At 36.6% G+C, this 72,089-nt stretch overlaps 1 protein-coding gene, 2 long non-coding RNA genes and 1 pseudogene across 5 annotated transcripts; 1 reads left to right on the top strand and 3 right to left on the bottom strand.

Annotated features, from left to right (window-relative positions):
- Nucleotides 1-4,201: 4,201 nt before the first annotated feature.
- LOC144573928 (uncharacterized) lies at nt 4,202-6,908 on the bottom strand. Its single transcript, XM_078323703.1, has 6 exons — nt 6,828-6,908; nt 6,675-6,711; nt 5,462-6,048; nt 4,967-5,133; nt 4,434-4,500; nt 4,202-4,346 (listed from the first exon to the last, which is right to left on the bottom strand). Exons 1-6 carry the CDS (start codon nt 6,906-6,908, stop codon nt 4,305-4,307), a joined length of 981 nt encoding a protein of 326 aa, XP_078179829.1. The 3' UTR covers nt 4,202-4,304.
- A 10,465-nt stretch (nt 6,909-17,373) lies between these two features.
- Nucleotides 17,374-19,078, bottom strand: LOC144573783 (uncharacterized). Its single transcript, XR_013518085.1, has 5 exons — nt 19,001-19,078; nt 18,695-18,771; nt 18,388-18,465; nt 18,089-18,162; nt 17,374-17,860 (listed from the first exon to the last, which is right to left on the bottom strand). It is a non-coding gene; the product is annotated as an uncharacterized LOC144573783 (long non-coding RNA).
- Nucleotides 19,079-41,046: 21,968 nt separating this feature from the next.
- On the bottom strand, nt 41,047-45,982 carry LOC144573778 (uncharacterized). 3 transcript variants are annotated; one of them, XR_013518081.1, is made up of 8 exons: nt 45,596-45,982; nt 44,902-44,991; nt 44,517-44,621; nt 44,214-44,300; nt 44,034-44,106; nt 43,523-43,951; nt 42,877-42,990; nt 41,047-42,105 (listed from the first exon to the last, which is right to left on the bottom strand). It is a non-coding gene; the product is annotated as an uncharacterized LOC144573778 (long non-coding RNA). The 3 variants fall into 3 exon arrangements; XR_013518080.1 differs by having other exon boundaries at nt 43,523-44,106; XR_013518082.1 differs by lacking the exon at nt 44,034-44,106.
- Nucleotides 45,983-56,309: 10,327 nt separating this feature from the next.
- LOC144573927 (disease resistance RPP13-like protein 4) lies at nt 56,310-59,498 on the top strand (annotated as a pseudogene).
- The last annotated feature ends 12,591 nt before the right edge of the window (nt 59,499-72,089 follow it).

Below are 72,089 nucleotides of genomic sequence, written 5' to 3'. Positions count from 1 at the left end.
TTAAACGTTAAGGGTAAAACTAGGGTGTTTCTAAGTTCACTAAATTTTTTTCGTAAACACAATTCTAAAATCTATATGATTAACTTCAAAAAATGAATCCAAATTGTTGAAATCTATCTACTTTACGAGTAATGTGTCAACATACAAAAAATTTAAATTTTCAAATTAATTTTGTATAGAGTCAAGTGGTAAAAAAAAATTCAAAAAATGAATGCATTAAAATTATTTATAAACCTTCTAATTTTGACTGATTGACTTTATACTAAATTAATTCGAAAGTTTAAAGTTTTCCCATGAAGCTCTGCAAATCCTGACTCGTGAGCATAGCAACAAATGAATAGCTCGGGTTGGTTTGACGTCAAAAATTTGTGATTCGGGTAATAATTCGGTACAATAATAAAGTAAAAAAAACCCCAAGTTAACATTTACATTCATATTCTTGGTGAGCTGAAGTTTTGCACATCCTAACTCCTAAGCATAGCAACAAATGAATAGTTTGGATCGGTTTGGCGTCAAAAGTTTGTGGTTCGGGTAATAATTTGAGAATAATTCGGTACAATAAAGAAGCAAAAAAAACTCCAAAAATAAAATTTGGTTTTTTTTTTTTGCGAATAATTTGTGACTCGCATTATATTCATGAATAAAAGGTATTGTATTTTTTTTGCGTTTTATTCAAATTTCGATTCGAATAATTCGCGTATATCGTTACTATGTTTCTCAGTCCTCAGTCCGTCCTGAGCACAAAATTAATATTAACAGTCGCTTTACGAGTTGCTCCAACTAAATTGACACAGAAGAACAAGCCCTTAACGTGCGCTGGACACGTGACAGTGATTACAGGAGAAGATCGCCATCTACATCTAAAGGCTAAAAATTCGAAATTCTTTTTAATGAGATAAAGATAGGGATATATAAAGTCTTCTATCTTTTATAAATAAAATAATCTTCAACGTAACTCAATATTTAAATATATATATAGTTTCTCACTACTAGAATTCTGAACCTTCCCAATGATTGATCAATTAAGTTCTTGAATAATTTCAAAAGGACTAAGAGAAAGAAAGAGGGGAGAAAAGGTATGAAAAATAATATTTAATGCAACTATATATCAATTGAAAAATTAACTACATTAATTTAGAAACCACGTCTTATTTTGATCAACACCGTATTTTTTTTATGTGTACTATATAATACATTGTACTATAATTTTTTTGCTAATTTTGTTATAATCACAATTAATTGTTTTAGTGGTAAACTAAAATCTTAACAATTTATAGGAACCTTCGCGGAACTATAATTAATTCTAGTAATAAAATAAGTTTGCACTAATAATTAAAAAGTTTGCTAAACATTTACTGATAGCTTTAGCAACAATTTGTTATAAGTTACTTTTAAAAAATTAGATCTGTTTGAAAAGTGAAAACTATAAATGTTGTGCTTGTGATTTATTAGTGAGAGGAGGGTTAGGGTGTGGACCAAAGAAAACAAATTAAAATACAAGTTGAATTGTTAATCAGACTGTTTATTACTCAGTCAATTTTACTAAAAACTCCATGCAATTGACTTGTACAACACGATTTGGGATTAATTTAAGCAAGTCCGGAGAAAACAATCAATTTCTACCATTTCTCTAATATCCGATAATCTTAAGGGGTGTAAGTCTAATGTCATCGCCTATATATGACTCTTTTAATTTAGGTGGGACGATGCGCAAGTGGAAACAGAGAAGGAATTGAATTTTCCTTATGACGTGATTTCCTAAGGGCATGAGCCTCTTTTACTGTTTGCTCCCATTTTCTCAACCTGATTTGGGTGGAAAGTGCTCACCAACATCTACTGGACCAGCTTCGGATAAGACAAACCAAATTTCCTCCGTCGTTATTACTGGTTTGTGAAGTTGTGAGTTGTGAGTTGTGAGGTGCCATCGGTGATCGGACCAGATCACCAGAATCACTTTTTACTTGGAATTAAGGCGAGAGCATCACAGCTCCTAATTTGGATCTAGAATTACAAAAATTGGAAGAATTTGAGAAGGTTAATAAAAAATTTCTCGAGTCTTTGCCTTCTCTTGGGTCAACATTGGTCAAATCAGCGCCTCTCTTTATCAAAGAAGAAAATCAAGAAGATAATTTTGTCAATGAGCCCCTTTTTTAAACTACAGCATCTTGGGAGGGGAGTTATTACAAGACTTATAGAAATTAATAAGTTAAAATATGAGTCAGCTCGTGAGCCGAGTTGAATCGAGCCAAAAACAAAATTCAGCCTTTGCAAGAACAACAACAAATAAAAAAAAAAAAAACCTAATTCAGCTCCCCATGTCCAAATAATACAAAAGAAGAAAAAAACAGGGGGAACTTCTTTGGGGGTCACTAGATATCAATTAGCATCACTGGATCTCATCTTATGACTTGAACATGTGCTTTCTGGGATCAATGTGCTGATGATATATATGTGATATATCCAAACACTTTTGAGAGCAAGTACTGAGATAAGTTGTATCTATATATGTTTGAGCAAGTACAGATTACCAAGAACCAAAAAAAAAAAAAAAAAAAAAGTACAGATTACCATATCTAAAATCCGGTGTTTTATTGCAATGGCACAAGATGTGAAATTTAATTACTTGTCCCCTCCTTGTACTGCTAAAAGCAATATGTGGCGGCCTGATTAAGATCCAACCAACTACAAACCTCTAGGAACACTACTGTTTATGGACAGTGATTAAGATAAATTTGCATCTCTCACCCTTTATATTCCTTTTTGTTGTACACAAGTTCCTGGAACAACCAACCAATATATCATATCAGTAAATAGCATTTGAGAGGGTTACAGAAATTCAATACCGTTTTTACATAATCACACAAAGGTATCAACAGAGCAACAGACAGCTATCCATTGGTATAGCAAGAACTTGAACTCGGTATCAGGAAAATCCTAGGGTTTTATGTTTTCAACCAAAACCAAAAATTAAATCAACCTAGAGGTCCTAAGCTTAGCTCACAAGAAACCAAATGTCAAAAGAAGCGAAATTTCAATCAATCAGCTTGCTCAATCATCATTTACACAAAAATTGACTTGCTTACTTGGTCCTTTACAAGTTACCAAACCAAAAGAGAGAGAAAAATCAACATCAAGAAAGAACGTGAAGCTACCAGAAGCTTTTTTGAGAGAAAAAGAGCAACCCTGTCAACGACTAAATCGCATTCCAAACCGCGATTTGGTTTACACAAAGAAAAAACCTATCTAATTGATGAAGAAGAAAAGGAATAGTTGAATAAAGGAAGGGTGGTGAGAGAATTTGGCCAAGCAATGCGAATGATGACTAATTTATTCGATGGAAATTTCATGAAACTTTGCGAGAGAAGAGGTTTGAAACGACGGAAATTGGATTCAAGAGGAGTAAACTAACGGGTGGCAAACTTTTACCAATGCTAAACTGCTAACGGATATCCGTTTTATTAAATTTATGGATACAAGTAATTATCCGTATCCATCTCCAAAATTAAAATTGTATCCGTATCCATATCCGCAAACTATCTATACATTCAAACATCCGAATCCGCAAAAATCCAGATACAGATCCGAATTTTTCGGATAAAATTTGATCCGTTTACACTCCCAACTAAGTTAGGAGTGGATCTGTGACGAATATAATCTAACATTCACATGCAGTGGGGTCACAGCGAACATAGCTATGGAATAGAAAAAAAAAAAAAAAAAACCGAGACGATTTGGTTCTCAGTTGCAATTTTCACAAGAGAATTTTTTTTCCGTCCCGGACAATTTCGGCTCAGCCTCACCCGTTAATGAGGCACAGTCAAACATGTACAAAAACTTGAATTTACAGGTTCTATAATAAGTAATAACAAAACCAAAGCACATAGTAGACCAATCTAATGAAATCTTCTTTCTGCCTGTAAACATTCCCTAGAAAATCAATGCATCCATCAAAGAAGGAAAAACAAAAACATGGTACTACCCTTATTCAGAGGCACCATCGGTAAAAATTCTCTCGGACATCTGAGTGGCAAGCAGAATTCAAAACGCATCTCCCTTTAATTTTTGTAATAAAGTTATATACTAATACTAACCCTATCTATTTGCAAAGAAAACTTGGAGGCAGTATTACTGGAGGAATGGTAAATAACTTGAGCAATATGGAACAGGCGGAAGAGAACAAAAAGAGCCCATGAACAACATCTACAACAAAAGCTTTAGAAACATCAACAGGCCTAACACCCTATCTACTCCTATGATATTCTTACACACACAAAAACAGAAAAACCAGCAACCATGCATATACCTCAATAACGGGTCATGTTCCTCCACTTGTCCTTCAAGTCAACCTGCGTTAATATATTTGTTATATTAAAAATATTTCATCCTTCATGATAGAAAATTTGACTTTAGTTTGAGAAAAAAAAATATCATACTGCAGTTCGACCAGTAAATTCATCTGGGTAAGTATCCAAAATTTCCTTCCAGTTGCCTTTCCTAATCCTTGATTGCGAAATACAAAAATTATGTTAGAAATTACTAATTATACCACCACAACAAAACAAGAGGGGCTTATTTGACCAGATAGGATAAGGAATGTACCAAGCACCTTACATTAAAAAAATATAATCTGAAATTATTCTTTCACTCACTAATACAGAGAGGAGCAAGAAGAAAGAAGGAAACAATCGGGTATCTACTAACAATAAGAAGAAAACTGGGGTTATCAACTATTATCGATATACAAGGTATACAACTCTTTTATACAGCCTGCGTAATAATCCCGTGTTTCATAGATGAGTGACTCGTCATGAGGTTTTATAGGAACAATGAAATTATCTTGTCTGAAACATAGGAGGATAGGAAGTATTACCATGTAAATAATAACAGCCATACTTAAGGTCAGACGATCAGACAAGCAAGCATTAAAAGAATTATTTTCTCAAAAAAGGATAAAAAATGTTCATACTCCTTTACGGCTTTTCTCAAGGCCTCTTCCTCGTGAGGCTGCCATCTGAGCACCCGTCTTCTTTTAGGTATTTGACCTTTTTGATTTTGTATTTGCTGGGTTCTTTTACTCTGCATAACAGTCTGAGCATTCTCCATTTTGGGTGCATCATCTATTGAGTCATTCCACTTCAAATCACAAAAAGGAAGGAAAAAGACTATTAAACTATAAGCTCAAATCTCCTGGTTATAACATAGTCAAACTGAAAAGCATTTCACGGGAAAGATTTTCAATTTTGAAGTTTGTTTGTTTGTTTGTTTTTTAAATTAGTAGGAAATATGCATTTTTGGATGATATTGTTGTTTGTCCCGTTTACACTGCCGAATTCAGATCTCACGCAAAATAATTCTATGAGAAAAAAAATAAAAGAAATAGAAGGTCGGTCATTAGCTCAACCAGCACCAGGCAAGACCACAACACGTTCAATATAGTACTGCTACAGTAAAGTCCACAAACCTCAAATGTATGGGCACTTGAATTTCGATCCATAAATTTATGTACTGGCACATGACTAAATCGATTATTCATTTTGACATTTGTGTTGTTTGCATGCGATGTAGAAGCATCATTTGCATTTCTTAGAGTCCCTTTGCCATTCTCTTTACTCCTAACTTGTTTTCTTTCATGATTCCCACAGGACTTTGTCGGGCTCTGCTGATTTTCCTCGCAAATATGGTTTCGTTTGTCACCAGCAATACCATTTTTACTGGCACTGGTACAGGTGCCATCAGCTTGTCTAGCACCCTTTTTGGCTGGAGATGTTTCTGCTTGGTTTGCTCCTTTGTCAGACTTTTTACTTGGTGTAAAGTCACCGTCTACTTGTTTAGCACCAGGCTTGGTCGCCAATGTTTCTCTTTCATTTCCTCGAGTTGAATTTTGGGTTACTACTCTGTCCGACCTTCTACTTGAGGTAAAGGTATCGTCGACTTGTTTATTGCCAGTTTCGATTGGAGATGTTTCTCTCTGAATTACTTCAGTTTCTTTCTGAGTTGCTCCTTCGTCAGACTTTTTGCTCGGTGCCACATTTGCAACCTTTTGCTTCTCTGTCAGAAATTGTACAGTCAAACAAATAAGTTCCTAAACAAGTCGATAAGGGATTGATGAATCAAGCTGTGGTTGAGGTAACTGTTGTAATTCTGGCTCCAAAAGGCTTGTATTTATGTTAGGTGTCATGAGAAGAGACGGCAGAAAATAACGAACATCGTTGTGTAGGTGGTGAGAATGGTTGGTCCATTGATCTGACAAGGTTGTGAGAAGAAAGAGGCGACTAGGACTGATTAAAAAAAACCATAGAAATTTGTGAGGTAAGAATATGATTTCTCTAGTATCCACTTCATACCCAATTATGCGTACCAGCATACTAAACTAGAAGAAATCACAGAAAAAATGCCAATAGATGACCTAATTTGTATAAAATAACACATAACAAGTAATTATACATATTGTGATTAACAAAAAAAAAATGCATGACTTGTGAGTTCATTACTCATATTCAGATAACATCAAGTCATTTGATTTTTCAAAATTATCAGACTGGGTAGAATTCAGATCTAAATCAAGAAAGATGGGTTCTTAAGTTGGCGGGGATACAAAATGTACTGATTTAGGATTAGGCATTTGATTTCTACGAGTATCTCTGATTTCTTAAGAAGGGAGATTAAAAAGATACCTATTTTGTTGAGCTGAAGAAGAGAGAAGGGGCGATGCTAAGCAATTCGGAGGAGAGGAGGCGGTCCGCTCAGTTGATTGAAAGAATCGGAAATGAATTTTCTTCCGCGATTGAGAGAGAGAAGGGAGGGAGCGAGCGTGAGAGCGAATTTGCTTCTTGCGAGTAGAACGGGGAGTGAGAGAGCAGATGATGCGACGGTAACTTGACGAAACGCTCTGTCAAGTGGAGATCCATCTGATGACACGAATCTTGATGCATAATTGAACGGTACAAATGCCCATCGAACAAGCTCTGGTCCGATGGGCTTTGGAACGCCCCCGCTTCCGAGTCCGGATCCTCTATTCCTCTAGACTCTCAGAAAAATTTAATATGTGATAGGATACGGATACGGATACGGATACGAATATAATTTTTAATTTTAATTTTAATTAGAGGGAATTTCATGTATACAATTCAAAAACTTCAAAATTAAGTATTTTTTTCTTCTAAATTTTGAAATTACATATTCCTTCTAAACTTTAAAAACTCACAAATTTATACATTTTATTATATTTTTATATTAAAACTCATTCGAAATTTATAAAATATCCATTTTATCCTTTATTAAAAACATAATAAGCTCCATCAGACTCAAATTTGATTTTGAAGAGTTCCTATACCGTCCGATCCGCGCACATCGCTTCAATATATGTACATGTTCGCTTCAAGATCTGCGTTGATCTAGCACGCACGGATATTAAAGCAATCCTGATCCACGCGCAACACATTAAATCTGTGCATGTTGCTTTAATATATGTGCGTGTTCGCTCAAGATCCGTGCTGATCTAGCGAGTACGGATCTTAAAGCAGTTCAGATAAAGGAACCCTTTAGATTCAAATTTGTGTCAAATGGGCATTTTATGCTTTTAATGAAACGATAAAATGGATATTTTATAAATTTAGAATGTGTTTTAACATAAAAAACAATAAAATGTATTAATTTGTGAGTTTTTGAAATTTAGAGAGGGGAATATGATATTTCAAAATTTAGAGGAGAAAATACCTAATTTTGAAATTTTTGAGGAGTATACATGAAATTCCCCCTAACTTGAAATTAATCACGATCCACACTCTAACAAAGCAAATCCCTTTGAATATATATGGATAAATGACTAAACACCACCTACCGCGCGCATAATCCTGCATATATACCTGGACATGGCAATTAAGAAGTTATATAGAGCCTTAATTAGACTGATTGATTGTAACATTTGAAAGGCCGCCAAGAAGATTGAAGAAGCTAGCTTAATGAGCATCCTTAATTAATATATATAGATTACTCGAGGCAGGCAAATGAGGCAGGCAAGCAACTGCGCGCGTGACAGATTGCTCCTTAATTCTTCAACAGTACCATGATCGCTTTTAGATCTAGCTAGACCGCCATGACATACCACTTTAAATTTAATTATCCAATGCCCAATGGCCCAATGGTGAGAAACCTCCACAGTTTAAATAGTAGTAATTACTGTATCAGTATTGCAAAATTAAATTAATAATATTAATACATAAATTAGCTAGTTAGTAATCATATTATTGCTTATAAGTTGAGTTTCCCATATTAATTCAGTTAAATCAAACAAACTAAAGTAGAATCTGGTATTTGTAGATTGGTTATTCGGTTTTCATCTGTAAAAAGTAAAAACCCAACAAAACATTTTGTTTTGACTTTTCATAGTTTACTTTAAACAGAATTAACCAATTAACAACTCAACCGATAGAGTTGAGTCAGATGTCCGGAAACAGAGTAGGTCCGATCCGATGGGCACTGGACCTACTTTGGTTCCAACAGGTTTATTCACCGTCGAATTGGCTTTAGGATTCGCGCCAGAACTTTCGGGTCTCCTTTAATATTCGTGTGCACAAATCCTGAAGCAAATTAGACGGTATATCTGCCCATCGAAACCAAACTAGATCCGATGGACATCGGACCTACACCTTTCTCCAGATGTCCTTCCGCTGTACCCTACAGTCCTTACACCCTACGAGTGCGTATCCTCTGAGATATCTCAATTTTTGTTTTGAGATTCGTGTAAAACTATTTAAACGGTTGATAAATTCCATAAAGTCACGCAAAGTTTGAGATATCTCAGAGGATACGAATTCACCCCCTACGCGGTCGGTCAGAGAGACTCATAGTTTGTTTCAATTTAACTTTTTGCGCCAACCTCTAAAGATTTATTCTGAAGAAAACTCTACAGTTAAAAATGAAACAGATAGTGATATCCCTTAATTGACCCGTTTCATGAATAATCAAAGAAGACGACCACAATAGAACGACATGTAAAAGCCACTTGCTAGCATGTGCTGTCTACGCGGAGTGCGAATCCTCTTAGATATCTCAACTTTTGCGTGTCCAACGTGTCGGGTGCTTATTCGGGGGTGATATGGGAGCAGTATTATGGGCGCTTTAAGATTTGTGCTGAGCGTATTTAAACAGTTGATAAATTCCGTAAAGTCACGCAAAGTTTGAGATATCTCAGAGGATACAAATTCACCCCCTACGCGGTCGGTCAGAGAGACTCATAGTTTGTTTCAATTTAACTTTTTGCGCCAACCTCTAAAGATTTATTCTGAAGAAAACTCTACAGTTAAAAATGAAACATATAGTGATATCCCTTAACTGACCCGTTTCATGAATAATCAAAGAAGACGACCACAATAGAACGACATGTAAAAGCCCCTTGCTAGCATGTGCTGTCTACGCGGAGTGCGAATCCTCTGAGATATCTCAACTTTTGCGTGTCCAACGTGTCGGGTGCCTATTCGGGGGTGATATGGGAGCAGTATTATGGGCGCTTTAAGATTTCTGCAGAGCGTATTTAAACGGTTGAGATTTTCCATAAAGTCACGCAAAGTTTGAGATATCTCAGAGGATACGAATTCACCCCCTACGCGGTCGGTCAGAGAGACTAATAGTTTGTTTCAATTTAACTTTTTGCGCCAACCTCTAAAGATTTATTATGAAGAAAACTCTACAGTTAAAAATGAAACAGATAGTGATATCCCTTAACTGACCCGTTTCATGAATAATCAAAGAAGACGACCACAATAGAACGACATGTAAAAGCCCCTTGCTAGCATGTGCTGTCTACGCGGAGTGCGAATCCTCTGAGATATCTCAACTTTTGCGTGTCCAACGTGTCGGGTGCCTATTCGGGGGTGATATGGAAGCAGTATTATGGGCGCTTTAAGATTTGTGCAGAGCGTATTTAAACGGTTGATAAATTCCGTAAAGTCACGCAAAGTTTGAGATATCTCAGAGGATACGAATTCACCCCCTACGCGGTCGGTCAGAGAGACTCATAGTTTGTTTCAATTTAACTTTTTGCGCCAACATCTAAAGATTTATTATGAAGAAAACTCTATAGTTAAAAATGAAACAGATAGTGATATCCCTTAACTGACACGTTTCATGAATAATCAAAGAAGACGACCACAATAGAACGACATGTAAAAGCCACTTGCTAGCATGTGCTGTCTACGCGGAGTGCGAATCCTCTGAGATATCTCAACTTTTGCGTGTCCAACGTGTCGGGTGCTTATTCGGGGGTGATATGGGAGCAGTATTATGGGCGCTTTAAGATTTGTGCTGAGCGTATTTAAACAGTTGATAAATTCCGTAAAGTCACGCAAAGTTTGAGATATCTCAGAGGATACAAATTCACCCCCTACGCGGTCGGTCAGAGAGACTCATAGTTTGTTTCAATTTAACTTTTTGCGCCAACCTCTAAAGATTTTTTCTGAAGAAAACACTACAGTTAAAAATGAAACATATAGTGATATCCCTTAACTAACCCGTTTCATGAATAATCAAAGAAGACGACCACAATAGAACAACATGTAAAAGCCCCTTGCTAGCATGTGCTGTCTACGCGGAGTGCGAATCCTCTGAGATATCTCAACTTTTGCGTGTCCAACGTGTCGGGTGCCTATTCGGGGGTGATATGGGAGCAGTATTATGGGCGCTTTAAGATTTGTGCAGAGCGTATTTAAACGGTTGATAAATTCCGTAAAGTCACGCAAAGTTTGAGATATCTCAGAGGATACGAATTCACTCCCTACGCGGTCGGTCAGAGAGACTCATAGTTTGTTTCAATTTAACCTTTTGCGCCAACCTCTAAAGATTTATTATGAAGAAAACTCTATAGTTAAAAATGAAACAGATAGTGATATCCCTTAACTGACCCGTTTCATGAATAATCAAAGAAGACGACCACAATAGAACGACATGTAAAAGCCACTTGCTAGCATGTGCTGTCTACGCGGAGTGCGAATCCTCTGAGATATCTCAACTTTTGCGTGTCCAACGTGTCGGGTGCTTATTCAGGGGTGATATGGGAGCAGTATTATGGGCGCTTTAAGATTTGTGCTGAGCGTATTTAAACGGTTGAGATTTTCCGTAAAGTCACGCAAAGTTTGAGATATCTCAGAGGATACGAATTCACTCCCTACGCGGTCGGTCAGAGAGACTCATAGTTTGTTTCAATTTAACTTTTTGCGCCAACCTCTAAAGATTTATTATGAAGAAAACTCTACAGTTAAAAATGAAACAGATAGTGATATCCGTTAACTGACCCGTTTCATGAATAATCAAAGAAGACGACCACAATAGAACGACATGTAAAAGCCACTTGCTAGCATGTGCTGTCTACGCGGAGTGCGAATCCTCTGAGATATCTCAACTTTTGCGTGTCCAACGTGTCGGGTGCCTATTCGGGGGTGATATGGGAGCAGTATTATGGGCGCTTTAAGATTTGTGCAGAGCGTATTTAAACGGTTGAGATTTTCCATAATGTCACGCAAAGTTTGAGATATCTCAGAGGATACGAATTCACCCCCTACGCGGTCGGTCAGAGAGACTCATAGTTTGTTTCAATTTAACTTTTTGCGCCAACCTCTAAAGATTTATTATGAAGAAAACTCTACAGTTAAAAATGAAACAGATAGTGATATCCCTTAACTGACCCGTTTCATGAATAATCAAAGAAGACGACCACAATAGAACGACATGTAAAAGCCACTTGCTAGCATGTGCTGTCTACGCGGAGTGCGAATCCTCTGAGATATCTCAACTTTTGCGTGTCCAACGTGTCAGGTGCCTATTCGGGGGTGATATGGGAGCAGTATTATGGGCGCTTTAAGATTTGTGCATATCGTATTTAAACGGTTGAGATTTTTCATAAAGTCAAGCAAATTTTGAGATATCTCAGAGGATACGAATTCACCCCCTACGCGGTCGGTCAGAGAGACTCATAGTTTGTTTCAATTTAACTTTTTGCGCCAACCTCTAAAGATTTATTATGAAGAAAACTCTACAATTAAAAATGAAACAGATAGTGATATCCCTTAACTGACCCATTTCATGAATAATCAAAGAAGACGACCACAATAGAACGACATGTAAAAGCCCCTTGCTAGCATGTGCTGTCTACGCGGAGTGCGAATCCTCTGAGATATCTCAACTTTTGCGTGTCCAACGTGTCGGGTGCCTATTCGGGGGTGATATGGGAGCAGTATTATGGGCGCTTTAAGATTTCTGCATAGCGTATTTAAACGGTTGATAAATTCCGTAAAGTCACGCAAAGTTTGAGATATCTCAGAGGATACGAATTCGCTCCCTACGCGGTCGGTCAGAGAGACTCATAGTTTGTTTCAATTTAACTTTTTGCGCCAACCTCTAAAGATTTATTATGAAGAAAACTCTAAAGTTAAAAATGAAACAGATAGTGATATCCCTTAACTGACCCGTTTCATGAATAATCAAAGAAGACGACCACAATAGAACGACATGTAAAAGCCACTTGCTAGCATGTGCTGTCTACGCGGAGTGCGGATCCTCTGAAATATCTCAACTTTTGCCTGTCCAACGTGTCGGGTGCCTATTCGGGGGTGATATGGGAGCAGTATTCTGGGCGCTTTAAGATTTGTGCAGAGCGTATTTAAACGGTTGAGAATTTCCATCATGTCACGCAAAGTTTGAGATATCTCAGAGGATACGAATTCACCCCCTACGCGGTCGGTCAGAGAGACTCATAGTTTGTTTCAATTTAACTTTTTGCGCCAACCTCTAAAGATTTATTATGAAGAAAACTCTACAGTTAAAAATGAAACAGATAGTGATATCCCTTAACTGACCCGTTTCATGAATAATCAAAGAAGACGACCACAATAGAACGACATGTAAAAGCCACTTGCTAGCATGTGCTGTCTACGCGGAGTGCGAATCCTCTGAGATATCTCAACTTTTGCGTGTCCAACGTGTCGGGTGCCTATTCGGGGGTGATAAGGGAGCAGTATTATGGGCGCTTTAAGATTTGTGCGGAGCGTATTTAAACGGTTGAGATTTTCCATAAAGTCACGCAAAGTTTGAGATATCTCAGAGGATACGAATTCACCCCCTACGCGGTCGGTCAGAGAGACTCATAGTTTGTTTCAATTTAACTTTTTGCGCCAACCTCTAAAGATTTATTATGAAGAAAACTCTACAGTTAAAAATGAAACAGATAGTGATATCCCTTAACTGACCCGTTTCATGAATAATCAAAGAAGACGACCACAATAGAACGACATGTAAAAGCCACTTGCTAGCATGTGCTGTCTACGCGGAGTGCGAATCCTCTGAGATATCTCAACTTTTGCGTGTCCAACGTGTCGGGTGCCTATTCGGGGGTGATAAGGGAGCAGTATTATGGGCGCTTTAAGATTTGTGCAGAGCGTATTTAAACGGTTGAGATTTTCCATAAAGTCACGCAAAGTTTGAGATATCTCAGAGGATACGAATTCACCCCCTACGCGGTCGGTCAGAGAGACTCATAGTTTGTTTCAATTTAACTTTTTGCGCCAACCTCTAAAGATTTATTATGAAGAAAACTCTACAGTTAAAAATGAAACAGATAGTGATATCCGTTAACTGACCCGTTTCATGAATAATCAAAGAAGACGACCACAATAGAACGACATGTAAAAGCCACTTGCTAGCATGTGCTGTCTACGCGGAGTGCGAATCCTCTGAGATATCTCAACTTTTGCGTGTCCAACGTGTCGGGTGCCTATTCGGGGGTGATAAGGGAGCAGTATTATGGGCGCTTTAAGATTTGTGCAGAGCGTATTTAAATGGTTGAGATTTTCCATAAAGTCACGCAAAGTTTGAGATATCTCAGAGGATACGAATTCACCCCCTACGCGGTCGGTCAGAGAGACTCATAGTTTGTTTCAATTTAACTTTTTGCGCCAACCTCTAAAGATTTATTATGAAGAAAACTCTACAGTTAAAAATGAAACAGATAGTGATATCCCTTAACTGACCCGTTTCATGAATAATCAAAGAAGACGACCACAATAGAACGACATGTAAAAGCCACTTGCTAGCATGTGCTGTCTACGCGGAGTGCGAATCCTCTGAGATATCTCAACTTTTGCGTGTCCAACGTGTCGGGTGCCTATTCGGGGGTGATAAGGGAGCAGTATTATGGGCGCTTTAAGATTTGTGCAGAGCGTATTTAAACGGTTGAGATTTTCCATAAAGTCACGCAAAGTTTGAGATATCTCAGAGGATACGAATTCACCCCCTACGCGGTCGGTCAGAGAGACTCATAGTTTGTTTCAATTTAACTTTTTGCGCCAACCTCTAAAGATTTATTCTGAAGAAAACTCTACAGTTAAAAATGAAACAGATAGTGATATCCCTTAACTGACCCGTTTAATGAATAATCAAAGAAGACGACCACAATAGAACGACATGTAAAAGCCACTTGCTAGCATGTGCTGTCTACGCGGAGTGCGAATCCTCTGAGATATCTCAACTTTTGCGTGTCCAACGTGTCGGGTGCCTATTCGGGGATGATATGGGAGCAGTATTATGGGCGCTTTAAGATTTGTGCATAGCGTATTTAAACGGTTGATAAATTCCATAAAGTCACGCAAAGTTTGAGATATCTCAGAGGATACGAATTCACCCCCTATGCGATCGGTCAGAGAGACTCATAGTTTGTTTCAATTTAACTTTTTGCGCCAACCTCTAAAGATTTATTCTGAAGAAAACTCTACAGTTAAAAATGAAACAGATAGTGATATCCCTTAACTGACCCGTTTCATGAATAATCAAAGAAGACGACCACAATAGAACGACATGTAAAAGCCACTTGCTAGCATGTGCTGTCTACGGGGAGTGCGAATCCTCTAAGATATCTCAACTTTTGCGTGTCCAACGTGTCGGGTGCCTATTCAGGGGTGATATGGGAGCAGTATTATGGGCGCTTTAAGATTTGTGCATAGCGTATTTAAACGGTTGATAAATTCCATAAAGTCACGCAAAGTTTGAGATATCTTAGAGGATACGAATTCACCCCCTACGCGGTAGGTCAGAGAGACTCATAGTTTGTTTCAATTTAACTTTTTGCGCCAACCTCTAAAGATTTATTCTGAAGAAAACTCTACAGTTAAAAATGAAACAGATAGTGATATCCCTTAACTGACCCGTTTCATGAATAATGAAAGAAGACGACCACAATAGAACGACATGTAAAAGCCACTTGCTAGCATGTGCTGTCTACGCGGAGTGCGAATCCTCTGAGATATCTCAACTTTTGCGTGTCCAACGTGTCGGGTGCCTATTCGGGGGTGATATGGGAGCAGTATTACGGGCGCTTTAAGATTTGTGCAGAGCGTATTTAGACGGTTGAGATTTTCCATAATGTCACGCAAAGTTTGAGATATCTCAGAGGATACGAATTCACCCCCTACGCGGTCGGTCAGAGAGACTCATAGTTTGTTTCAATTTAACTTTTTGCGCCAACCTCTAAAGATTTATTCTGAAGAAAACTCTACAGTTAAAAATGAAACAGATAGTGATATCCCTTAACTGACCCGTTTCATGAATAATCAAAGAGGACGACCACAATAGAACGACATGTAAAAGCCACTTGCTAGCATGTGCTGTCTACGCGGAGTGCGAATCCTCTGAGATATCTCAACTTTTGCGTGTCCAACGTGTCGGGTGCCTATTCGGGGGTGATAAGGGAGCAGTATTATGGGCGCTTTAAGATTTGTGCGGAGCGTATTTAAACGGTTGAGATTTTCCATAAAGTCACGCAAAGTTTGAGATATCTCAGAGGATACGAATTCACCCCCTACGCGGTCGGTCAGAGAGACTCATAGTTTGTTTCAATTTAACTTTTTGCGCCAACCTCTAAAGATTTATTATGAAGAAAACTCTACAGTTAAAAATGAAACAGATAGTGATATCCCTTAACTGACCCGTTTCATGAATAATCAAAGAAGACGACCACAATAGAACGACATGTAAAAGCCACTTGCTAGCATGTGCTGTCTACGGGGAGTGCGAATCCTCTGAGATATCTCAACTTTTGCGTGTCCAACGTGTCGGGTGCCTATTCAGGGGTGATATGGGAGCAGTATTATGGGCGCTTTAAGATTTGTGCATAGCGTATTTAAACGGTTGATAAATTCCATAAAGTCACGCAAAGTTTGAGATATCTTAGAGGATACGAATTCACCCCCTACGCGGTCGGTCAGAGAGACTCATAGTTTGTTTCAATTTAACTTTTTGCGCCAACCTCTAAAGATTTATTCTGAAGAAAACTCTACAGTTAAAAATGAAACAAATAGTGATATCCCTTAACTGACCCGTTTCATGAATAATCAAAGAAGACGACCACAATAGAACGACATGTAAAAGCCACTTGCTAGCATGTGCTATCTACGTGGAGTGCGAATCCTCTGAGATATCTCAACTTTTGCGTGTCCAACGTGTCGGGTGCCTATTCAGGGGTGATATGGGAGCAGTATTATGGGCGCTTTAAGATTTGTGCACTAGCTTTTAGAGCGAGATGGAAAGTGAGTTAGGGAGAGACGGAGAGAGATTTAGGTTATTGAGATTTGAGAGCGTTGAAGCGTCGACTAAGTTAAATTATGACTTTTTATCTTGGGTTTGAATTTCATCAGATAAATGAACGGCCGATGTTATTATGAGATTCAAACCATAAAAATTCGCGAACCCATTTCGATCGAACCAGGCTAGGTTTGAGTTTGGTTTGAATTAATTTCGAACCGAACCTGATTTGGTTTGTTTCAATTCGAACCCATTTCGAACAAATTAAACTCGAATCAAACCCGAATCGAATCACGAACTACAAATTTTTTTGCCAGCCCTATACAGGGGCATATATATAGTATGTATATTATACAATTTAGATGTCTTCTTTTCTTAACACGAATAAACCTGAAATTGACGTAAATATATATTTCTGCTCACAGAGATGAGTTAACGGGTCTGAAGCAAAGGAAGGGGGACTCAGAGGAAAAGCTGAGAGAATTTGGATTAATATGAATTGTAGAGTTGTTAAGATGTAATTAAGAGCATTGTAAGTTTGTAACACTATGAATCTATGATGTACCCTCTGAGATTAATTTAAATACTTCAACTAATTATTCAAAAAAAAAAAAATTGTTTTAGTTTTTTGTAATGGCTAGTTCTACTAGAAAATTCGCATCTATATATGAATACAATTGGAAAGTGTGAGTAATTTATAGTAAAGACGTGGTGTTACTAAATTCATTTATTATGACCTTTCCGAGAATTATGTTATAGATAATATACGGGTATATATACATAATTGGAGCAATTACAGTACCCGTACCCAACACAAATGCTAAACCAAAATGTCATTGTTATATAATCAGCACCATGCATATATATACATAATTCTTAAAGAAGTAAAAATATGAGCCAGCTCGTGAACTCGCGAGTCGAGCCGAATTGAGCCAAATTAGAGCCAAATCATTTTGCTTCTCTCAATGAGCCGAGCCTAATTTGAGCCGAACCTTAATTATTAGTAGCCCTACTCTTATTTCATATATAGCCATATATATAATTATCCCTATAACTATCCCTATAATTTCTTTTATTTCTTTACTTAGCTCAAACAAGTAACGGCCAAGTCAGCTTTGACTGACTTCTACCGGTTATTTACACGAAACAGCCACAAGAAGAAGAAACAAGTCGTGCAACAAAAAAAGAAATGATATATTGTGAAGAAAACTTATCTTACAAGCGAAACCGCAAAGAAATAATTGTTGTTGCATGCGTGCCGTTCCAAGAAATCATCCCACTTCAAGAAAAGTTCCATCTACATAAACAAAAGAACAACTCAATTATCGGTACTACCCAAGAGTGAATGTTGTGATATCTGACCATCTAAAAAAACTATAACATAGACCTATCAGCTCAAACAAGTAACAGTTAAGTCAGCTTTGGCCGACTTCTACTAGTTATGTACACGAAATAGCCACAAGGTGAAGAAATAAGCCGTGCAACAAAAAAAGAAGGAATATATTGTGAATGAAACTTATCTTACAAGCTAAACCACAAAGAAGCCATGGTTATCGCATGCGTGCCGTTCCAAGAAAGCATCATACTTCAAGAAAAACTCTATCCACATAAACAAAAGTACAACTCAATTATCGGTACTAACCAAGGGTGAAAGATGTGAGATCTGACCACCTAAAAATAACCTAGCCTATCAGCTCAAACAAGTAACGGTCAAGTCAGCTTTGGCTGACTTCTATCGATTATGTACACGAAATAGCCACAAGGAGAAGAAATAAGCCATGCAACAAAAAAAGAAGGAATATATTGTGAATGAAGTTATCTTACAAACGAAACCGCAAGAAAGCCATGGTTGTTGCATGCGTGCCGGTCCAAGAAAAAATCTCACTTCAAGAAAAGCTCCATCTACATAAACAAAAATACAACTCAATTATCAGTACTAACCAAGAGTGAATGTTGTGAGATCTGACCACCTAAAAAAAACTATAACCTAAACCTATCAGCTCAAACAAGTAACGACCAAGTCAGCTTTGGCTGACTTCTACCGATTATGTACACGAAACAGCCACAAGCAAAAGAAATAAGCCGTGCAACAAAAATAGAGGGGATATATTGTGAAGTAAACTTATCTTACAAGCGAAACGCGAGGAAGCCATGGTTGTTGCATGAGTGCCGGTCCCAGAAAGCATCCCACTTCAAGAAAAACCCCATCTACATAAACAAAAGTACAACTCAATTATCGGTACTAACCAAGAGTGAAGGTTGTGAGATCTGACCACCTCAACAAAAATATAACCTAGACCTATCAGCTCAAACAAGTAACGGCCAAGTCAGCTTTCGCGGACTTCTACTGGTTATGTACACGAAATAGCTACAAGGTGAAGAAATAAGCCACGCAACAAAAAAAGAAGGGATATATTGTGAAGGAAACTTATCTTACAAGCGAACCGCGATGAAGGCATGGTTGTTGCATGCGTGCCGGACCAAGAAAGCATCCCAATTCAAGAAATACTCCATCTACATAAACAAAAGCACAACTCAATTATCGGTACTAACCAAGAGTGATGTTGTCAGATCTGACCACGTAAAAAAAACTATAACCTAGACCTATCAGCTCAAACAGGTAACGGCCAAGTCAGCTTTTGCTGACTTCTACCGATTATGTACACGAAAAAGCTACAAGCAGAAGAAATGAGCCGTGCAACAGGAATAGAGGGGATATAGTTTGAAGGAAACTTATCTTACAAGCGGACCTCGAGGAAGCCCTGGCTGTTGCATGCGTGCCGGTCCAAGAAAGCATCCCAATTCAAGAAATACTCCATCTACAAAAGCAAAAGCACAACTCAATTATCGGTACTAAAGAAGAGTGAATGTTGTCAGATCCGACCAGCTAAAAAAAACTATAACCTATACCTATCAGCTCAAACAAGTAACGGCCAAGTCAGCTTTTGTTGACTTCTACCGGTTATGTACACGAAACAGCTACAAGCAGAAGAAATAAGCGGTGCAACAAGAATAGCGGGGATATAGTGTGAAGGAAACTTATCTTACAAGCGAACCGCGAGGAACCCTTGGCTGTTGCATGCGTGCCGGTCCAAGAAAGGATCCCAATTGAAAAAATACTCCATCTACATAAGCAAAAGCACAACTCAATTATCGGTACTAAAGAAGAGTGAATGTTGTCAGATCCGACCAGCTAAAAAAAACTATAACCTATACCTATCAGCTCAAACAAGTAACGGCCAAGTCAGCTTTTGCTGACTTCTACCGGTTATGTACACGAAACAGCTACAAGCAGAAGAAATAAGCGGTGCAACAAGAATAGAGGCGATATAGTGTGAAGGAAACTTATCTTATAAGCGAACCGCGAGGAACCCATGGCTGTTGCATGCGTGCTGGTCCAAGAAACCATCCCAATTGAAGAAATACTCCATCTACATAAACAAAAGCACAACTCAATTATCGGTACTAACCAAGAGTGAATGTTGTCAGATCTGACCACCTTAAAAAAAACTATAACCTAGACCTATCAGCTCAAACAAGTAACGACCAAGTCAGCTTTTGCTGACTTCTACCGGTTATGTACACGAAACTGCTACAAGCAGAAGAAATAAGCCGTGCAACAAGAATAGAGGGGATATAGTGTGACGGAAACTTATCTTACAAGCGGACCTCGAGGAAGCCTTGGTTGTTGCATGCGTGCCGGTCCAAGAAAGCATCCTTATTCAATAAATACTCCATCTACAAAAACAAAAGCACAACTTAATTATCGGTACTAACCATGAGTAAATGTTGTCAGATCTGACCACCTAAAAAAACTATAACCTAGACCTATCAGCTCAAACAAGTAACGGCCAAGTCAGCTTTTACAGACTTCTACAGGTTATGTACACGAAACAGCTACAAGCAGAAGAAATAAGCCGTGCAACAAGAATAGAGGGGATATAGTGTGACGGAAACTTATCTTACAAGCGGACCTCGAGGAAGCCTTGGTTGTTGCATGCGTGCCGGTCCAAGAAAGCATCCTTATTCAATAAATACTCCATCTACAAAAACAAAAGCACAACTCAATTATCGGTACTAAACAAGAGTGAATGTTGTCAGATCTGACCAGCTAAAAAAAAACTATAATCTAGACCTATCAGTTCAAACAAGTAACGGCCAAGTCAGCTTTTCCTGACTTCTACCGGTTATGTACATGAAACAGCTACAAGCAGAAGAAATAAGCCGTGCAACAAGAATAGAGGGGATATAGTGTGAAGGAAACTTATCTTACAAGCGAACCGTGAGGAAGCCCTGGCTGTTACTTGCGTGCCGGTCCAAGAAAGGATCTCAATTGAAAAAATACTCCATCTACATAAGCAAAAGCACAACTCAATTATCGGTACTAAAGAAGAGTGAATGTTGTCAGATCTGACCACCTATAAAAACTATAACCTAGACATATCAGGTCAAACAAGTAACGGCCAACTCAGCTTTTGCTGACTTCTACCGGTTATGTACACGAAACAGCTACAAGCAGAAGAAATAAGTCGTGCAACAAAAATAGAGGGGATATAGTGTGAGGGAAACTTATCTTACAAGTGAACCGCGAGGAAGCCATGGCTGTTGCATGCGTGCCGATCCGGGAAAACATCCCAATTCAAGAAATACTCCATCTACAAAAACAAAAGCACAACTCAATTATCGGTACTAACCAAGAGTGAAAGTTGTCAGATCTGACCACCTAAAAAAAACTATAACCTAGACCTATCAGCTCAAACAAGTAACGGCCAAGTCAGCTTTTGCTGACTTCTACCGGTTATGTACATGAAACAGCTACAAGCAGAAGAAATGAGCCGTGCAACAAGAATAGAGGGGATATAGTTTGAAGGAAACTTATCTTACAAGCGGACCTAGAGGAAGCCCTGGTTGTTGCATGCGTGCCGGTTCAAGAAAGCATTCCAACTCAACAAATACTCCATCTACAAAAACAAAAGCACAACTCAATTATCGGTACAAACCAAGAGTGAATGTTGTCAGATCTGACCTGCTAAAAAAAAACTATAACCTTGATCTATCAGCTCCAACAAGTAACGGCTTAATCAGCTTTTGCTGACTTCTACCGGTTATGAACACGTAACAGCTACATGCAGAAGAAATAAGCCCTGCAACAAGAATAGAATGGATATAGTGTGAAGAAAAACTTATCTTACAAGCGAATCGCGAGGAAGCCATGGCTGTTGCATGCGTGCCGATCCAAGAAAGCATCCCAATTGAAGAAATACTCCATCTACATAAGCAAAACCACAACTCAATTATCGGTACTAACCAAAAGTGAATGTTGTCAGATCCGACCAGCTAAAAAAAACTATAACCTAGACCTATCAGCTCAAACAAGTAACGGCCAAGTCAGCTTTTGCTGACTTCTACCGGTTATGTACACGAAACAGCTACAAGCAGAAGAAATGACCCGTGCAACAAGAATAGAGGGGATATAGTTTGAAGGAAACTTATCTTACAAGCGGACCTCGAGAAAGCCCTGGTTGTTGCATGCGTGCCGGTCCAAGAAAGCATCCCAATTCAAGAAATACTCCATCTACAAAAACAAAAGCACGACTCAATTATCAGTACTAAGCAAGAGTGAATGTTGTCAGATCTGACCAGCTAAAAAAAACTATGACCTAGACCTATCAGGTCAAACAAGTAACGGCCAAGTCAGCTTTTGCTGACTTCTATCGGTTTTGTACACGAAACAGCTACAGGTAGAAGAAATAAGCCGTGCAACAAGAATAAAGGGGATATAGTGTGAAGGAAACTTATCTTACAAGCGAACCGCGATGAAGGCATGGTTGTTGCATGCGTGCCGGACCAAGAAAACATCCCAATTCAAGAAATACTCCATCTACATAAACAAAAGCACAACTCAATTATCGGTACTAACCAAGAGTGAATGTTGTCAGATCTGACCACCTAAAAAAAACTATAACCTAGACCTATCAGCTCAAACAGGTAACGGAGAAGTCAGCTTTTGCTGACTTCTACCGGTTATGTACACGAAACAGCTACAAGCAGAAGAAATGAACCGTGCAACAAGAATAGAGGGGATATAGTTTGAAGGAAATTTATCTTACAAGCGGACCTCGAGGAAGCCCTGGTTGTTGCATGCGTGCCGGTCCAAGAAAGCATCCCAATTCAAGAAATACTCCATCTACAAAAACAAAAGCACAACTCAATTATCAGTACTAAGCAAGAGTGAATGTTGTCAGATCTGACCAGCTAAAAAAAACTATGACCTAGACCTATCAGTTCAAACAAGTAACGGCCAAGTCAGCTTTTGCTGACTTCTATCGGTTTTGTACAAAAAAACGGCTACAGGTAGAAGAAATAAGCCGTGAAACAAGAATAGAGGGGATATAGTGTGAAGGAAACTTATCTTATAAGCGAACCGCGATGAAGGCATGGTTGTTGCATGCGTGCCGGACCAAGAAAGCATCCCAATTCAAGAAATACTTCATCTACATAATTAAAAGCACAACTCAATTATCGGTACTAACCAAGAGTGAATGTTGTCAGATCTGACCACCTAAAAAAAACTATAACCTAGACCTATCAGCTCAAACAAGTAACGGTTTAATCAGCTTTTGCTGACATGTACCGGTTATGTACACGAAACAGCTACAAGCAGAAGAAATAAGCCCAGCAACAAGAATAGAGGGGATATAGTGTGAAGGAAACTTATCTTACAAACGAACCGTGAGAAAGCTATGGGTGTTGCATGCGTGCCGGTCCAAGAAAGCCCCCCAATTCGATAAATACTCCATCTACTAAAACAAAACCACAACTCAATTATCGCTACTAACCAAGAGTGAATGTTGTCAGATCTGACCACCTAAAAAAAACTATAACCTAGACCCATCAGCTCAAACAAGTAACGGCCAAGTCAGCTTTTGCTGACTTCTACCAGTTATGTACACGAAACAGCTACGAGCAGAAGAAATAAGCCGTGCAAGAAGAATAGAGGGGATATAGTGTGAAGAAAAACTTATCTTACAAGCGAATCGCGAGGAAGCCATGGCTGTTGCATGCGTGCCGATCCAAGAAAGCATCCCAATTGAAGAAATACTCCATCTACATAAGCAAAACCACAACTCAATTATCGGTACTAACCAAGAGTGAATGTTGTCAGATCCGACCAGCTAAAAAAAACTATAACCTAGACCTATCAGCTCAAACAAGTAACGGCCAAGTCAGCTTTTGCTGACTTCTACCGGTTATGTACACGAAACAGCTACAAGCAGAAGAAATGACCCGTGCAACAAGAATAGAGGGGATATAGTTTGAAGGAAACTTATCTTACAAGCGGACCTCGAGAAAGCCCTGGTTGTTGCATGCGTGCCGGTCCAAGAAAGCATCCCAATTCAAGAAATACTCCATCTACAAAAACAAAAGCACGACTCAATTATCAGTACTAAGCAAGAGTGAATGTTGTCAGATCTGACCAGCTAAAAAAAACTATGACCTAGACCTATCAGTTCAAACAAGTAACGGCCAAGTCAGCTTTTGCTGACTTCTATCGGTTTTGTACACGAAACAGCTACAGGTAGAAGAAATAAGCCGTGCAACAAGAATAAAGGGGATATAGTGTGAAGGAAACTTATCTTACAAGCGAATCGCGATGAAGGCATGGTTGTTGCATGCGTGCCGGACCAAGAAAGCATCCCAATTCAAGAAATACTCCATCTACATAAACAAAAGCACAACTCAATTATCGGAACTAACCAAGAGTGAATGTTGTCAGATCTGACCACCTAAAAAAAACTATAACCTAGACCTACCAGCTCAAACAGGTAACGGAGAAGTCAGCTTTTGCTGACTTCTACCGGTTATGTACACGAAACAGCTACAAGCAGAAGAAATGAACCGTGCAACAAGAATAGAGGGGATATAGTTTGAAGGAAACTTATCTTACAAGCGGACCTCGAGGAAGCCCTGGTTGTTGCATGCGTGCCGGTCCAAGAAAGCATCCCAATTCAAGAAATACTCCATCTACAAAAAAAAAAGCACAACTCAATTATCAGTACTAAGCAAGAGTGAATGTTGTCAGATCTGACCAGCTAAAAAAAACTATGACCTAGACCTATCAGTTCAAACAAGTAACGGCCAAGTCAGCTTTTGCTGACTTCTATCGGTTTTGTACAAAAAAACGGCTACAGGTAGAAGAAATAAGCCGTGAAACAAGAATAGAGGGGATATAGTGTGAAGGAAACTTATCTTACAAGCGAACCGCGATGAAGGCATGGTTGTTGCATGCGTGCCGGACCAAGAAAACATCCCAATTCAAGAAATACTTCATCTACATAATTAAAAGCACAACTCAATTATCGGTACTAACCAAGAGTAAATGTTGTCAGATCTGACCACCTAAAAAAAACTATAACCTAGACCCATCAGCTCAAACAAGTAACGGCCAAGTCAGCTTTGCTGACTTCTACCGGTTATGTACACGAAACAGCTAGAGCAGAAGAAATTAGCCGTGCAAGAAGAATAGAGGGGATATAGTGTGAAGAAAAACTTATCTTACAAGCGAATCGCGAGGAAGCCATGGCTGTTGCATGCGTGCCGATCCAAGAAAGCATCCCAATTGAAGAAATACTCCATCTACATAAGCAAAACCACAACTCAATTATCGGTACTAACCAAGAGTGAATGTTGTCAGATCCGACCAGCTAAAAAAAACTATAACCTAGACCTATCAGCTCAAACAAGTAATGGCCAAGTCAGCTTTTGCTGACTTCTACCGGTTATGTACACGAAACAGCTACAAGCAGAAGAAATAAGCGGTGCAACAAGAATAGAAGGGGTATATTGTGAAGGAAACTTATCTTACAAGCGAACCGCGAGGAAGCCATGGCTGTTGCATGCGTGCTGGTCCAAGAAACTATCCCAATTGAAGAAATACTCCATCTACAAAACCAAAAGCATAACTCAATTATCTGTACTAAAAAAGAGTGAATGTTGTCAGATCTGACCACCTAAAAAAAACTATAACCTAGACCTATCAGCTCAGACAGGTAACGGCCAAGTCAGCTTTTGCTGACTTCTACCGATTATGTAAACGAAAAAGCTACAAGCAGAAGAAATAAGCCCAGCAACAAGAATAGAGGGGATATAGTCTGAAGAAAACTTATCTTACAAACGAACCGTGAGGAAGCTATGGGTGTTGCATGCGTGCCGGTCCAAGAAAGCCTCCCAATTCGATAAATACTCCATCTACTAAAACAAAACCACAACTCAATTATCGGTACTAACCAAGAGTGAATGTTGTCAGATCTGACCACCTAAAAAAAACTATAACCTAGACCCATCAGCTCAAACAAGTAACGGCCAAGTCAGCTTTTGCTGACTTCTACCGGTTATGTACACGAAACAGCTACGAGCAGAAGAAATAAGCCGTGCAAGAAGAATAGAGGGGATATAGTGTGAAGAAAAACTTATCTTACAAGCGAATCGCGAGGAAGCCATGGCTGTTGCATGCGTGCCGATCCAAGAAAGCATCCCAATTGAAGAAATACTCCATCTACATAAGCAAAACCACAACTCAATTATCGGTACTAACCAAGAGTGAATGTTGTCAGATCCGACCAGCTAAAAAAAACTATAACCTAGACCTATCAGCTCAAACAAGTAACGGCCAAGTCAGCTTTTTTTGACTTCTACCGGTTATGTACACGAAACAGCTACAAGCAGAAGAAATAAGCGGTGCAACAAGAATAGAAGGGGTATAGTGTGAAGGAAACTTATCTTACAAGCGAACCGCGAGGAAGCCATGGCTGTTGCATGCGTGCTGGTCCAAGAAACTATCCCAATTGAAGAAATACTCCATCTACATTAGCAAAAGCACAACTCAATTATCTGTACTAACGAAGAGTGAATGTTGTCAGATCTGACCACCTAAAAAAAACTATAACCTAGACCTATCAGCTCAAACAGGTAACGGCCAAGTCAGCTTTTGCTGACTTCTACCGATTATGTACACGAAAAAGCTACAAGCAGAAGAAATGAGCTGTGCAACAGGAATAGAGGGGATATAGTTTGAAGGAAACTTATCTTACAAGCGGACCTCGAGGAAGCCCTGGTTGTTGCATGCGTGCCAGTCCAAGAAAGCATCCCAATTCAAGAAATAATCCATCTACAAAACCAAAAGCACAACTCAATTATCGGTACTAAAGAAGAGTGAATGTTGTCAGATCCGACCAGCTAAAAAAAACTATAACCTATACCTATCAGCTCAAACAAGTAACGGCCAAGTCAGCTTTTGCTGACTTCTACCGGTTATGTACACGAAACAGCTACAAGCAGAAGAAATAAGCGGTGCAACAAGAATAGAGGGGATATAGTGTGAAGGAAACTTATCTTACAAGCGAACCGCAAGGAACCCATGGCTGTTGCATGCGTGCTGGTCCAAGAAACCATCCCAATTGAAGAAATACTCCATCTAAGAAGAGTGAATGTTGTCAGATCCGACCAGCTGAAAAAAACTATAACCTAGACCCATCAGCTCAAACAAGTAACGGCCAAGTCAGCTTTTGCTGACTTCTACCGGTTATGTACACGAAACAGCTACAAGCAGAAGAAATAAGCGGTGCAACAAGAATAGAGGGGATATAGTGTGAAGAAAAACTTATCTTACAAGCGAATCGCGAGGAAGCCATGGCTGTTGCATGCGTGCCGATCCAAGAAAGCATCCCAATTGAAGAAATACTCGATCTACATAAGCAAAACCACAACTCAATTATCGGTACTAACCAAGAGTGAATGTTGTCAGATCTGATCAGCTAAAAAAAACTATAACCTAGACCTATCAGTTCAAACAAGTAACGGCCAAGTCAGCTTTTGCTGACTTCTACCGGTTAAGTACACGAAACAGCTACAGGTAGAAGAAATAAGCCGTGCAACAAGAATAGAGGGGATATAGTGTGAAGGAAACTTATCTTACAAGCGAACCGCGATGAAGGCATGGTTGTTGCATGCGTGCCGGACCAAGAAAGCATCCCAATTCAAGAAATACTCCATCTACATAAACAAAAGCACAACTCAATTATCGGTACTAACCAAGAGTGATGTTGTCAGATCTGACCACGTAAAAAAAACTATAACCTAGACCTATCAGCTCAAACAGGTAACGGCCAAGTCAGCTTTTGCTGACTTCTACCGATTATGTACACGAAAAAGCTACAAGCAGAAGAAATGAGCCGTGCAACAGGAATAGAGGGGATATAGTTTGAAGGAAACTTATCTTACAAGCGGACCTCGAGGAAGCCCTGGCTGTTGCATGCGTGCCGGTCCAAGAAAGCATCCCAATTCAAGAAATACTCCATCTACAAAAGCAAAAGCACAACTCAATTATCGGTACTAAAGAAGAGTGAATGTTGTCAGATCCGACCAGCTAAAAAAAACTATAACCTATACCTATCAGCTCAAACAAGTAACGGCCAAGTCAGCTTTTGTTGACTTCTACCGGTTATGTACACGAAACAGCTACAAGCAGAAGAAATAAGCGGTGCAACAAGAATAGCGGGGATATAGTGTGAAGGAAACTTATCTTACAAGCGAACCGCGAGGAACCCTTGGCTGTTGCATGCGTGCCGGTCCAAGAAAGGATCCCAATTGAAAAAATACTCCATCTACATAAGCAAAAGCACAACTCAATTATCGGTACTAAAGAAGAGTGAATGTTGTCAGATCCGACCAGCTAAAAAAAACTATAACCTATACCTATCAGCTCAAACAAGTAACGGCCAAGTCAGCTTTTGCTGACTTCTACCGGTTATGTACACGAAACAGCTACAAGCAGAAGAAATAAGCGGTGCAACAAGAATAGAGGCGATATAGTGTGAAGGAAACTTATCTTACAGGCGAACCGCGAGGAACCCATGGCTGTTGCATGCGTGCTGGTCCAAGAAACCATCCCAATTGAAGAAATACTCCATCTAAGAAGAGTGAATGTTCTCAGATCCGACCAGCTGAAAAAAACTATAACCTAGACCCATCAGCTCAAACAAGTAACGGCCAAGTCAGCTTTTGCTGACTTCTACCGGTTATGTACACGAAACAGCTACAAGCAGAGGAAATAAGCGGTGCAACAAGAATAGAGGGGATATAGTTTGAAGGAAACTTATCTTACAAGCGAACCGCGAGGAACCCATGGCTGTTGCATGCGTGCTGGTCCAAGAAACCATCCCAATTGAAGAAATACTCCATCTAAGAAGAGTGAATGTTCTCAGATCCGACCAGCTGAAAAAAACTATAACCTAGACCCATCAGCTCAAACAAGTAACGGCCAAGTCAGCTTTTGCTGACTTCTACCGGTTATGTACACGAAACAGCTACAAGCAGAGGAAATAAGCGGTGCAACAAGAATAGAGGGGATATAGTTTGAAGAAAACTTATCTTACAAGCGAACCGCGAGGAACCCATGGCTGTTGCATGCGTGCTGGTCCAAGAAACCATCCCAATTGAAGAAATACTCCATCTAAGAAGAGTGAATGTTGTCAGATCCGACCAGCTGAAAAAAACTATAACCTAGACCCATCAGCTCAAACAAGTAACGGCCAAGTCAGCTTTTGCTGACTTCTACCGGTTATGTACACGAAACAGCTACAAGCAGAGGAAATAAGCGGTGCAACAAGAATAGAGGGGATATAGTGTGAAGAAAAACTTATCTTACAAGCGAATCGCGAGGAAGCCATGGCTGTTGCATGCGTGCCGATCCAAGAAAGCATCCCAATTGAAGAAATACTCCATCTACATAAGCAAAAGCACAACTCAATTATCGGTACTAACCAAGAGTGAATGTTGTCAGATCTGATCAGCTAAAAAAAACTATAACCTAGACCTATCAGTTCAAACAAGTAACGGCCAAGTCAGCTTTTGTTGACTTCTACCGGTTAAGTACACGAAACAGCTACAGGTAGAAGAAATAAGCCGTGCAACAAGAATAGAGGGGATATAGTGTGAAGGAAACTTATCTTACAAGCGAACCGCGATGAAGGCATGGTTGTTGCATGCGTGCCGGACCAAGAAAGCATCCCAATTCAAGAAATACTCCATCTACATAAACAAAAGCACAACTCAATTATCGGTACTAACCAAGAGTGATGTTGTCAGATCTGACCACGTAAAAAAAACTATAACCTAGACCTATCAGCTCAAACAGGTAACGGCCAAGTCAGCTTTTGCTGACTTCTACCGATTATGTACACGAAAAAGCTACAAGCAGAAGAAATGAGCCGTGCAACAGGAATAGAGGGGATATAGTTTGAAGGAAACTTATCTTACAAGCGGAACTCGAGGAAGCCCTGGCTGTTGCATGCGTGCCGGTCCAAGAAAGCATCCCAATTCAAGAAATACTCCATCTACAAAAGCAAAAGCACAACTCAATTATCGGTACTAAAGAAGAGTGAATGTTGTCAGATCCGACCAGCTAAAAAAAACTATAACCTATACCTATCAGCTCAAACAAGTAACGGCCAAGTCAACTTTTGTTGACTTCTACCGGTTATGTACACGAAACAGCTACAAGCAGAAGAAATAAGCGGTGCAACAAGAATAGCGGGGATATAGTGTGAAGGAAACTTATCTTACAAGCGAACCGCGAGGAACCCTTGGCTGTTGCATGCGTGCCGGTCCAAGAAAGGATCCCAATTGAAAAAATACTCCATCTACATAAGCAAAAGCACAACTCAATTATCGGTACTAAAGAAGAGTGAATGTTGTCAGATCCGACCAGCTAAAAAAAACTATAACCTATACCTATCAGCTCGAACAAGTAACGGCCAAGTCAGCTTTTGCTGACTTCTACCGGTTATGTACACGAAACAGCTACAAGCAGAAGAAATAAGCGGTGCAACAAGAATAGAGGGGATATAGTGTGAAGGAAACTTATCTTACAAGCGAACCGCGAGGAACCCATGGCTGTTGCATGCGTGCTGGTCCAAGAAACCATCCCAATTGAAGAAATACTCCATCTAAGAAGAGTGAATGTTGTCAGATCCGACCAGCTGAAAAAAACTATAACCTAGACCCATCAGCTCAAACAAGTAACGGCCAAGTCAGCTTTTGCTGACTTCTACCGGTTATGTACACGAAACAGCTACAAGAAGAGGAAATAAGCGGTGCAACAAGAATAGAGGGGATATAGTTTGAAGAAAAACTTATCTTACAAGCGAATCGCGAGGAAGCCATGGCTGTTGCATGCGTGCCGATCCGAGAAAGCATCCCAATTGAAGAAATACTCCATCTACATAAGCAAAACCACAACTCAATTATCGGTACTAACCAAGAGTAAATGTTGTCAGATCCGACCAGTTAAAAAAAACTATAACCTAGACCTATCAGCTCAAAAAAGTAACGGCCAAGTCAAATTTTGCTCACTTCTACCGGTTATGTACACGAAACAGCTACAAGCAGAAGAAATAAGCGGTGCAACAAGAATAGAAGGGGTATAGTGTGAAGGAAACTTATCTTACAAGCGAACCGCGAGGAAGCCATGGCTGTTGCATGCGTGCTGGTCCAAGAAACTATAACCTAGACCTATCAGCTCAAACAAGTAACGGCTTAATCAGCTTTTGCTGACTTCTACCGGTTATGAACACGTAACAGCTACAAGCAGAAGAAATAAGCCCTGCAACAAGAATAGAATGGATATGTTGTGAAAGAAACATATCTTACAAACGAACCGTGAGGAAGCCATGGTTGTTGCATGCGTGCCGGTCCAAGAGAGCCTCCCAATTCGATAAATACTCCATCTACAAAAACAAAACCACAACTCAATTATCGGTACTTACCAAGAGTGAATGTTGTCAGATCTGACCACCTAAAAAAAACTATAACCTAGACCTATCACCTCAAACAAGTAATGGCTTAATCAGTTTTTGCGGACATCTACCGGTTATGTACACGAAACAGCTACAAGCAGAAGAAATAAGCCCTGCAACAAGAATAGAGGGGATATAGTGTGAATGAAACTTATCTTACAAACGAACCGTGAGGAAGCCATGGTTGTTGCATGCATGCCGGTCCAAGAAAGCCTCCCAATTCGATAAATACTCCATCTACTAAAACAAAACCACAACTCAATTATCGGTACTAACCAAGAGTGAATGTTGTCAGATCTGACCACCTAAAAAAACTATAACCTAGACCCATCAGCTCAAACAAGTAACGGCCAAGTCAGCTTTTGCTGACTTCTACCGGTTATGTACACGAAACAGCTACAAACAGAAGAAATAAGCCGTGCAAGAAGAATAGAGGGGATATAGTGTGAAGGAAACTTATCTTACAAGCGAATCGCGAGGAAGCCATGGCTGTTGAATGCGTGCGGATCCAGGAAAGCATCCCAATTGAAGAAATACTCCATCTACGTAAGCAAAACCACAACTCAATTATCGGTACTAACCAAGAGTGAATGTTGTTAGATCCGACCAGCTAAAAAAAACTATAACCTAGACCTATAAGCTCAAACAAGTAACGGCCAAGTCAGCTTTTGCTGACTTCTACCGGTTATGTACACGAAACAGCTACAAGCAGAAGAAATAAGCCGTGCAAGAAGAATAGAGGGGATATAGTGTGAAGGAAACTTATCTTACAAGCGAACCGCGATGAAGGCATGGTTGTTGCATGCGTGCCGGTCCAAGAAAGCATCCCAATTTAAGAAATACTCCATCTACATAAACAAAAGCACCACTCAATTATCGGTACTAACCAAGAGAGAATGTTGTCAGATCCGACCAGCTAAAAAAAACTATAAGCTAGACCTATCACCTCAAACAAGTAACGGCCAAGTCAGCTAAAAGCTGACTTCTACCGGTTATGTACACGAAACAGCTACAAGCAGGAGAAATAAGTCGTGCAAAAAGAATAGAGGGGATATAGTGTGACAGAAAGTTATCTTACAAGCGAACCGCGAGAAAGCCATGGCTGTTGCATGCATGCCGGTCCAAGAAAGCATCACAATTGAAGAAATACTTCATCTACATAAGAAAAAGCACAACTCAATTAATGTTACTAATCAAGAGTGAATGTTGTCAGATCTGACCAGCTAAAAAAAACTATAACCTAAACCTATCAGCTCAAACAACTAACGGCCAAGTCAGCTTTTGCTGACTTCTACCGGTTATGTACACGAAACAGCTACAAGAAGAAGAAATAAGCCGTGCAACAAGAATGGAGGGGATATAGTGTGAAGGAAACTTATCTTACAACCGGACCTCGAGGATGCCATGATTGTTGCATACGTGCCGTCTAAGAAAGCATCCCTATTCAATAAATACTCCATCTACAAAAACAAAAGCACAACTCAATTATCGGTACTAACCAAGAGTGAATGTTGTCAGATCTGACCAGCTAAAAAAAAACTATAACCTAGACCTATCAGCTCAAACAAGTAACGGCTTAATCAGCTTTTGCTGACTTCTACCGGTTATGGACACGTAACAGCTACAAGCAGAAGAAATAAGCCCTGCAACAAGAATAGAATGGATATGTTGTGAAGGAAACTTATCTTACAAACGAACCGTGAGGAAGCCATGGTTGTTGCATGCGTGTCGGTCCAAGAAAGCATCCCAATTCGATAAATACTCCATCTACAAAAACAAAACCACCACTCAATTATCGGTACTAACCAAGAGTGAATGTTGTCAGATCTGACCAGCTAAAAAAACTATAACCTAGACCTATCAGCTCAAACAAGTAACGGCCAAGTCAGCTTTTGCTGACTTCTACCGGTTATGTACACGAAACAGCTACAAGCAGAAGAAATAAGCTGTGCAACAAGGATAGAGGGGATATAGTGTGACGGAAACTTATCTTACAAACGAACCGTGAGAAAGCCATAGTTGTTGCAAGCGTGCCGGACCAAGAAAGGATCCCAATTCGATAAATACTCCATCTACAAAAATAAAACCACCACTCAATTATCGGTACTAACTAAGAGTGACTGTTGTCAGATCTGAACAGCTAAAAAAAACTATAACCTAGACCTATCAGCTCAAAAAACTAACGGCCAAGTCAGCTTTTGCTGACTTCTACCGGTTATGTACACGAAACAGCTACTAGTAGAAAAAATAAGTCGTGCAACAAGAATAGGGGGGATATAGTGTGAAGGAAACTTATCTTAAAAGCGGAACTCAAGGAAGCCATGGTTGTTGCGTGCGTGCCGTCTAAGAAAGCATCCCTATTCAATAAATACTCTATCTACTAAAACAAAAGCACAACTCAATTATCGGTACTAACCAAGAGTGAATGTTGTCAGATCTGACCAGCTAAAAAAAACTATAAACTAGACCTATCAGCTCAAACAAGTAACGGCCAAGTCAGCTTTTGCTGACTTCTACCGGTTATGTACACGAAACAGCTACAAGCAGAAGAAATAAGCCGTGCAACAAGAATAGAGGGGATATAGTGTGACGGAAACTTATCTTACAAGCGAACTGCGAGGAAGTCATGGCTGTTGCATGCGTGCCGGTCCAAGAAAGCATCTCAATTGAAGAAATACTCTATCTACATAAGGAAAAGCACAACTCAATTATCGGTACTAACCAAGAGTGAATGTTGTCAGATCTGATCAGCTAAAAAAAAACTATAACCTAGACCTATCAGCTCAAACAAGTAACGGCCAAGTCAGCTTTTGCTGACTTCTACCGGTTATGTACACGAAACAGCTACAAGCAGAAGAAATAAGCCGTGCAACAAGAATAGAGGGGATATAGTGTGAAGAAAACTTATCTTACAAGCGGACCTCAAGGAAGCCATGGTTGTTGCGTGCGTGCCGTCTAAGAAAGCATCCCTATTCAATAAATACTCCATCTATAAAAACAAAAGCACAACTCAATTATCGGTACTAACCAAGAGTGAATGTTGTCAGATCTGACCAGCTAAAAAAACTATAACCTAGACCTATCAGCTCAAACAAGTAACGGCCAAGTCAGCTTTTGCTGACTTCTACCGGTTATGTACACGAAACAGCTACAAGCAGAAGAAATAAGCTGTGCAACAAGGATAGAGGGGATATAGTGTGACGGAAACTTATCTTACAAACGAACCGTGAGAAGGCCATAGTTGTTGCATGCGTGCCGGTCCAAGAAAGCATTCCAATTCGATAAATACTCCATCTACAAAAATAAAACCACCACTCAATTATCGGTACTAACTAAGAGTGAATGTTGTCAGATCTGAACAGCTAAAAAAAACTATAACCTAGACCTATCAGCTCAAACAAGTAACGACTAAGTCAGCTTTTGCTGATTTCTACCGATTATGTACACGAAACAGCTACAAGCAGAAGAAATAAGCCGTGCAACAATAATAGAGGGGATATAGTGTAATGGAAACTTATCTTAGAAGCGGATCTCGAGGAAGCCATGGTTGTTGCAAGCGTGCCGGTCCAAGAAAGCATCCCAATTCAAGAAATACTTCATCTACAAAAACAAAACCACAACTCAATTATCGGTACTAACCAAGAGTGTATGTTGTCAGATCTGACCACCTAAAAAAAATATAACCTAGACCTATCAGCTCAAACAAGTAACGGTCAAGTCAGCTTTTGCTAACTTCTACCGGTTATGTACATGAAATACCTACAAGCAGAAGAAATAAGCCGTGCAACAAGAATAGAGGGGATATAGTGTGAAGGAAACTTATCTTACAAGCGGAACTCGAGGAAGCCATGGTTGTTGCATGCGTGCCGGTCCAAGAAAGCATTCCAATTCAAGAAATACTTTATCTACAAAAACAAAACACAACTCAATTATCGGTACTAACCAAGAGTGAATGTTGTCAGATCTGACCACCTAATAAAAAACTATAACCTAGACCTATCAGCTCAAACAAGTAACGGCCAAGTCAACTTTTGCTAACTTCTACCGGTTATGTACACAAAACAGCTACAAGCAGAAGAAATAAGAATAGAATGGCCAAGTAACGGCCAAACAAGTCAGCAAGGACCACAAAAACAATGCAGAAAATTCAAATGATTGTGCAAGGACAACAAAAATTGTACAGAAGTATTAGATTGTTGTATAGGGGCATGATAAAAATCGTGTGCAGCTCAATGATCAACATGCATGTTCTCCTTCCTCTAATACAATATGCTCAATGATCAACATGCATGTTCTCCTTCCTCTAATACAATATAGATACAGTATCTAGCTGAGTGTTAATACAAAGTTATATTAGCAAATTTCTTTTAAATCATTTAGGACAGTTGGTGATGACAAAATGTAGTGAGATAGTGTGCAGTTTTCCGTTTTCATTTGTTATTGTCATTACTATAACAAGGGATCAATACAATAGTATTATGCCTATGTTGGCTTTACCAGCTTTTATAGTTTTTCAAATCAGATTGGCCAGAATGAACAGATCAATTGAGATCGGTTATTATATCATTTTGTCCCCATATTTATAAACTCTAGACATAGTTTTAAAATGAAATAAATCATATTGAACAGTTATCTCCAACTTTTTCTTTCAGAAAAATGTACAGCAACTTGCTTGGTCTTTGTTGGGTTCAAACTGCGAATTCAGGAACTATACTAACTGACATTTTAAAGAAACATTAGTTAAAAAAATAATGATGTGTGGTGCATGTCCATATTCATGCTCTAAAGATGTGAGTACTTTTTAGTTGATTGTCGACTTCTTTTCCGTCAATTAAGAAAATTCAGAATACAATATGTAGGTAGCACTACATTCTACAATACTGCTTAAACATTAAGCATAAGCTCTTTCCTAAGAAGAAAAAAAAAATTCAGTTGGGTGTATCAACAAATTATGAAGCTTGTACCATGCAGAGAAGTCGTCTGCAATGCACAGATCATCATCTCCTAGACCAGCTGGTATTATGCGCTTGGCACCTATTTTATGAAAATTAATATTAAAACTTTTCAACCTAATTACTAAATGACATAATATAAATCATATGTATGTGGTAAGTACAAATTCAGTACATCTACTACCTTACAAAATAGTATCCACATTAACAGTAAAATGTATCAAGGCATAAATAAATAAAAAATTTAAAGCACACTACAATTTCGAATGAATTTCCATACAGTAAGTCACATACTAACCTTACTGAAATGCTCATATTGCCTATTTCCAATGCCAAACACAGCATATTGAAGACTGTTCAACCAAGCTCCTTTGTCTTCACCCTATGATTAAACCATAATGAAGCGCCCAAGTCCCAATTAGTATATAACAGCATTTTTTTTTATCTAAATGGTGTGAGCTTGATGTTTTATAGATGGCCTGTGCAACAGACATGAAGGGGATGATGAATTGGCTTTTCTTGATAACAATTCTCCCAATGGACATGAGCCTAAGATTATTATTTACAGCTCCCTTATAGCTCCCTTATAGACAGGCTTGCAAGAAAGAAAAGTGAAATTGAGAACCCCTTGGATTTTCTAAATGCCAAACATCTTAGTTCTTTCTTCCTCTTTGTGTTGTTTGAGGTCTTGCACTAAATTGGCTGAGTAAATCAATGCTTTCCTTTATCAAGATTTATATAGTGAAATCTATTGCAAGACCCTAAACCCTATATTGGTATAGCTGGGATTTATTGGAAAGCTGAAATTGAGAAGGTAGTGGTTTTTGTGGGTGATTAGATTTGAAAATGACATGAAGCTAATATTGTGATCTGCAACATTCTTATAGATCGAACCGTGCAGTAAAGGTGGGACTAAGAAGGCATTGGATACACAGGCAACATCTGATACATTTAGATCAATTGGTACAATACTAACCTGTATTAATACCAATTGTGTTTTTGTTAATGGATTAATACTACCTTAATACCCGATTGATTACGCCGAGGAAAGTTCCTGTACAGCTGTACCAGAGTTATGTTCTTTAAGGAGTTGTAGTATGAAAGTGTTGTTTTACCATGCACAACAGGTATCAATTCAAAACAAAGATTATTATAAGTTAGCAGCACTGAAATTAGTTCCATTCAAAATTGAATGTGAATTGAGGCCGCTATGAAATTCAATGGGTCGAACTCGATGTACTTGAGGTTTGCTGCAAAGTTGAGAGCAATAAATAAACATCCAAGGTTAAATATATCACAATAGATTTTAACAGTACATAAGGGAAAGAATTTCAGCTAAACTCTAAATTGGGTGAGAATAGAGAGTATTGAGGAAAAAAAAACAATTTCAGTTCGTGAAATGACACAGTGCAGCAAGGAGTGAAACAATTTTGGTTATCATCAATTAAACCCAAAATGAGTTGAGGAAATAGAGAAACATGTAGAAATAGGAATACCTTTGTCAAAGAGAGAGCAAAGCTGTTGAGACACGCCAAGATTAAACCCTCGTGTTGGAGCCTCTTTACCTTCAGTTATTTCATCCTAATAACCCATCTGAAATCATGTTAAAATCTAGATTGTATTAATCCTGTAATGAATAAATAAACAAATGAAAAGTCAAGTAAATAATTAGTTAGATAATAGAAATATAGTGTCAAGCTGTTAAGAGCTCAGGTTTTGTAGATTATTAAAAAAAAAAAATTTAAGAAGTCACACTCAATAAATTATGATTTTTAAGTATCATGAAACTTGAACCTAAATTGAACTTAAATCAAGCTAAATTGATTTAGATACTGGGTTCCAAGTCTATAAATTGATTTAGAAACACACATGATTATTAAGACTAATTGATCTCTAATTGATTATTTGATCTTCAACAAAACAGACCTTCCCCCAAATAATTTGGCAAGCCAACCACCAGGTAATTGGCTGAGAGCATAGCCCCAGTAGAAAGAGGATTGCACCAATCCTGCTGTGGTTGAATTCCACCCAAATTGGTGTGACATTGGAATTATTGCAATGCTCAAATTCGCCTAAAATTGTCAACAATGCTTTAGATGCCTGAAACCGAGTGGTACCAAGAATGCATAATTTTTCTGTGACTCTATTTGTTTACCTTGTCCATGTTGCATATGACGAAGGCAGGAGAGGTGGCACCAATAAGCTTGTATTGCTTTGAGCTCCTTCAACCATCACTTACCTGGCTCCTCCTCTTGGACCTCTTCCTCAACCTTGTGAATTTTATCAATAACTGGGACGCCTCACCTGATTTGAATTTTTCTTCCTCAAGCTTGTATCTATTTCCTCTCTCTGGACCAAGACCTCACCTGATTTGAATTTTTCACCGGTGGAGCAGGAAACCCTAAAGCGATGATCGAGGTACAGAATTGTCGTAGCTCGCTACTGTAGTGGAAGAACATAGTTTAGAAATGTTTCACTTCTTCTCCCCTACGAGGTCAGGGTGAGGTTTGAACTGGTGGGAAGGGGAGGGAGAGGGGTGAGGTAAGTGAGGCTGAGGCGGCGAACTCGATTTTGGGATTTTGGAAAAAAACGCAAGAGAGGAGTATTTGAAAGAGAATTTTATTTTTTTGATGAAAGAGAGAAGGCCAGTTCGATTTGGGATTTTGAGAAAAAAGCGCTGGATATCATCTGCCGAGGCGGTGGAAAAAAAGGCCGTTAGGGATAATTAATACCAAATCTATGCATAATCAAATCAAATCTCCTGTCAAAAATTATCTCTCAGATTTGTCATTTATTTGTAACGACAAGGTAAAAAACAAAATTAAAATTTTCTTTTCTTAAAAGTTAAGTATATAAAACTATGTCATTTTACCTAAATTCTTTTTTTTTATCTTGTACATTATTTAATTTTCTAGATTAGATGTAAAATAGAAATAAATACAATGTTCATTATTTGTATTTCCATAAAACTTAAAAAAAAAAAATAAAGCTATCCCAAAAACAAAATATTTTATTATATCATATAAATACATTAATATTGTATACATTGATTATCGGTCTCCAATGACATTGACATTGGTCTTACTTGCATTAGTTCTACTCTAATTTTCTGGTGTCTTCACAAATTTATATTATATTTTTTTTCGTTTTCTGATTACAAGTTGAAAAGTTGAATTAATTTGTATTAATTGGTGGATGACAGTTACATTTTGTTGTATTATTTTATTAAATAATACAACAAAATTAAAATAGACTTGTATGAAACCTTAGCTAGATTTTGTTGTATTATTTTATTACATAATATTATATTGATAATTCCAAATTTTGGCAATTCAATATGATACCGAGAAATTTATGAGATATCCTATCATTTTAAATTAGGTGCAAATAATTTTACCATAGTCGGTGTACACTTTTTTATTATAGTGTTAGTTTAGATTGTTATTTTTTTTTAATCATAAGGCACTTGTCATTGACCACGATTATTTGCATTTAATTAGTATATTTTATGGTCAATTCACGTTTAATTTATATAAGTAATAATGCCATTTTCTTTAGTGATTTTGTAAAAATAAAGATAAATGTTAATTGCCAATTTTTTTTTAAATTAAATTGTCAATAAAATTTAAGCATAGATAAAATAAAACAATATATAAAATGTTAATATATTTTTATAATATAATAAAATAATTATCTCTTTCATAATCTATACAAAAATTAAAGACGTGACGAAATAATTAAAAACCAGGTTGAACGGTTTATAAGTACATATTCAAAGTGGACCAATGGACGCTATACATAGTACCATAGCCTCAATATATTTTTACCTGTACAAAGCAATTCATGGAGTTTCTTTTTGTAATAAGTTTTTAAATTCTCATCGATATGTATGTTTTATACTTACGGCATGTAAACCAAATTGTCATGTTAGGCTATAATGCTAATTTAATAACATTTCTTCTTCCACTGCCCTTTCTGTGTTTTTTAGTACTTGCACCAGTTTTATAATAAGTAGTTATACGTATATAGAATAATTTGTGTGTATATATAGGGGAGTACATGATCAATTGTTTTATGGTATTCAACTGTACTAGTTCACAGGGAACCAAGTGTCTTGATTTTTGAAGGGCGCGCAGATTGGTTGTTAATAGAAATTTTACTTATGACGATAAGCTTTTGGTTGGGTCGCTAGTTGTAAAAATATCTCAGTATCTTCTGAAGAAATTTCTATGAGCTTATTCTTCATTTCATGAATTTATATATATGTTCGTATATCTGGTTAAATTTTCAAGTCCGTCATGGTTGGCAATTAAGTATTATTGTAGCCTGTTCCTTGGATACAAACCAAAACAACCAACTTTGAGAAAGATGAGAAAATATTGTATTGTACCCTAAAACTAAAAGGGTGTGGGCTGAGAGTGACCGCGATAAAGGACATATCAATCACGAATGACAGAAAACGACATACAATGATGGAGTATGCATGATAGCTTATCAATTATCATGTGATGTGCCCAATATTGAACCCAATAACCAACAATAACCCCAACATTTTAAAAAATTAGCGCAAGGAAATGACAAATTAACAATTTATCACATGCATGCTAATCCCCAAACCCCTTTAAAACACTTAAAATTCATAAAGGTAAACCCTAAACCCGCCCAGACCCGCCCGGACCCAGACCCGCATCAGGAATTTACAAGTCAGGTACTTCACATGACAAGCTGCTATTTCATGTTAAGAAGAAAAAAAATTGAGAAATTAAACACAAACTAGCTCCAAAGAACTCTGCATTTGCAGCCATCTGACAAAACCCAATGATGTTAGTTTGTTCATTAAAATTAAGATATAAGAAAAGATAATTAAAATTTTGACCTGGAAACCTGAGAAATCGAGGTTTTAGATCAGCTAGCATGGAAGCCAGATCTATCCTAAAACCATGTCTCTAAAATATGACAACAAAATAGTTTAGGAAAAGTAATGTGTACCTTACAGTAATCAAATACAACGCACAACATTGTGAAACAATGAATTTCTTATAGACCCTTTAAAGAATAAAAATTTCACATATATCCCTCCCATTCATTGTTTTTCAATTTTCACAGAACTGAGGAAGAAAAAAATATTCTGGCACCGAGGAACTATTAATGATTTCTAGGATATAATGTAAACAACAATAAGAGTATGCATGGTAAATTCTTGCTTTAAAGACTACATTACACTGACATTACTGCAGTTCTGTTATGTGTTATCATAGAACAGCTTACCATGAAGGTATCTGATGGCATGATTCATAAAGGGTGTATCTGTGTCTACACCAATCATCCTGATTCACCACCCCTACAATCAATTATGAAGACTCGGATAATAATGGAAAGAGCCAAAAGAGGATGGAACAAATACCAGCACTAACATACACGCCTATGGTACCAAGTGGTTCCAGTAGAATAGGTTAATATTACTGAGAAATACTTGCCTAAATCGTTTCAATATACTACAGTGGCTTTAAGGTAGTGAATATAGACACCAATACTCAATTTTCTCTTACTATTAAACTTTTTTTCACTCTTCTCACATAAACCCCACCTGTCATTTATTTGATTCTGACCAATCTATTGTGAGAGCTGGAAGAATTTTTCTTTTTGCAAAAGCAGACGTAGCACATTCCCCACCGGCAGCCATATCAATTCGAAGCTTCAATTCTACCTGCTTACTAATAGCCATTGTGCGTCCCCTCGTAGCAATAAATTCCAAGAAAAATGATTAGATTAAGTAGGTAAAATTATAATCAAATGCAATGTGTAATGCTTATTATCTAAAAAGAACAAGTCACAAAAACAACCAAAGTAACTGAAAGCTTATCCCAAACAACAAAGACTGAGGCTATGGTAATACTTACTATGCATAGCGCGGATTGGTCTGTACTATGAATCAATATTTTCATTTTCGAAGTTCAAATAGTCGATCTAAACCGTTCATCATGATCTCCTAAATGAGAAGAGAGATGTTGAATGAAATGAATTCTCTATTATGATTCAACATATTACAATTGACTGTTTATATAGGCTACAGCTCACTGGTTCTATTGTAATTACATTCATCTCATTGATCTAACTACTTAGAGTTACACGACCAAATCTAGTCCAACTAATCTAACTGCCTTCATGCCTCTATTATCTCCATATGAATTTGTACTTGCAGACTAAATTTTACATTTTCTAGAATTTTTTTAAAAAGGTAGAAAATTACTACTTGTGAATGGTCTAGAATATTTAGCTGAAGTGATTTCTACCTATCTAAAAAAATAGTAAAAAAAACTGTTAAAAATTAAAAAACAATTCATATGGAGATATGTTGAAAGGTTTAGATCAACTATTTGAACTTTAAAAATAAAAATACTGATCCATAGTATAGACCAATCCTCCGCGCTATGCATGGTACCATAGACTCACTAAACAACAAAAATAATAAATAGATAAATAACAATAAAGGAAAAAGAATGCACCTCAGCTCTAATAATAGCACTCTTCATGTCCAGCTCAGCCTTTTCAAAAATGAACTTAGCAAGCTCCGCCTCCTGAGCAGCAACCTGCTTGGCTTCAATGGCACGAGTAAACTCCTTGCCATATGAAATAAATGATAAAGTTAATTTTCATGTCAATTGCATGAGCTATTCTATTGTATGCACTATTTTATCTGTTAGCATATATTTTCAATTTTGGAATGAAAACAGAAAGATTTCAAATAGAAATCATTAGGATCTTTACAATTACTTTCATGAAGAAAAATGATAGTAAATTAAGCTGTTCAATAATGCTTAAGACATCAGATACTTGTTAATAGAGAAATAAGACAACAAGACTTTGTGTATTGGGTCAAGATCCAGTACAGATGCTTTATTATATAATTTTATAGTGCGGTTTACTCCAATTTCACTTGGTTAATCATTCACTTAATCTTGCTATCTTTTGACTATTTTCAATCCGTGAAAAACATTTCAGCGTCTATTTATTGTCCTGAACAGCTCACATTAATTTCTAAAAAAAATGGACATACCTACTCCTAACAAGCACGGAAATCAGACAAACTAACTAGTGTCAAGCAAAGTTCTTATTATTTTTCAACTTGCATTTACTAATAAAGAAACATACCCAGTGAGCACATTTGGAAGCCTGACTTTCATCCGGTTCCTTATCTGCTTCCCCAACATATCCACCAATGCCACTCTCCCTAGCTTGCTTGGTGGGGCCCCGCTCAAAATTGATTTCAGACTCTCGCTCTCGGCCCGCCAGGCAGTTTCTAGAGAATTTTCAGCCCCAGCTGAGCCGCCTGATTGTGCTGAGGCGAGCCAAACAGACTGCCCAATGAGCACAACCCAAGGAATGTCAGCTGTGTTGTGCGGGCCCTGGCCTGCAAGCAAGGCCTGCACTGCAGCCAGAGACTTCAGCTTTCCTGTCACCTGGTCGATCTTTTGACTATTTTCAAGCCCTGGCAGTACGTATCAAGCATGTGAGTGCATCCAGTTTTCTGAAGATACCTCGCTAGACCTTTATACATGTCCCAGTTTGGTTGATTTATCCCTGACAAAGCGCTGTATGAGTAACTGTCTTTACACATCATTTCATATGATCTACCAATATTTCTAGCTGGAGCTGATCTTACAAGCAAATCATAGTACTCTTAAGGATTTGCTTCAGTTACCCCCGTGCTTAAATATAACTATTTGAGATGCCATCTGTTTTTATATATACAAAAGCAACAAGTAAAAGACAATTAAATAAACCAAAAAATAAGAAAAAGAACAAAAAGAAACATAGATTAAGTACTCAATTAAAGACCAACCTTGTTAGTTTGTACAATACCATAGATGTTATCTGGTTCATTGATTTGCTTGTACACTGCAACTAATACATCTATGTGAGGAGGCAACTAGAAAAATATGTAAACAGAGTTAGGAAAACATACAAGAGTAAACATACTAGCTAGCCCCTTGAAGAAAAAGATACCGGTAAAGCCTGGTACAATTACCAACTGCTATGTAACAACTTATTATCTAGCTTTTTGATACACAATTAACACAGCCTACTTTTTTGGGTTTTCCACATCTAAAAAAAATATAAAATAAAATAGGGCCAAAATAATAACCAGCTCTTCATGAGAAAAATCGGGTGAGCCGAGGGATAGAGTAGTGAAATGCTCTTCACACCATAGCTCAGCATATGGTACTGCTGTGAAGTATGATCCACACCTCTAGAGAAAATGTGAGAACCAGCAAACAATTTTTAAGTAAAGAACAAAAAAGAAAATTAAGAAACAATGAAACTGATTTTTTTGCTTTTAAAAACGAGAATGTGGTTCACTCGCCATTGCTTCTTTGGCGACCTCTAGGTAGCAATTGAAAGCCAATACACCTTTGACAATAATATATTGGTTCAGCGCAAAAGCAATACTAAATGTTTATGTATATCAAAGAAAAGTATAAAATAAGCAATTTTCTTGAAAGAAAGAAGAAAAAGAAGAAGAACTTCACCTTTCACCAAGAGGATGTAAATTGTTCAAGTTTAGGTGACTTGTCTTTTGATCTCACTGATGCTCTGTGCGGCCTCAAGGAAGAGGAGGCCTACAAAAGCTATCTGATTAGACATCACGTAATTTCATTATTGATATCAGATTTTGCCTGTTAAGGGAGAAATAGAAAACCATGCACAAGTATTCCACCTGAAGCACAAAATCAAAGATGCTACCAAAAATTCATTAAATAATTTATATAATTAGATACTCCAGATGATAAAATGCCCTTTCAGCCAAGGCAAAATAGAAAACTATACTACCGATTTGGTCCCTACCATTCTCTCCTTTATTTTGTTTAATGTCTTGGTGTAATAATTGAGGCTAAAGCATGGTAAAATAGCCCGAAAAGAAACACAAATCAGGTACCTAGCATACATCCAAGGTTTCGCTTAGGTGTAGATGGGACTGATCTAGCCTTTACAGCAATATAAAAAGACCTAACTTTGTTCAATGCTTCCAAAAAGAGCATAAACCAGCAACCTAAGAATAAACCAGTAACTATGCACGCAGGCACCAAAAGAGCATAAACCAACAACCTAATTAAGAATGTAAATATCCAATTTTTCCCAGAACAGGTCACAAAACCCTAGAAAAAATGACATCAGTGATAAATTCAGAGATAATAGGAGAACATTACAGAGCTATTGCCATACCTGACACCTCTTTTGGCGAATAGAAGGGAGGAGTTTCTCGGAACGAAGAGAGAAGAGAGCTCTTTGCTTGCTTGGGAGAGGGACAGCAGCACGACTCTTTTGCTTGCCATGGCAGATAGGGTTTAGGTCTAGGGTTTACGTCGGCGCGTCGCCAGAGAAGGTGGTCGCTCACTCTCTCTCTCATCTCCGATCTCTTCCCCGATCTCTCTTGCGCGCTCTCTCTCTCTCTCTCTTCTCCGATCGCGGTTTAGGGTTTAAGCTGGAATGAAGCTGAGAGAGAGAGCGGAGCCGTTGCGATGGAACGGAAAGGAGCTGAGAGAGAGAGAGAGAGAGAGCGGAGCAGACAATCGGCATTCCATCTCAGCTCAGCGAGGGCTGCTGCGGTGGTTCGGCAAATGACTTAGTGCGCTGGATGAAGTAAAAGATACTCTGTTAATATCTTTACCATTCAATTCCCGTTTGCTCCGACATCAAATGCTATGGACTTTTCTCATTTTGACCGTTGTTCCATCAAACGGTTCATATTTCATTCCGATCAATTAATTTCTCCGTTATATTTAACGCAACGTTTTGTCAGGGTTTAGGGTAAATAAAGTTGGTACAACAACGTTTTCACAAAACAGTGAGCTAATTTAATTCTACAATTAATATTAATATATATGGCCAAAGTTTTAATATAAATAGTAAAAAAATTCAGAAAAATGTAAAATTTGATCTCCAAGCAGATATTAATATGGAGAATAAGATAAATGGTTCGGATCGACCGTTTAGATTTTGAAAACTTGAATATTGAGCCGTAGCATAGAGGCCTCTATGCTATCCATAGCACCCCAGCCTTACTCTATATATATATATATATGTAACTAAATTTTGTACATGACCATGTGAAGTTAATTACAATTCGCATTCCTCAGTCAATTAAATTAATTTTTAGTTGTTACGTACGTGCAAAATTCGGACCATTCATATCTTTTATGCACGAATCTCAAATATATATATATATATATATATATATATATATATATATATATATATATAGAGGAGGGTTTAAATGCACCCAAATGCACCCTATCCTTTTTCTCCATTTTCAAAGTTCAAATAGTCATTCCGAACCGTTAGATGCGATCTATATATTAAGATGTACTTGGAGACCAAATTTTACATTTTTTGGAATTTTTTTACTATTTATTAAGCCACTTTGAAAATCGCTGATCCAATGGTCCAGAAAATATAAAATCAGCGATTTTCAAAGTGGCTTAATAAATAGTAAAAAAATTCAAAAAAAATGTAAAATTTGGTCTCCAAGCATATCTTAATATATAGATCGCATCTAACGGTTCGGATTGACTATTCAGACTTTGAAAACGAAGAAAAAAGATTTAAAATATAGGATGTATTTAGGTGCACAAAAATTTGGGTGCATTTGAACCAGGGTTCTAAATAGCTAGCTATAGCGGCGCTATAGCTACGCTATAGCTTTTCCGGACCATAAACGCTAAGCTATGAGATATAATTGCGCTAATTCAGCTACGGCCGCTATTACCGCTATATGAGACCCGCTATAGCTACCGCTATGCTAGGTTTTTTTTTTTTGCAATTTATATGGACTTCTGTACTTCTATTCTTATTTCTAATGCTACATAGTCTTCTATGATAAGTATATTAAACCAAACTATATGCTTCTATTTTTATTTGTGATTTATTTTATCATTCTATATCGAGAAATATTCAAATACTAATTCTTCATTTTGATTACTCTTTTTATAGTATTCATTTATAAAATTATTATCGTTTATTTCAATTGAAAGCTGATTTTGATTATTATTATAATTATAAAATGTTTAAATATGTATATTGACTTCATTTACCTTATAAAATTATTTGCTCTTTGTCTATTATAATATGTAATACCATGAAGTATAAACTATTAAATAATGTTACTTTTTAGATTTTTTTTTCCTTCTTATTTGTGTAATTAATAAAAAGTATAGACTTAGATTAGTTGTCATTTAGTTGGTACATCAATTCTCTAATATTTATTATGTTGATAATTAGTAGAAATGTAGAATATAAAGTTTGAAAAGGGAAAATCGCTATATGTGATAGCTTTCGCTATAGCTACGCTATTCGCAATAGCTTTTTTTTTTTGTCTCCCCGCTATGCCGCTATAATCGCTATTTAGAACCTTGATTTGAACCCTTCTCATATATATATATATGGATTTGGCTAATATGATATAATAACTAGTGTCTTGTGCATTCGCCATTCGCATTAAATTAATATGATATACTTGTTTTAGATAAACTATTTATCTTCAGTTATCTCAGAGGATGCACATAAATTAATTTGAAGATAAGTATTTTTTGTTTGGTCATGCGAAATAAATGTTTCAATTTAGTTAGGTGAAAATTAAGGAAAGATACCGTACGTGTGACGGGAATCTTTTTTTTTTAATTAATTTCTTGCAACTTTGAGTTATGGACTTGCAGGAAATTGTCCAGCATAATCACAAATTTATAATCTATATAAAAAGAAATTAGATTCCCGAATGATTAGTGGTTACTTATTGCTAATGATTTACAATTTGGCTATATTCCTATGTGTTAATTAATTAAGAAATTAATTTTTTTATTTATTTATATTGTGATACTTTTTATTAACTAATACATATTTTAAAAAAGAAAAACCTAACATACACAGTGACCAGTGAATTTAATTTACTGATTCAATTAAAAATGCCGGAAAAATGTAAAGAATAATAATTTCCAAGTTAACTTTTTGAACAAACAAACTAATATTATATAGTAGTATTAGTATACACTATACACCATGTTTTCACCCAATATTACCACACAAATGAATTTATCTGTAATCTTAATATTCTCCATAGGAATTAGCTAGGGATCGTATATATTATTTAATAATTGGACTCAATATATCTACTTTATTGAACTTTTTTTTTCTTTTAATATAATTGAAAGTTCGGTTTAATTAATATTCTATGAAGAAAAATACAAAAATTCAAGTTAGGATACAATTAAAAATTGAATACTAGTTGTAGTGTTTGGTAAACGGGCCGGGCCGGGTGGTCCGGGCAAAACCCGGGCACAGGCACGGGCGTCACGGGCACACGGGCAAAACGGGCCGGGCATCACGGATTTTTTTTTCAAAAATCCTGCCCTGCCCGTTTAATACCTGTGCCCGTCACGGGTTCGGGGGCAGGACGGTCCGGGTACGGGGGGCCGGGCGGTCCGGTCCGGTCCGGTCCGGGTCCGGATCCGGTTTTTTTTTTCTGTTTTTTTTTAAAACAGAAATAAAAAACAGAAATAAGAAAAACATAAATAAAAAACAGAAATAAGAAAAACAGAAATAAAAAACAGAAATAAGAAAAACAGAAATAAAAAACAGAAATAAAAAAAACAGAATTTAAAAAACAGAAATAAAAAACAGAAATAAGAAAAACAAAATTAAAAAAACAGAAATTAAAAAACAGAAATTAAAAAACAGAATTTAGAAAACAAAAATGGAGGGAAGTTGGGTTTAAATTTTGAATTTTAGACCAAAAGTAAAAAAAAAAAAAAAAAAAATCTGCCATGGGTTCACGGGCACGGGCACGGGCACGGGCGCACGGGTTCACGGGCACGGGCGTCACGGGTACGGGTTACGGGTCCGGGTTCTCACGGGTATTTTTCCAAAAAACCGGGTCCGGCCCGTTTAATACCCGTGCCCGTGTACCCGTGCATACCCGTGGCACGGGCACGGTCCGGTCCGGGCACGGGCACGGGCGGACCGGTCCGGGTTGAGCCCCGGGGGCATTTACCAAACACTAACTAGTTGATCTCCGGTGAAATTTATATATCAGACAAAAAGCAATGATTTTCAGAGACCAATTTTCTATGGAATTAATTGTTGTAAATTTGTAAATTAAATTAATTGTTGTAAATTTGTTGGACTCAATTAATTTTGTGGATACTCAATTAAAGTTCGCTGAGATGTTGTAAATATCATAAATGCTCCTGTAAAACTTCAGATAATGTGAATACCCCTATAAATAGTAATCTGCTTGATTGGTATTTACATATGAGGAAAATAATTGTTTGTCTTCAAAATAAATTAATGTCTTATTTAGAATTGTATTAGCTTGGTCACACTAGAGTAGGAATGAAATTTTCCTTTTAGAATTTGTAAAGGGATGTGAATATTTACCTGACAAGTTTTGAAGAACGATTCAGATCGTCTGTTTGAATGCGTTACAAATTGAGATGACATCAGCGAATGTCATAGAAACATATCCAGTCCCTTGATTTTGCATCGAACGGTAACCAGAGGGTGTGCTACTGTTCATTGATGACGTCACAAACATCCAAAATTAAGGTATTTATAATAACAATAAAACAAAATCTCAAAAAAAGATGGTCTAATATGTACTCAAACTATCCATCAATTGTTAATAAAATGGGACCGTATATGGATGTATCTACTGTCTCTAATTCGTGTAGTACCTTGTTTTTCTTTTCTTTTTTCTTTTTTTCTTTTTCAACACTGTATAAATAAATTAGAGATTAACATCCATGTAAACATTAATTATTATAACCCATGTATTTTAAATATTAAAATTAGAATTAGGATCATACAAATAAATATACAATCAGCAATTTGTATTATTGGCTCCTATTAGAAAATTCTCTGTCTGTGCTGCCTAAGATTTAGGCTCTGATTGGTAACAAAATTAACAATAATATTGTTTAATTCAATGAAGAAGAGATGAAAAGAGTTGATTCAGAATTGAATTTTGATGTTCTGATGAGGTTATTATGATATAATGCATGGAAATTCCTATTATATTCAAAGCACACTAAAAATTCCTATTATATTGAAATACATTTAAAGCCCTACATAATTGAAAAGTAAATAAATCTTTATTAATTATCAGTTAAAAGATATATGAATCCTATTGTGTTGAAAACATAAGCAATTTAACATTATAATTTGTAGCAATTTAGAAAAGAGAAAAGGTTTCTGTCCACTGGGTTTTGTCCACCATTTGTCCACAACACTATCCATTCCCAGTTTAACTGTCTTCAACTGTCTCCCCGCTATCCAATTTATAACGGCCTATTTAAACATCGACAGACGACGGAACCTTTCTTTTTTTGAATTTCATTTCCGATATTTTCAAATCCGATCTGATTTTCTCCGCATTTGGTGTTTGCCTTCCTCTTTCACGCGACGCCAGTTATTGATGGATATGGACTGGCGCATCATCTCGATTCCTTTGCTCCGGTTCCTGATGAGCAAATTAAGGTCGGTGAACAGTTTCAAACCAATCCGGCCTTCACTTCTTGGAGGATGCAAGATCGATTTCTTCTCGGATGGCTTCGTTCGACCATTTCTGGCTTCGTTCTGACTCAGTACGTCACGAGGCTCTCCTTTTACTCACGAGGCTCTCCTTACTCACGAGGTTTAGTTCTGACTCAGTACGTCAATTGAATCATGTATACGAAATCGTAATTTATATGATTTTTTTGTATTTTTCTCCTCTCTCTCACCTCTCTACCGACGGCCGCAACGGCAACGAGAGTGGATAAGAAAGAGATGATCGGATCGGAAGAATAATCTGGATCGGTCGCGACGGCAAAATTCAAATCTAGTAAGTTATTTCTGTTGAATTTGTTGTTTTTGTTGTATGCAGTAACAGATCTAGCATTTCAAATGAAATCTGGAGAAAAGAGATGATAGAGGCGATATGGAGTATTGATATGTTAATTTTACAGTATTCATCTTGTCATTTTACAGTATTCATCTTGTGAAAATCTAGAAGAAAGAGATGATTTGTTAATTTTACAGTTTTTATCTTGTAATTTTACAGTATTCATCTTATAATTTTACAGTATTCATCTTGTGAAAATCTGGAGGAAAGAGATGATAGAGAGGCTTCTTACTCATCCGAACAATGAACACAAGAGGTTTCTAATGTAAAAGTTATTTGTCCATAGTTTTTTTTGTTGCTATTATGCTATTCTGAATGTTGCGGTGAATATTTTTATCTTGTGTTGAATAGATGTTGTTTGTGGTGAACATATGTTGTTTTGTGGTAAACAGATTTTTTGTGTGATGATGGATGTATGTATAGATTTAGCAATTTTAGAGTATACATGGTATTATTTTATGATTTATATTTTTTAATTTTACAGTATACATGATTATTTGTAGGTTGTAGTTTAAACTGAAATGTAGCATTTGTTACATTTTATCTTACAGTATAGATGGTATTATTTTATGGTTTAGTTTTAGAAATTTTACAGTATACAAGATTCAATTGAAAATTTACAGTATGATGTGAAAATTTTACGGTATACAAGATTCAATTTTACAGTATACAATATTCTATTGAAAATTTTACTGTATACAAGATTCAATTTTCCAGTATACAAGATTCAATTTTACAGTATACAAGATTTAATTTTACAGTATACAAGATTCAACCCAGTGCAGACGCTAATAATTAACTCTAACTGCTAATAACTTCCTATAACTGTAATTTCCAAAAGTACAGTTTGAAAGTATATTTATTTTGTCATGTTGTGCAAGTTGCAATCTTTTTCTAACTATCATGGGACCACTTCAAATAGTTGCTGAATGTTTTGTGATTAACTGATATATTTTATGTGATATATTGTATAATTATACAACATGTAGAAGTAATTTTACAGTATTCGCGCAAGTCAAAGCTGTGGACAAATGGTGGACAAAAGACTGTGGACAATTAGACGCTTCCTTTAGAAAATATGAGATATATATAACACCAATCTCTTTGCCATCTATCAATCCAAAATAAAATAGAATTTTCATTACCTACTATTTTATTTAGTCTAATATTAAATTATATTTTGCACTTGTTTCTTTATTTCTAAAATAAGATTATGAAATGAGATATTTTTATGTATTAAATTTTCGGCAATTTATGTCTTGACAAATTTCCAAAAAAAAAAAAGGTCTTGTAATTATCATTTCGATATTTTAAATTACTATTTGATAAGCCTTATTAAATTAGACAATCATGATAATAAATACAAGATATTTTGCAAACAAATACATTATAATTGTAACTAATATTTTAAATACAGATTATACCCCCTTTTGATTAACAACTCTATTTTCAAGATGATCGGCCTCCAAACCGACGGAGCATGAGATTTTCTGGTGAATTTAAAATAGCATTTCATTCTTTAAATTTGGAACAAATCTCTAAACATTTATACTTCTTATATTTTCATTAGATACCGATTTTTTTTTATCCGGTTAGAATTAAATACATATTGTTCTTTTCTAATCGTATCCTTAGATATAAGTAAGGAGATATGAAAAACATAGCCATTTTTAAAAAGGAATGAATAAATCAAGTGTATCCATATATTTAGAGAAAAAAAATAACATACGGCTCACGATTTAACAAAATATGAAAGGTTGTATTTTAAAAGAAGTTTTCTTCTCTCAAAAAACTCAAATGGCTCCATATTAAACACACGCATATATTGTACAATTCTAATGAAATATTGGTCATTCAAAATATATTTTTTGTGAGAAACTTTGTAATATATTGATGCTATTCTAATTTTTGAAAATAAACTTTGTGAAAACCTTCTTTTTGTGAGAAACTCTGTGAGCTTCTGCCTCTATGTTACTACGGGTTTTTACTGTCATAAAAAAAGTTAAATGAATTATGACCATTTAATAAATTATGTAACTCATAACTCGTGACTCGCTCACTAAAATTTTATTAACAAATCACTCATTATCAACTCGCTTATTAACTTAATGAGCCGAGCACGAGCATACCCCAACTCGCTCATGCTCGCTCATTAATCACCTCACTCGAGATACACAAAATTAAAGGACCGACCTTTCCGTGTTGAATTATAAATATGAGAGCACGTAACAAGATAATAAATCATTAATTTCTTACTTACATATAAATCAACAAATAATTTTATTTTTTTTGCTAAAAATGGTCACAATTAATATTTTAGAAAAATGATAAAGAAAATAATGCCCCCTAATACTAGCTCACATAAAAGCGCATAATTAGAGGAGAAAAAATTGGCCATAAGAAGTACAAAATTGTTCATGAAATAAAACTTTTTGCAGATAATTACAAAATCAAGGTAACATTATATATAAAGCTGTAATGTTGATATCGAGGCGTGATGTCCTTGTCTTTCACTAAATCATAATTTTAAGTGAGTTGGATGAACACAAATTTTTTAAAGAGTAAATTTTAAAGCCGTCCTCTTTTTTTTTTTTTTTTTCTCTTTTCTTATATGTTTCTTAAAATTTTAAATTGGCCGAGTCAGGCTATGTTATGCATAGTACATTCTTATGTCCAAGTGCCCAAGTGCTAGATCATTGGACGAAATGGTATGTCATGAACAAGCAAAATTAATTAAAATTTAACACATTTATATACATGATTCAACGTATACATATCATGTCAATAAAAAACAGTGTTCTAAATAGTTAGTTATAGCTACGTTATAACTGCGCTGTAGCTTTTTCAAACTCTAAAAGCTATGACGCTATGGGCGATATATAACTAGCTACTTAGTGCAATCACTTTTTTTTTAAACTGTCCCGCTATACCGCTATAATCTCTATTTAAACCATTGATAAAAAACGATGAGATTTGATTCATGTGTTTTATCATTCAATAAAAAATTAACAGATTATAATTAATGATATTTTGAGGTGATTTAAGAAACATATATGGAACAATTGGTAAAAACATTAATTTCTTTCGTGTTACTATTTTGATAATATACTATGAATTATTTCTGACAAATTGTATAAATAATGCATTAATATTATTGTATATTATTCACTAATTGTACGAACTTTTTGTTTGTTTCATAAAAATGTGGTATAATAATTTGTAATGGGAACTAGTGAGTATACACATTGGCCTTAATTTCTAGTAGGCTAGGCTATATATATGTGTATAGAATTATAGAGAAACAATCATAGAAAAAGAGAAAAATGAAGTGCATATATAGTTGCATACAACATGTCAATGATGGATCACAGTCACAGAAAATGACAACTTGCCCAGGTTTCAAATCCATCATCTCTGAGTAGTTAAATTTGAAATGGTGAGAGATTGAGGCTCTGGTGTAGTTTACAGATGCTGACTTATTCATGAGTTATGAGAAGACAATTTATAATAAAGGAAATTTTGTGGAACTCAGATTGAAATAATAGATGACATATATATGAACTGACATGGAAATTAAGAGAGATTTTAGCACCAATATATAGAACCATAGACGGTGTCTTATCGTTTCCCTAGAAGCCAACGAGGCAAACTTTCAAACCAAAATTATCAATGTAGTCCCATTGTCATTCTTTTATATAAATTTTTGGAGTGCAAGTCCCAATGTAGCTTTCGCAGGAATTTAAATTTTGGTCTTCAAAGTAAAGATACATTTACCATGTCCTTACTGTATTTAAATTCTAGTATATGGTTCTGTTTAGATAAGGGAATGAAGGGGAGCGGCAGTTGTATAGTGCCTACAGATTGATAACATTGAAATAAAATAAAATAAAAAACTCAACTAAATTTTAGTGACAATTATGTTCTTAAATTTTAGACACTATTAAAACGATAATAACAATAATTAACAAGAGTTCATAGTTGAAACCTATGGGGACATTGATCGTGATTCATGATCATATAAAAAAAATTTAAGCATTTTCCACACTACTTTATATTGAAAGTAAGCTACTAGCTTAAGTTAGTCGAGATTGTAATTTTATTCCTTATGAATAGGTATTAACAACTTAAATAATGATCGTAGTTAAATTTGAAATGTTGTGAGAACTAATTTGATGTATTTTTTTTTTTCTGATAATGAATTTTCCATAAGTTCTGAGAAGAGTATTACGAAGAATATATTTTATTAGTACATATTACGAAGATGGCATATGTGTATATATATAGAGCCATAGAAATTTGAGAGATTGTTCAATAATTAAATTACCTTTAATATTTTGATATTTGCAATTAATTTTAAAAAAATAAAAACATATGTGGGACGAAAATAATTAACACTATTCTATTTTACTCCTATTCTTAAATTAAGTTACAGCACTTCTAATGATAACAAAATTTGTATGGATTGCTTGAAACAATTCATATAAAATAGATACATATATCAGACTGAACTAACATCACTAACAAGCTTTCTAAAATTAACAACTCACTACTTTTTGAATATTAATTATATTATATGACTTCAAATAAATAATTAACTACATGTACTGTAAACATTATAAATTGAGTAACTAACATATGCAACACAAAATATAAAATTTGATTTCCAGACACATTTAATATAGATATAATGTTGTGCAATTTGAGTTAATTATTTGGGCTTAAAAAAAATGTGAGAAATAATTGAAACACAAAAACCGTAAAGCATTTTAATCCCCATTGGACAACGCTATATATGACGATCTGAGCCAATTAAGCCCCCCTTTTCCCCCACACTACAAAGTACAAACAAATCAAAGTGAACCCTCCCTAGACCCTAGTGACTACATCCTTTTTTTCTTAAAATTAAATTAAAAACATTACTCGGAGAAGAGAACCAATTGACAAGAACTAGTCGATCAAGCATCAGCATAAAGTCCTATTCAGCTACTGAGAGTGTGAATTAAGTTATGAGTCGACACAAGACAGTGCTGCCATGTCAGAGGTCAAGAATACAATAGACTGCCTCGACGGCCGCTTAAAGCAGTGTCTCTTATGCCTTGCCATCTTTCCAGAGGGTGCTGTCATCAAAAAACAGCTGTTGATTCATTGGTGGATTGGTGAGGGGATCGTGCTGGATACTGAGATCGGTAAAGGACGCTTTGAAGAGTTCGTGTACCATGGTCTGATAGTACCAGTCAAACATGAGCACTGTGATGAGGTCCATGCATTCAGAGTATATCCATGGATCCGTCAGCAGCTGATCGAAGCAGCGAAAGAAAACAATTTCTTGGAGCTTGATCCCATGGGAAATCCTGTTGTCGGTACAACTAATTGTGTGATTCTGATGAAGGGGCAAAAACATGTGCGAGCACGAGTGCGGTCTTTTGGTAGGTCCAGCAATCAGGGTTTGCTATCCGTATACAATGTCGACCAACAATATGTGCATCTCGACAGGTCATGGTTCTCTGGCCAGAAAAAAATGGGCACTTTCCAGGTTGGGAGGTGTACTGTACTGCCTCCAGCGAACACCATACCGAGCTTGTGAAAGTGTCACACCCCCGGACAACCCGCCGCGCATTTATGCGCTAGGCGTTAAGCACATCACATACATCATCAATAAAAACATTCAACAAGCCACTTTATTTAAAAATAAATGGAGTTCACAAACAAACAGAAAATGGACAATATGTCAAACATGGCTAGTCAAACAGTCACTGCCATGTCCACACAATATATTGTTCATACAAATATAAAATAAACAGAGAGTGGCTATCTTAACAACTTCCGCTAATTTCCTCACCCGCGGCCTTCCTCCATGCTTTCTTCTTCGTTTCCTGGAACCCACATAACAGGTGGTACGGTGAGAGATCGAACTAACTCTCAGTGCGGGATTTAGTTCCAGCCCGGTGCTTTTACAAATCAATGCATTTAATTCCCCAAATAACATAAAAAGGAGGTTTTTGAATTTTTCCCCATGTCCCTATCAATTCGGATATGCAAATCACTTTAAAATAACCAGTTTTTATTCCCGCCCCTTTTTAACTCATTTCAAAAGGTTTTAAAATTCCACACTCTGGGAATCCATGCCCGTATATGAAAACCCGGCGAATCGCCACGCAAGGACGACCCGATTATCACACTCTAGATGGGCCATTTCGGGGACCCATCCGGCGAACCGCCGCGAATTTGGCGACCCGTTCTGTTCTGTTCTGTTCTGTCCTGTTCACACACTGGGCTGCCACACATGGACAGCCCGCTTTTCAAAAACACATGCAGAGCCGCCTCACACGGACGGCCCCAATTTAAAACGATTCATTCAAGTTCCCCATTCTCAAATTCACAATTCAATTCCTATCAATTCAATTTCATGCATCAAGAGTTCCTATCATGCAATTCTACACAAATTCAAATGATTGTTCGACATTCACAACATGCAGTTTATCCACCAGATTAAGAAAAATGACTACTTACCTCAATCCATGCATTTTTTTGTATTATTTGTAAAAAGACCAGGAACCCGCACCTGTATTTTCAGTGCCTTCGTTTGAGCGGTTGTCAGGATCTCGCGTATTCTCAGCGTCTCCTAAATTCACGCGGTTTGCTCCTAAGTTTTAAACGCTTAATTAACTTCTTATTTCTTTTTAAATCCAAAGAATTTATACATAATTAAAACCCTCAATTCAGTTTCCCCCACAATTCAATTTGGTATTAACCTTGACCCTCGTACTAATTTGATTGACTTTAAAGAGGGAAGGGGTTCGGTTCGGATATTGGGTTATTGGGCCGGGGGTTAGAGGGGGGCGGCCCCCCTTACAGGGGTCTTAGGGGGCTTGCCCCCTGAAGAAAATTTTGGTTCATAGGATCACACTCTAGGGTTAATGGGTTCGGGTCTAGGGTTAATGGGTTCGGGTCTAGGGTTTGGGTTCGGGTCTAGGGCTGTGGTTCGGCCAGCAAGGGTCCGGCTAGGGTAGTGGCCGGCGGCAGCGGCAAGGGGAAGAAGAGAGAGAGGGAGGGGTTCGGCCAGGGGGCTGTCGGCCTAGGGGGCTGGCGGCCTTGGGGTTGCTCGGGTCAGCGGGTCAGTAGCCAAGGGAGAGAAAGGGGGGCGGCGGCACAAGGGAGAACAAGAGAGAGGGAGGGCCGGCGGCATCCAAAAAGAGATGGGGGGGGGGCGGCCAAGAAGAGAGAAAGAGAAAGAGAAAGACTTACAGGAATAATTGAAAAGGAAACAATTGGGAATGAGAAGAGAGGAGAGACTTTGGTTGGTTATATTATTGGATGTGGGCTAAACTTAGGATTGCATATTTCTAATTTGGGCTTACTAATTGGGCTAAGAAATGCATAAATAAAATTTATATGCAGAATTTAGATATAACTTTCATGTAAATTAATAAAACGTTTTGCTATTTATTTTTTGAACTATATATATTATTCTTATTTTTATTTTGATTCAAATTGGATTCTAAATTTAAAATATACCCGAATTCAGAAGCGTTACAGAAAGAATGGTTGTTGAAGGGTATCGGGGCTTGTAGGAACTTGAGGTATCTCAGCCTCAGAGGAATCTCTAGAATTGAGTCCCTTCCTGTTTCAATTGGAGATCTTTACTGTCTCATAATTCTCAATGTTAGAGCGTGCCACAACCTCGAAAAGTTGACTGTTGCTGTCACATCATTGAAGAAGTTGCAGTACCTAGATGTATCAGAGTGCTATTTGCTTGATCAAATGCCTCGAGGCCTCGGTCAGCTCGTCAACCTATAAGTGCTAAAAGGATTTGTGATTGGGAGCACGAAAAGCAAAGACCCGTGTGGTCTGACAGAGCTGACGAGGCTAGAGAAGCTAAGAAAGCTCAGCATCAGCATAGGCTGTCAGTCGGTGGCAACCGATGAAGAGCTCCAACAATTGGCCAGGTTAGAAAACCTGCGGTTTCTTTCAGTAACATGGGGAGTGGTAGCATCACACAAGAAACAGTCACTTGTTTCAAATTCTGGTAAAGTCAAGACAGCTGAGAGCATTGCAGACATGCGCCTCTGTCTTCCCCCGAAAATTGAAAAACTTGATCTTCGCTGTGTACCGTTTAGTGTATTAATTAATTTCCTGATTGGCTTTCGGCGACAAATTAAGTTGGCGGCTGGGCTGTCGAGGTATTGCGACTGAGATTCCTGAGAAATCTCAAATGTGACTGGGATGCTGTTCCTAAGTATTTGGAAGAATTATAGTGGTTAATCAATGTCAATCAAAGTCGTCGTAAACTGAGTTTATTAGAGAAACAAATACAAGCTATATATTGATCAGGTCAATTCGGAAATTATAATAAATAAAAATAGAAATGAAGTTGCGCTGGCCTCAGTAGCCCATCTTATTATTATTCAATACGTACGCAGTTGAATCATCCAATTGCAACACCAGTTCAGAACTTCAGATATCAGGTCATTAATTAATTTTATTATGAAAAAACTATAGAAGACCTTTTGAACATTTAAATGCTTGACAGCTTGAGAACCACCTAACTTTTAACTTGTACCGAGTCGAAATACGTGGGCTACTGGGCTTAGATGCCAACAGGCCGAGCCCGATCTCATGCTCCGCAAAAAACCCAGAAAAAGGTCTGATATTATTATTTATCTTTCTCAAAAAACAATAAAAAAAAAAAACATAATTGATATTTGTACACTATTAACGGAAATAAAATATTTTATTCAACAATTTGAATCTATCCCCAAAGATGGTCCAATTATATTTTATTTGTGTCTGTCTAAAACTATTCATTAGTCCATAATTAAATTTAAATCAGAATGCTTACATATATGAAATTAGGACATTTTGTTTGCTATCTATTTAAAATTTAGAAACAATGTTATTTGTTGTAACATTTGAAGCAATTACTGATACTAAAGATTACATTGCTCGATCATTCCAGAAGCTATATATATGTTATAAATTAAGTTTGTATTAATTTAAAGTACTGGACAAGATGACAAACAATGAAAAAAACAATTTTACAAAATGAAATTAATTTATACTAGAAATTAAGTACGTACGTCCTACAATTAACAATCCTAGTCCATAAAAATGAAACCACCGCTAGCTCTCTAGCTCCATCCTACAACAAGTTGATCTGGTCCTTGCATTGCTAACGGAATTCATATCAATTGAGAATTAAATTCGGCACTTCATACCTACTGTTTCTCGGCGCTTATATACAATACAAGTATATAGGAACTACCACCTCTCCATTCTTGTGAGAATGAAGTGCGGGTTTCTTGTGAGAATGAAGTTTGACTCAAACCGATGTTTTAGACGAAAATGCTCCTCTTTATTGATTTTCAATTAGTTTTCATTCAATTACTCCTTGAGAATTTATCAAAAAAAAAAAAAAAGTTGCAGCTGCTGCCAAGTTATCAAAAATAAAAAATTAAGTCTCTTAATTTGTATTCTTTTATTGAAATTTCAAGAGAAATACATCAGCTTTGGGAGTATAAAGGAGAGACCAATATGATTTTGATGCGCTCTACAATGTTAAAGTTATTGATGCAATTACTAGAATGTGCGAGATTATTGTTATTTTATAGTTTCAAGTACAAAATTATATATTGTTATTTCAATCACTTGTTGAAAGTATGTATGGAATTACAAATCATGTAGTCAATTATTTTTATTTCTATAAATATCAATATTTTTATATATTATTCACATTGTGACAATTAGTTCTCTTGAATTGTATTCTAATCATACATTTTAGACTTCATTAAATTATTTTTTGAGTTTCGAAATATATATATATATATATATATATATATATTATATATGCTAGGTATCAAGTTGCAAGATAACCTTGAAGTGCTGTGGAGTGCATTTAGATGTTGAACCAAAAGTGGCAATGGTCTAGATAGCTATGGTCATGTTTGGTTGTGGACTAAAGTTAATGAGGTATAAAATGGTTATTCTAACTTAAGTCGATCTAAATTATTCATATTTGGTTGATATCTAAAGTTATACCTTGACTTGAATTATTCCTTGTTTAGTAAGAATTTGATGACTCAAGGCATGATTTGATATTACAAATTATTTTGTCCTACAAAATTTGTAATAACAATAATAAAATTATTCTTCATATTTTTTTTCTTTTAATTTTGATTGAAAGAAATTGTACAAGAAAATGAGTTATGTATAAATTAATTCTATATCTTAGCAAAGCACATTGTATTTAATGAATCTTATTTAATTAAAGTTATATGTGTACTAATTTATTTGTCAAAAAAATATTAGGTTGATGAATAAAATTTTTATTATTTTGTAGTAGAATTTAAAAAATATTTTTTAAATTGCATATTTTGTTGATTTAAAAAGTTATGTCATTTAAAAAAAATGTTGATTCTATAATTGATAAAGTTATAAGTTTTCTTATACGTAAATGAAAAAAATTAATTGTTTATTTTATATTTCTTAAAAAGTGATTAAAAATAATAAAAATAATGAAAAGTTAGATTTTATACTCAATTAAAATTAAACCACCTAGAGAGGTGGTTTAATTTAGGTCAATTTAGTTTGGCCTAAAGGTATACTTATTCCGTTTTAATCCGGTTCAATTACATCACATTTGGAGGAATAACTGAGGCCTAAAGCTAGCCCTTATTTCACTGTTTAGTCCACAACCAAACATGACCTAGGTGACTAATCGTTTCCCTTGAAGAACTATATGTTTAGCTTGTACTAATGAATCACAAAACCCAAAGAGACATTAATTTATTTGTTTTGACCGAATCAAATAAATAAATTGTCACTAGGAGAAACGTCAATGTGTTGATTGCATTGTCGAGTATTAAGCATCAGTAGTGTGTAAATATATAATGATTATAATTACTTGCACTTGATATATCATGTGCTCTTTCTTTCATTTGAATTTGAATATTAAGTTGAATTATAATCAGTCAATGTATATTATGGGACCTGTACATCAAGCTATCAAAAAAAACAATGTATAGAGGTAAAGGACACTTAAATTAATTGTTTCTTGTCCTCCACAGGAGAGTTGCTATCAACAAAACAATGTATATATGGAGCTCTCATCCACAGGAGAGTTGTCTTCTATCTTGTGTGCAATTAATGTACAACCCTCACAGAATTCTGATTTTTTTCAACGAGGATATAAAAAATCTACTTCAACGTGTTATATATATAATAAAACTATTTAACCATGCACCTCATATATATGATCATATTGATAAAATTTAATACCAATATTTATTTCAACAAATACTAAGAAATTTTCCAACACATCCTCACTATCTTGAAAATAATCTGGTAATCTTATTTTAAATTAATTTAGTTTAATTAATTGTAAGCTTATTTAATTTTGAATGACCTGGCTATTCAAAGAGGAATAATGTAATTAGGTTCAAATTATCACACTCGAAAGAAAGCGCTAGTGAGGATTTTGAGATAAAAAATGTAAAGTGATTTAATATATTACTTTATTTCCAATTTTTTCTCAAATTACTTTATTTCCAATTTTTTTCTCAAATTAACTTGCAGTCATATACGACCTTAACTTTATTTTTTAATATAAGTACTGAATGATAAATGAAAATAGAGAAAAAAAAAGTAAAAAAAAAACAAAAATTGATAACGAAGTTCCGACAATATATATCGATCGAGTGATTAACCTACTCGGAAAGATGTTATGTTTTTTTTTTTAAATTTGTAACCACTAATTAAAAGTGGGCATTTATATTTTCCAACTAACAAAAACTAAAATGTAAAATTTAATTATCTGATCTTCAATGAAATAAAAAATTTGACCATTTTTCCAGTTCATAAAAAACCTGTTCACACTGTCCGAGTTGGTAAAATTAAAGTCCAATCAAATTAGCACCATCTCTCTTAGTTCGACTCAATTGCATAGATTTCAAATGACAAATACAAAAACCGTTAAAACCGATCTAGTCCGTCATTCATGTATTTACATGTAAAATTTATAAATTTTGAAATCATTTAGTATAAAGTCAATAATGAAGTATATCGGTTTGAATTCGTATTCAAGACGATAACACAAGACATCTTATGCTATTCATCATACTTTAGCCAAACATACAATAATAACAATAACATTAATGATGTGATGGAAGACAGATAAAGAAATCTAGTGAATAGAGTACTCTTGTTCATTTCCCATTCCCATTGATAATATATTTTCTTCCACAATTTTAAATGTAATTAGTAAAATCCCATGAATTTTTTACAATTTTCAAATAATATATACCTGTTTGTTAAACATTTTGGTCACCTAATTAAATTTACACAAAGAGCACGTACCTCTGGACTCTGGTTGACACAACACAATTTGATGAATGATGATTTTGATTCATGAACCAACTGATGGATTCGATGAGATCAACTTCGTGATCTTCTCGTTAGCCTATTTATATACTATTAGCACTAGGTGTTGCATTGCGATCCACTGTGGCTGGCCATAACATTGTCAGATTATGACCTTAATTTGCTTGTTGCTCGGTTGGAAGTCGGAATTTGGAACACTGTAAATGATAAATTTACATCTTCATATATGATTGAACTGAAAATTAAGTTACGGTGATTATGTTTTTTGCATTTTATAATTTGTAAATCTTACTCTTTGTATGAACGATACAATACACTGAGGAGGCATTTTAGGTATATGAGATTATTAAAGATTAGCTTCTGGCATTAATAAAACAAAAAAATAACATAATAATAAACTGAGGAGACATTTATCTCTAACATCTAAATTTAATGAAGTCCAAAATATCAAATTATACATAAGAGTTGAATATATAAATATAAGAAAATGAAAGATGAATATATGATACATGAATTTAATGGTGGAACTTCAATCAGCTAAATTTTCTTTTATATTAAAAATAGAATGAGATGAAATTAATTGAAATTTCTAATTAAACGAAACCCACGGGTATTCCCGACGAACCGCCGCTTCCTCCTCCGGTGTGTAATCGTTCTTTATATTAAAAATCTTGCGAATCTCGTCAAGAGACTTATTGGCCATTTGACCAGCCATCTTTTTGCATGTCAGATCCAGTAGTCCTTTTATGTTCAGCTAATGTGCTGCCTTAATAAGACCGAAAATCATTGCATGATCGACATTTGTAAATTCTTTGTCCTAGTTCTCGATTTCGCTTTTCAGCATTTTGGTGCTCCAGTGAAATCCAGTATTAGATGTGACGCCCTCTTGCTCGAAGACATGTTTCTCGCAATACTCGATCACCTTTGCTAGGATCTTGGCAGTGATATTAGGCAACGTAATGGAGACCTTAGTGCGGTTGTCTTCAATCATACTGTTGATCGTGTTAGACATCTTTGCCACCTTCTCTGTCACCATAAACTTCTCTCCGTCGGAGCTCATTAGCGTGATCATTTGCTTATTAACGTTGTTCGACATTTTTGTTTCCTTTGAAATTGTATAATTTAGGGTTAAATTATGAGACTATATATAAGTAATAAGAACATACATTTTAAAATCTATAATTGAAATTTATAATTATGCACTTCTGTTTTAGATAATTCCTATTTTTATATTTTTTTTATTATTGTAAATATACTCATAAAAAAAATCTCTTATACTTATTTAAATTGAACTAAAATGTGCATCTTTTTTCAGACAATTTCAGTTTTGACGTTTTATTTCATTTCTTTAAATAGATTTATTTATTTATTTATTAATCTTGTATGAATGATAAAGCAGGCCATCCTAAATTCTAAATAGATACTCACTACAATAATTTATGCCTTTCCCGGCGCTTAAAAAGGCCACCAGATATACTAGAAAACGCCAATAAAGACATTTCCCGGCGCTTGGGCAAGTGCCAGGAATACTGCCGTCGGCAAAACCTTTTCCCGACGCTTACAGACTCTTATGCCGGCGTTTACGAAACGCCGTCCGAAATATGGCCTTTCCCGGCGTTTTAAAAACGCCACCGCAAGTTTGTGACCTTTCCCGGCGCTTCAGTACCCTTTCCCGGCATTTAAAAACGCCAGTAAAAGTGTCAAAATATATTAAAAAAAATTCCTGGCGTTTTCCAAAACACCGGTAAAAATCACAAAAAATTTCAAAAAAAAAATGCTGCTACAAAAGCAGCATACTGAAAAGTAAAGCATTGCATATCTATGCTTTTTGTTATGGTCAATAAACTTCACATTAGTTAGCTACAGAAAGATTTATATATCATAATTATAATTTTTACATTAAAACAGGCAAGCATCATTTCCACTGGATTTACAGCAACATAAGAGACAACAAAGATTAAATTGAGGAGACCAAATTTAATTCTTATCAACTATAAATTAACAGCCTAGTGATGCTTTGAGTGATGCCACATAAGTTAAAAGCCCCCCACACTGAAAAATCAAAAGTTATATTAAGTGCCTTAAGTGATTTAATACAACCAAAAAATTTAAAAATAATAAATATCTAAGGAAAATTAGGTTCTTTACCAAGGTATTTTCACAGGTACTTCGCTGTTATGGCACAGCACATGTGGTTTTTTTTTTCTTTTTCTGAAAATTATTTGGACAAGAGCTTAATATTTTTGCATCGCACCAGCTAAGTCATCAAATAACCACAATTAAGATCACACAACTGAATTAAACAACATAACGGGAAAAGCAAAAGCAGCACTTCTAGAAAAACTATGACCAGTGTTTGGATCAACAGCCCATAAAACTTATCAGGTCCTTAATTTAAAGAAGAACATATAAAAGCAATAACCTGAATTTTGGTTCCCTTGAACATGATAACGCCAGAAATGCATGTCAGAGTTGTGAACTCATATGAAGCAGCCTGTCAAATAACATATAGTTATGTAAACAAAAGGACATGTATTAATTACTTCCTTCAACTATAGGCACCCAGACTATAATTTTTTGAGACCGGCTAGAGGCTTTGCCTGACATCTACCGGTTATGTACACGAAACAGCCACAAGGAGAAGAAATAAGCCATGCAACAAAAAAAAGAAAGGATATGTTGTGAACGAAACTTATCTTACAAGCGAAACTACAAGGAAGCCATGGTAATTGCACGCGTGTCGTTCCAAGAAAGCAGCTCACTTCAAGAAAAGCTTCATCTACAAAATCAAAAGTACAACTCAATTATCGGTACTAACCAAGAGTTAAGGTTGTGAGATCTGACCACTTAACAATAACTATAACATAGACCTATCAGCTCAAACAAGTAACGGCCAAGTCAGCTTTGGTTGACTTCTATCGGTTATGTACGCGAAACAGCCACAAGGAGAAGAAATAAGCCGTGCAACAAAAAAAGAAAGGATATGTTGTGAAGGATGCTGTACTTAGGGGCACCTTTAATTGCTCAAAAACTGAAATTAAATTGCAATTGAGAGTAAAGAGATGAGTTTAGAGAAATTTGACACGCGGGGTGATAACGGAGTTCGGCAAAACAAAGGCCTACGTCTCCGGGGCTTCACAACCTAGTGAGGTGCGCCTTTCTATTACCCAATACGAAAGGATTACAACTTGTGAACCGTTGAGCCCTTACACACCAAGCGGGAAGTCAAACGGCCAACTCAAAGAGATGAGAACGAGGTCTCGATTGTCTAGAAACACAAGAGAAACACTCAATAGATCACTCTAACCTAATCTATATCAAGATTAGTGAAGTAGGTTTGAGGTTGCTTGAGGGATTTTGAAGTTTTAAGCTCTCACAACAATGGAGTAGGCTAAGCTCTCAGAAAATCGCTTTTGAATTAATTAGAGTCGGCTGAGATGAGTGAGAGAGGAACCTCACTAATCTATTTATAGTGTCAGCTCAAAAATGAGCTTTATGGACTAAAACGTTACAACGTTTTAGTTCAAAGTGCGATTTAGGGTTTTAGTTTTCTTACAGCTCAGCAAAAGCATTCAAAAACGTTACAACGTTTTATAAACGTTACATAACGTTTTGTTCTGTAAAATCTTGATCAAAAACAGGAATTGTTTGAAGCTCAGATTTAATTAAAACGTTACAACGTTTTATGAAAACGTTACAACGTTTTATGAAAACGTTACAACGTTTTATACTTGGCTTTTACATTGGCATAAACAATCATAAATCGTTATAACGTTTTCACAAAACGTTATAACGTTTTCACAAAACGTTATAACGTTTTAGGTCGTTTAGTAGTCCTGTATGTGAACATATTTTCCATTCCTGAAACGTTACAACGTTTTATGAAAACGTTATAACGTTTATGTTATTTCTGAGTTTGATCAACATCTTTTTTTCAGCGTTTTTGACAGGTTTAAAATGTTATAACGTTTTAAAAACGTTACCAACGTTTTTCTTCTGTAAACACAGCCTCAAACTTACTTTACTAAGCTTTTGATTTTACAATTTATATTCTTGATAAAGGTCTTCATGATTTCTTCTGTCCAAGGATATTACATTGCAATTCCAACTCTTCTTGAACCTTCATAATCTTAAAATAGAAGAAATCGTAAAATTCAATAATTGTATGTTTTTGCAAATTAGTCAAATAGACGAAAATGATTATTGTACGAACAACAAAGGAAACTTATCTAAAAAAGAGAAACTGCAAGGAAGCCATGGTAATTGCATGCGTGCCGTTCCAAGAAAGCAGCCTACTTTAAGAAAAGCTTCATCTACATAAACAAAAGTATAACTCAATTATCGGAACTAACCAAGAGTGAAGGTTGTGAGATCTGACCACCTAAATAAAACTATAACAAAAACCTATTAGCTCAAACAAGTAACGGCCAAGTCTGCTTTGGCTGACTTCTACCGGTTATGTACACGATACAAAAACAAGGGGAGGAAATAAGCCGTGCAACAAAAAAATAAAGGATATAATGTGAAGAAAACTTATCTTACAAGCGAAACCGCAAGGAAGCCATGTTTGTTAGATGAGTGTCGTTCTAAGAAAAGAAGGGATATTGTGCAGGACACTTATCTTACAAGCGAAATTGCAAGAAAGTTATGGTTGTTGCATGCGTGTCGTTCTAAAAAGCAGCCCAATTCAAGAAAAGCTTCATCTACATAAACAAAAGTACAACTCAATTATCGGTACTAACCAAGAGTGAAGGTTGTGAGATCTGACCACTTAACAATAACTATAACATAGACCTATTAGCTCAAACAAGTAACGGTCAAGTCAGCTTTGGCTGACTTCAACCGGTTATGTACGCGAAATAGCCACAAGGAGAAGAAATAAGCCGTGCAACAAAAAAAGAAAGGATATGTTATGAAAGAAACTTATCTTACAAGCGAAACTGCAACGAAGCCATGGTAATTGCATACGTGTCGTTCCAAGAAAGCAGCCTACTTTCAGAAAAGCTCCATCTACATACACAAAAGTACAACTCAATTATCGGTACTAACCAAGAGTGAAGGTTGTGAGATCTGACCACCGAAAAAAAACTATAACATAGACCTATCAGCTCAAAGAAGTAATGGTGAAGTCAGCTTTGGCTGACTTCTACCAGTTATGTACACGAAATAGCCACAAGGAGAAGAAATAAGCCGTGCAACAAAAAAGAAAGGATATGCTGTGCAGGCAACTTATCTTACAAGCGAAACCGCAAGGAAGCAATAGTTAATGGAAGCGTGCCGTTCGATGAAAGCAGCCTAATTTAAAAAAGCTTCATCTACATAAACAAAAGTACAACTCAACTATCGGTACTAACCAAGAGTGAAAGTTGTGAGATCTGACCAACGAAAAAAGACTATAACATAGACCTATCAGCTCAAACAAGTAACGGTCAAGTCAACTTTGGCTGACTTCTACCGGTTATGTACACGATACAGAAACAAGGCAAAGAAAAAACCCAGGCAACAAAAATAGAAAAGATATAATGTGAAGGAAACTTATCTTACAAGCGAAACCGCAAGGAAGCAATGTTTGTTAGATGAGTGTCGTTCTAAGAAAAGAAGGGATATTGTGCAGGACACTTATCTTACAAGCGAAATTGCAAGAAAGTTATGGTTGTTGCATGCGTGCCGTTCCAAGAAAGCAGCCCAATTCAAGAAAAACTTCATCTACATAAACAAAAGTACAACTCAATTATCGGTACTAACCAAGAGTGAAGGTTGTGAGATCTGACCACTTAACAATAACTATAACATAAACCTATTAGCTCAAACAAGTAACGGTCAACTCAGCTTTGGCTGACTTCAACCGGTTATGTACGCGAAATAGCCACCAGGAGAAGAAATAAGCCGTGCAACAAAAAAAGAAAGGATATGTTATGAAGGAAACTTATCTTACAAGCGAAACTGCAACGAAGCCATGGTAATTGCATACGTGTCGTTCCAAGAAAGCAGCCTACTTTCAGAAAAGCTCCATCTACATACACAAAAGTACAACTCAATTATCGGTACTAACCAAGAGTGAAGGTTGTGAGATCTGACCACCGAAAAAAAACTATAACATAGACCTATCAGCTCAAAGAAGTAATGGTGAAGTCAGCTTTGGCTGACTTCTACCAGTTATGTACACGAGATAGCCACAAGGACAAGAAATAAGCCGTGCAACAAAAAAGAAAGGATATGCTGTGCAGGCAACTTATCTTACAAGCGAAACCGCAAGGAAGCAATAGTTAATGGAAGCGTGCCGTTCGATGAAAGCAGCCTAATTTAAGAAAAGCTCCATCTACATAAACAAAAGTACAACTCAACTATCGGTACTAACCAAGAGTGAAAGTTGTGAGATCTGACCAACGAAAAAAAACTATAACATAGACCTATCAGCTCAAACAAGTAACGGTCAAGTCAACTTTGGCTGACTTCTACCGGTTATGTACACGATAGAGAAACAAGGCAAAGAAAAAACCCAGGCAACAAAAATAGAAAAGATATAATGTGAAGGAAACTTATCTTACAAGCGAAACCGCAAGGAAGCCATGTTTGTTAGATGAGTGTCGTTCTAAGAAAAGAAGGGATATTGTGCAGGACACTTATCTTACAAGCGAAATTGCAAGAAAGTTATGGTTGTTGCATGCGTGCCGTTCCAAGAAAGCAGTCCAATTCAAGAAAAACTTCATCTACATAAACAAAAGTACAACTCAATTATCGGTACTAACCAAGAGTGAAGGTTCTAAGATCTGACCCCCTGAAAAAACTATAACACAGACCTATCAGCTCAAACAAGTAACGGTCAAGTCGGCTTTGGTTGACTTCTATCGGTTATGTACATGAAACAGCCACAAGGAGAAGAAATAACCCGTGCAACAAAAAAAAAGATATATTGTGAAGGAAACTTATCTAACAAGCGAAACCGGAAGAAAGCCCACGTTGTCGCATGCGTGCCGATCCAAGAAAGCAGCTCACTTCAAGAAAAGCTCTATCTACAAAAACAAAAGTACAACTCAATTATCGGTACTAACCAAGAGTGAAGGTTGTGAGATCTGACCACCTAAAAAAAACTGTAACAAAAAAGAAATAACCCGTACAACAAAAAAGAAAGGATATATTGTCAAGGAAACATCAACAAGGACAAGAAATAACCGGTTATGTACACGAAACATCAACAAGGACAAGAAATAACCCGTACAACAAAAAAGAAAGGATATATTGTCAAAGAAACTTATCTTACTAGCGAAAACGCAAGGAAGCCACGTTTGTCGCATGCGTGCCGATCCAAGAAAGCAGCTCACTTCAAGAAAAGCTCCATCTACAAAATCAAAAATACAACTCAATTATCAGTACTAACCAAGAGTGAAGGTTGTGAGATCTGACCACCTAAAAAAAACTATAACATACACTTATCAGCTCAAAGAAGTAACGGTCAAGTCAGCTTTGCCTGACTTCTACCGGTAATGTATACGAAACATCCACAAGGAGAAGAAATAACCCGTGCAACAAAAAAGAAAGGATATATTGTGAAGAAAACTTATCTAACAAGCGAAACCGGAAGGAAGCCATGGTTGTCGCATGCGTGCCGAGCCAAGAAAGCAGCTCACTTCAAGAGAAGCTCCATCTACAAAAAGAAAAGTACAACTCAATTATCGGTACTAACCAAGAGTGAAGGTGGTGAGATCTAACCGCCAAAAAAAAAACTATAACACAGACCTATCAGCTCAAACAAGTAACGGTCAAGTCAGCTTTGGCTGACTTCTACCGGTTATGTACACGAAACATCCACAAGGAGAAGAACTAACCCGTGTAACAAAATAGAAAGGATATATTGTGAAGAAAACTTATCTAACAAGCGAAACCGGAAGGAAGCCATGGTTGTCGCATGCCTGCCGATTCAAGAAAGCAGCTCACTTCAAGAAAAGCCCCATCTACAGAATCAAAAGTACAACTCAATTATCAGTACTAACCAAGAGTGAAGGTTGTGAGATCTCACCACCTAAAAAAAACTATAACATACACTTATCAGCTCAAACAAGTAACGGTCAAGTCAGCTTTGGCTGACTTCTACCGGTTATGTACACGAAACATCCACAAGGAGAAGAAATAACCCGTGCAACAAAAAAGAAAGGATATATTGTGAAGGAAACTTATCTAACAAGCGATACCGGAAGGAAGCCATGTTTGTCGCATGCGTGCCGATCCACGAAAGCAGGTCACTTCATAACAAACTCCATCTGCAAAATCAAAATTACAACTCAATTATCAATACTAACTAAGAGTGAAGGTTGTGCGATATGACCACCTAAAAAAACTATGACACAGACCTATTAGCTCAAACAAGTAACGGTCAAGTCAGCTTTGGCTGAATTCTACCGGTTATGTACA

Source organism: Carex rostrata, chromosome 22, assembly GCF_964058835.1.
Source record: "Carex rostrata chromosome 22, lpCarRost1.2, whole genome shotgun sequence".
Lineage (NCBI taxonomy): Eukaryota > Viridiplantae > Streptophyta > Magnoliopsida > Poales > Cyperaceae > Carex > Carex rostrata.
Note: the sequence above shows the minus strand (reverse complement) of the source record. Positions and strands in the feature narration are given on the sequence as shown.

Coding starts and splice junctions, on each gene's coding strand:
- LOC144573928 (XM_078323703.1), bottom strand. CDS start 6,908: ATGGATCTCCACTTGACAGAGCGTTTCGTCAAGTTACCGTCGCATCAT. Junction 4,501..4,966: donor TTGAGAAAAGCCGTAAAGGA/GTATGAACATTT, acceptor TTCGCAATCAAG/GATTAGGAAAGGCAACTGGA. Junction 4,347..4,433: donor AATTTACTGGTCGAACTGCA/GTATGATATTTT, acceptor ATATTAACGCAG/GTTGACTTGAAGGACAAGTG.